This window comes from Ptychodera flava, chromosome 4, assembly GCF_041260155.1.
Source record: "Ptychodera flava strain L36383 chromosome 4, AS_Pfla_20210202, whole genome shotgun sequence".
Taxonomy (NCBI): Eukaryota; Metazoa; Hemichordata; class Enteropneusta; family Ptychoderidae; genus Ptychodera; species Ptychodera flava.
In genome coordinates this window covers 17706958-17770322 of record NC_091931.1, presented here as the reverse complement: position 1 = coordinate 17770322, position 63365 = coordinate 17706958, and the positions used below count along the sequence as shown (strand labels likewise).

Below are 63365 nucleotides of genomic sequence, written 5' to 3'. Positions count from 1 at the left end.
TGTACTCTTGGGCGGGCTCAGATTGTCGTGGAGGATCAAAAGGCGAAAATCGTTGGTAGAAAGGGATGAACGTTTTAATCTTAATTCGTTTAGAAGATACCACATCACTTTCGCACTAATTTGACAAGTGGCTGCGATTGTTTCAAAGGGAAAGGTTCCCATGCACTGTAATACTAGGGCATTGTCTATTCCGTGATGGCTTTATGTGCCACCCAAAACTTACAAAACATAACCAAAATTGCACAAATTTGCGGGAAGTGAAAAAGCAACATATCAAATCTTTTGTGAGCAATTATTGACCTTTATTTCTGCAGTATTTTAGAACAATTTACTAATCCTTTGTATTCCTAAATCATGAAGGGTATGATTGAACCTGTAAATACATGTACACAACACTTTTAGCATGCCATGTTGATATTTACTAAGGGTTAACTTCGATCAACGAGCAAGGTAATCGTGACACACAAGGCGGTGCACAATTCAAAAATTGTAACTGGCTTTATTCAAAGATAGAATGAAACCCATTTACCTTTTCAATCAAAATGACAGATAATTGAAATCAGACAACGTTATGTTACATATAAAACTATGCCCTCTTCGTTCATCATTCACGAACAAAAAAGGATTTCTCAAGTGTAATATTGGTCTTTACCAATTTTGCAATGAGTAGGAACGATCTTAATTGATAAAGTTGTGTGTTGTACATCATTACAAATCTCTGTATGATGGAGGATGAGGAATACTTCTTGATAATATTGTAGTATCAGACAATGTGTGTAGCAAAAAAAATACTGAGTTCCGAAATTGGTAGCTATGCTTATTAAATTTTCCTTAGCTGCAAAATATTTTCTGTCAGAAGTAAAAATTTATGATCAAGTATTGTTTTCAAATTTGTTTTTGGCAATGGCTGTGTGGCCAACTGCCAAAACCTATTAAACACATTAGAAAATATATATTATAAAATGTTTGTGCAGTATATAAATGGCAATAAAAAATGTATGAACGAGTTTAAAATATAGTGCGGTTTCAAAAACAAGTCTTTTGATAGTTTTATCATTTTAGTCTTGCAAATGCGCTTTCAACATAGCTTTCTGATGTGTGACGTAGGAATAACCTATTTCCAGGGAAAAAAACTTACTTCATCTATTGATAGAACATTAACATTTGTCATCATGATTTGTTTTCACAATCTTCTCATTTTATGCAACTTTCCTTCCACAGTGTGTGTAAGATACCGTTAACATTTGACCTGTCGATGCCTAGGACTAACTATATTGAAATTTCATTAGGTTATTGCGGAATATGTAAATTCCTTTTCTCGGCTAAATATTTGATGTTGTATACGTCCTTCGTTGTTGGCTATTGATGTGACGTAGTGCATGAAAAAGAAAGGTGATCTAAACTAGCGTGCCTGATATTTCCTGTATTGACTTCCAAATTCTTCAGACTCAGTTGTACGAGGACCAATCAGACGTTGAATACGCCCATAAAATGTCAGAACATCTCCACATTTTCAAATGTTCATTCTAATTTCGCCAGTCATGAATTCCTGAGTACCCTATCATTGATCCGGACATAGGCCCCTCAGTCTGTTATGAACATATTAAAGTGCAACAGGCATGAGTAATTACTTAGTAATGAATGGTGTACAACTAAGACATTTACATTTAATAAATGAAATGACAAAAATTGCATTTTGGATTTTGATCTGACATCACCACTGAATTACAGACAATGTTTGTCTTTCAAGAAGGGGGTAAAATAAACACGGGCCAGCACGCTTTTTCATTTGTTAGCACTGGAGGACGTCATTTAGCAGGGACAACATTTTACAACATAATCCATAAATTTCCTGCTATCTCAAAGATGAGGGACAATTATAGTATTCACAACTTTGCTTATATTTATTATGAACTCGAAAATTATTATTGTTTTTCGTCCTAATATTTATGTGATGTGCTCGAAGATGTGAAACAATCATGGTGTTCATGACTATGTGAATATTTGTGATGTACTCAACAATGCTGATTGTGTTTTCTTCTATAAATTGTTCCTTATTTCCAATATTTATAATGCAGTCGAAAATGAGGAGATAATGTAGAATAAAACAATCAGCACATTCGAGTTCATCCTATAAATATTGACACTGTCGTGAATAGTCAGCATAATTTACTGATCATAGTGAGGCTCTGAAACGTCTCGTTACATGCGTTGGCTGAAATACACGAACGAAAGTGATAACAGCGTCAAAGAACCTCTTCTACTCTTGTGCGTGGTTAGCTCACATACAATTCGTGTAAGATCTACACTTTGCATAATTATGCATGCCCATGCCTGGTTTACCCCACAATTCTGTAGATCATTTGTATCCTCAATAGGTACAAACTGACGTACCACGTCACTGGGTCCAAGTGCAAGCACAGTGTACTCTTGTGCGGTCTCAGATTGTCGTGGAGGATCAAGAGGCGAAAATCGTTGGTAGAAAGGGATGAACGTTTAAATCTTAATTCGTTTAGAAGAAGTCACATCACTTTCGCACTAATTTGACAAGAGGCTGCGATTTGTTTTAAAGGGAAACGTTCCCATGCACTGTAATACTAGGACACGGTCTATTTCTTGATGGCTTTATGTGCCACCCAAAACTTACAAAACATAACCAAAATTGCACAAATATGCGGGAAGTGAAAAAAGCAACATATCAAATCTTTTTTGAGCAATTATTGACCTTTATTTCTGCAGTATTTTAGAACAATTTACTAATCCTTTGTATTCCTAAATCATGAAGGGTATGATTGAACCTGTAAATACATGTACACAACACTTTTAGCATGCCATGTTGATATTTACTAAGGGTTAACTTCGATCAACGAGCAAGGTAATCGTGACACACAAGGCGGTGCACAATTCAAAAATTGTAACTGGCTTTATTCAAAGATAGAATGAAACCCATTTACCTTTTCAATCAAAATAACAGATAATTGAAATCAGACAACGTTATGTTACATATAAAACTATGCCCTCTTCGTTCATCATTCACGAACAAAAAAGGATTTCTCAAGTGTAATATTGGTCTTTACCAATTTTGCAATGAGTAGGAACGATCTTAATGGATAAAGCTGTATGTTGTACATCATTACAAATCTCTGTTTGATTGAGGATGAGGAATACTTCTCGACAATATTGTAGTTTCAGACAATGTGTGTAGCAAAATAAAATACTGAGTTCCGAAATTGGTAGCTATGCTTATTAAATTTTCCTTAGCTGCAAAATATTTTCTGTCAGAAGTAACAATTTATGATCAAGTATTGTTTTCAAATTTGTTTTTGGCAATGGCTATGTGGCCAACTGCTAAAACCTATTAAACACATTATAAAATGTATATTAGAAAATGTTTGTGCAGTATAAAAATGGCAATAAAAAATGTATGAACGAGTTTAAAATATAGTGCGGTTTCAAAAACAAGTCTTTTGATAGTTTTATCATTTTAGTCCTGCAAATGCACTTTCAACATAGCTTTCTGATGTGTGACGTAGGAATAACCTATTTCCAGGGAAAAAACTTACTTCATCTATTGATGGAAATTTGTCATCATGATTTGTTTTCACAATCTTCTCATTTTTTGCAACTTTCCTTCCACAGTGTGTGTAGATACCGTTAACATTTGACCTGTCGATGCCTAGGACTAATTATATTGAAATTTCATTAGGTAATTGCGGAATATGTAAATTCCTTTCTCGGCTAAATATTTGATGTTGTATACGTCCTTCGTTGTTGGCTATTGATGTGACGTAGTGCATGAAAAAGAAAGGTGATCTAAACTAGCGTGCCTGATATTTCCTGTATTGACTTCCAAATTCTTCAGACTCAGTTGTACGAGGACCAATCAGAAGTTGAATACGCCCATAAAATGTCAGAACATCTCCACATTTTCAAATGTTCATTCTAATTTCGACAGTCATGAATTCCTGAGTACCCTATCATTGATCCGGACATAGGCCCCTCAGTCTGTTATGAACATATTAAAGTGCAACAGGAATGAGTAATTACTTAGTAATGAATGGTGTACAACAAAGACATTTACATGTAATAAATGAAATGACAAAAATTTCATTTTGGATTTTGATCTGACATCACAACTGAATTACAGACAACGTTTGTCTTTCAAGAAGGGGGTAACATAAACACGGGCCAGCACGCTTTTTCATTTGTTAGCACTGGAGGACGTCATTTAGCAGGGACAACATTTTACAACATAATCCATAAATTTCCTGCTATTTCAAAGATGAGGGACAATTATAGTATTCACAACCTTGCTTATATTTATTATGTACTCGAAAATTATTATTGTTTTTCGTCTTAATATTTATGTGATGTGCTCGAAGATGTGAAAAAATCATGGTGTTCATGACTATGTCAATATTTGTGATGTACTCAACAATGCTGATTGTTTTTTTCTTCTAAAAATTGTTCCTTATTTCCAATATTTATAATGCAGTCGAAAATGAGGAGATAATGTAGAATAAAACAATCAGCACATTCGAGTTCATCCTATAAATATTGACACTGTCGTGAATAGTCAGCATAATTTACTGATCATAGTGAGGCTCTGAAACGTCTCGTTACATGCATTGGCTGAAATACACGAACGAAAGTGATAAAAGGGTCACAGAACCTCTTCGAGTCCTGTGCGTGGTTAGTTCACATACAATTCATGTAAGATCTACACTTTGCATAATTACGCGTGTCCCATGCCCGGTTTACCCCACAATTCTGTAGATCATTTGTATCCTCAACAGGTACAAACTGAAGTTCCACGTCACTGGGTCCAAGTGCAAGCACAGTGTACTCTTGCGGTCTCAGATTGTCGTGGAGGATCAAAAGGCGAAAATCGTTGGTAGAAAGGGATGAACGTTTTAATCTTAATTCGTTTAGAAGATGTCACATCACTTTCGCACTAATTTGACAAGTGGCTGCGATTTTTTTAAAGGGAAAGGTTCCCATGCAATGTAATACTAGGGCACAGTCTATTCCGTGATGGCTTTATGTGCCACCAAAAACTTGCAAAACATAACCAAAATTGCACAAATATGCGGGAAGTGTAAAAACAGCATATCAAATCTTTTTAGAGCAATTATTGACCTTTATTTCTGCAGTATTTTAGAACAATTTACTAATCCTTTGTATTCCTAAATCATGAAGGGTATGATTGAACCTGTAAATACATGTACACAACACTTTTAGCATGCCATGTTGATATTTACTAAGGGTTAACTTCGATCAACGAGCAAGGTAATCGTGACACACAAGGCGGTGCACAATTCAAAATTGTAACTGGCTTTATTCAAAGATAGAATGAAACCCATTTACCTTTTCAATCAAATAACAGATAATTGAAATCAGACAACGTTATGTTACATATAAAACTATGCCCTCTTCGTTCATCATTCACGAACAAAAAAGGATTTCTCAAGTGTAATATTGGTCTTTACTAATTTTGCAATGAGTAGGAACGATCTTAATGGATAAAGCTGTATGTTGTACATCATTACAAATCTCTGTTTGATTGAGGATGAGGAATACTTCTCGACAATATTGTAGTTTCAGACAATGTGTGTAGCAAAATAAAATACTGAGTTCCGAAATTGGTAGCTATGCTTATTAAATTTTCCTTAGCTGCAAAATATTTTCTGTCAGAAGTAACAATTTATGATCAAGTATTGTTTTCAAATTTGTTTTTGGCAATGGCTGTGTGGCCAACTGCCAAAACCTATTAAACACATTTGAAAATGTATATTAGAAAATGTTTGTGCAGTATAAAAATGGCAATAAAAAATGTATGAACGAGTTTAAAATATAGTGCGGTTTCAAAAACAAGTCTTTTGATAGTTTTATCATTTTAGTCCTGCAAATGCACTTTCAACATAGCTTTCTGATGTGTGACGTAGGAATAACCTATTTCCAGGGAAAAAACTTACTTCATCTATTGATGGAAATTTGTCATCATCATTTGTTTTCACAATCTTCTCATGTTTTGCAACTTTCCTTCCACAGTGTGTGTAAGATACCGTTAACATTTGACCTGTCGATGCCTAGGACTAACTATATTGAAATTTCATTAGGTAATTGCGGAATATGTAAATTCCTTTTCCCGGCTAAATATTTGATGTTGTATACGTCCTTCGTTGTTGGCTATTGATGTGACGTAGTGCATGAAAAAGAAAGGTGATCTAAACTAGCGTGCCTGATATTTCCTGTATTGACTTCCAAATTCTTCAGACTCAGTTGTACGAGGACCAATCAGAAGTTGAATACGCCCATAAAATGTCAGAACATCTCCACATTTTCAAATGTTCATTCTAATTTCGACAGTCATGAATTCCTGAGTACCCTATCATTGATCCGGACATAGGCCCCTCAGTCTGTTATGAACATATTAAAGTGCAACAGGCATGAGTAATTACTTAGTAATGAATGGTGTACAACAAAGACATTTACATGTAATAAATGAAATGACAAAAATTGCAATTTGGATTTTGATCTGACATCACCTCTGAATTACAAACAATGTTTGTCTTTCAAGAAGGGGGTAAAATAAACACCGGCCAGCACGCTTTTTCATTTGTTAGCACTGGAGGACGTCATTTAGAAGGGGCAACATTTCATACCATAATCCATAAATTTACTGCCATCTCAAAGATGAGGGACAATTAAAGTATTCACAACTTTGCTTATATTTATTATTCACTCGAAAATGATTATTGTTTTTCGTCCTAATATTTATGTGATGTGCTCGAAGATGTGAAACAATCATGGTGTTCATGACTATGTGAATATTTGTGATGTACTCAACAATGCTGATTGTTTTTTCTTCTAAAAATTGTTCCTTATTTCCAATATTTATAATACAGTCGAAAATGAGGAGATAATGTAGAATAAAACAATCAGCACATTCGAGTTCATCCTATAAATATTGACACTGTCGTGAATAGTCAGCATAATTTACTGATCATAGTGAGGCTCTGAAACGTCTCGTTACATGCATTGGCTGAAATACACGAACGAAAGTGATAAAAGGGTCACAGAACCTCTTCGAGTCCTGTGCGTGGTTAGTTCACATACAATTCATGTAAGATCTACACTTTGCATAATTACGCGTGTCCCATGCCCGGTTTACCCCACAATTCTGTAGATCATTTGTATCCTCAACAGGTACAAACTGACGTACCACGTCACTGGGTCCAAGTGCAAGCACAGTGTACTCTTGGGCAGTCTCAGATTGTCGTGGAGGATCAAAAGGCGAAAATCGTTGGTAGAAAGGGATGAACGTTTTAATCTTAATTCGTTTAGAAGATACCACATCACTTTCGCACTTATTTGACAAGTGGCTGCGATTTGCTTTAAAAGGAAAGTCTCCCATGCACTGCAATTGCAGGGCATGGTCTATTCTGTACTAATGGCTCTATGTGCCATCCTAAACTTATAAAACATAACTAAATTAACACGATTGGAACTAATTTGGAATAATTGGATGGTGAAGTACGGTCGTTTTAACCTGCAAATGTAAGCTCATCTGTTTTTCTTTTTTAGTTACAAACTTGTTTTTATGAGTTATTTGTAATATTGCAACATTCAGCTATATGGCACCAAACACTTTTGAGAAATTTGAAAAATATGAAGATCCAATTATCCCAAATTAGTTCCAATCGTGTTAATTGCACAAGCATGCGGGAAGTAAAAAAACCACGCACTTCAAATCTTTTATAGCAATTATTGACCTTTATTTCTGCAGTATTGTATTGTTAAATCATCAAGGGTATGATCGAACCTCTAAGTATATGTACACAACATTTTTAACGTGCAATGTTAATGTTTAATAGGGGTCAACTTTGGTCAACGAGCAAGGCAATCGTAATACAAGGCGGTGCACAATTCCAAAATTGTAGCTGTTTTTATTCAAACATATAGAATGAACACCATTTACCTTTTCAATCAAAATGACAGATAATTGAAATCAGACTATGTTAAGAACGATCTTAATGGATAAAGCTGTGTGTTGTACATCATTACAAATCTCCGTATGATGGAGGATGAGGAATACTTCTCGACAATATTGTAGTATCAGACAATGTGTGTAACATAATAAAAAACAGAGTTCCGAAATTGATGGATTTGCAATTTAAAAATTTCAAGTTGTAACTGTTTAAAAGCTTTGCTTATTAAATTTTCCTCAGCAAAAACGTTTCTGTCAGAAATCACAGTTCATTGTTGGCAAGTTTGTATTGGCAATGACTGTGTTACAAACTGCCAAAAACGATTAGTTATATTAGAAGTTTACATGATAAAGTTTGTGCAGTAGAATTTTGGTGCCAAAATTGCAAAGGAAAATATCTGAATCAGTTTATATTGTAGTGCAGTTTCAAAAACAAGTCTTTATCATTTAGCCCGCGAAAGAACTTTCAACATAACTTTCTGATGTGTGATGTAGGAATATCCCTTTTCCAGGAAAAACTTACTGCATTATTGATGAAATATTAAAATTTATAATCATAATTTATTTTCAGCAACTTCCCATTTTTTGTAACTTTCCCCCAATAATGTCTGTAAGATACCGTTAAATTTGACTTGTCGATGCCCAGGACTAACTTTATTGAGAATTCATTAGATAATTTCGGAATATGTAAATTTCTTTTCTCGGCTAAGTATTTGATGTTCCTTCAAAATATCTCCATTTCCAAATCATAGCCTTTTCGGTGTCAAATTTGCATCTTGTATCATCTAGCGAGCAGCGTCATTTACGCTATTTTTGAAAGTGTCAAACAGAAACAGTACTGTAACAGCAAGTAATTGATTTCTTATGTTGATACATAAGCAGTGTTGCAGCCAGGATTTCAAAACTAGGGGACACTGTGTCCCACTACTGTTTATTTTGCGGGACATTTTGCACATTTCGGGGACAACATGCGTTGATTGTTATTCGAATTTTATATTGTATGTGTAGCTTCACAAACCAAATTAAAGCCACAAGGTCCACATCGCTATACTTAAATTTCAGGCAAGTAATTGTAGCATAGGAAACAAGAAATCTAGTTGTTGTTGTTGTTGTTGTTGTTGTTGTTGTTGACCAGTAACATTCAACGAACATAACTAATGTGTTGCTGTAGTTTCAAACGTAAAATCTACAAGGACGCTGTCATTATTTGGCCCGATGCAACTCTCTCCAAACGTATACTCTCTTCAAGTATATACATCCCCGTACTCTTTCCAGTGGTAAATTGAAGTTTTCTTTCAAATTTTTTATCATTTCAAAAGGAAACGATTACTTTACAGGGAATTTGGCATGCATATTTCTTGACAAAAATTTGTCACAAATTGATTAAATTGGATAGACCAACAAGCAGAGAAATGCCAATTTAATAAATAACCTCTAAACAGGATATAGCTAGATATTTTATGTCCGTTGACGTATATGTGCGAACTATTCATAAGTGTTGTAAGCGAACTTTCGCTTTACGAAAGATATATTTAGAATGTAATCAGGCAACGTTTTAATTGTTGTTGAGCAGAAATTACTGCCTTCTCACTTTACTTTTCAAAACCTTTACCATTGCATATCATCACATGTATTTTTTAGGAAAGCAATGTTCGTCAGGACTGTCGGCAGTCGCTTGTCTGGTTGTGTCCTTTGTCTGTCATTACAGCTCAAACGTTTCGCTGGACGCAAGCATCGTGCCTGTTGGGAAAAGCATAATACATGGCACTTGCTACACTGGCTGTATTTCAGGTAACGAAGGCGCGAGGGACTGTCGACGCTCCATGCCTTTTGTCCTGAGTTGTCTTCTCGTTGTTGGTGATCTTGGAGGAGTGATCATTCCGTGGCCGTGAGCTGAGAAGATTTCCCTCTCACATTTCCATTGGTCAAGAGCTTTCTTAAATGCTTCCCTGTATTTGGCGCTTGTGATGTTGTAAATCACAGGGTTGATAGCAGAATTGAAGTACAGCAGCACGGAAGCCAGCATATAGAATATCCCTGGCCGAAATGTCCATATAAAAGTTACACCCATTTCGTGCAGTAGAAGCTCAAACTGGATCACATACGTAGGAAAGAGACAAACAAAGAAGACGGATGTAGTCACCACCAAAAGCACGACTACTTGCTTTCTATCCTGCAGCATAGCGTTGTTTGCAAGAGCTGGTCCATCTGTCCGCATTTTACAGATAATCATGCTGTAGAGAAAGAACACTATAAACAGACACACCACAAAGGATAGTATGTCGCATAGGAAGGCTGCTGTGATGACAGCCGTGCTCTTGAACATCAATTCCTTTCCGATAGCAAACAACAGACACGGCAGAAGTCCAACCAACCAGCTGGCCATCACTGAGACCCATATGCGGTACTTATTTCGGAAATACCTGGCTTTTAACGGATGACATATCCCCACATATCTCTCAATGCTGATGAGAGTCACGGTGAAGAGTCCGGCCGCCTGCGGAATAAAACAGAAAGTAGCGAAAAAGAAGACTATCGCGTTAACGTTGTTACTTGCAATCACTTCATGATTGAGGCAGATCCGGATAGGAATGCCCGTCACAAGAAAGAGAGTGTCAGCAACACAGAGGTTCATTAGATAGATGTTCAACACCGTTCTCATGGATGGCACTTTCCAAGTCACATACATGAATGTACAGTTGCCGACAAGCCCCAGAATCAGGATAACTGCCAATACTAGGCTGTACGCAACGACATTGTAGCCTTGTCTACTTTCATAATGGCCATCTCCTTCTGAACTGTCATTGCCGCCGTAAGTATCATTCCATTCATAGATGTAGATGTAGTTTTCCAACGGAGGGGAAACTGTGGAATTATTCATGACGAGTAGCAAACTCACGTCCTTGTAGGCTTCCCTGTCTCATCCAAACTTGACGAGTCCGGATCGAAGAAATATGGTTTTCAGGACAACTTCCTTGCAAGACCTGCTTTTCCACGTTAATGTTGAATAAGGAATGACTTTGTTTAATAACTTCAACATGTCAATGGAAGACTAAAGCGGTCATTTGTAATGTGATATAACAAAATGGACCAATAAAGGCTGTTCCTGCCTGCTGACGTGGATTTTAATGTCAATAATAGCATGGTATGTTAATAGCTTTTCAGTGTGTGGTTACAGGGGCCCGAAACAGGCTACAACAAAAACGGGAGGGATATGAGTGCAGGTTTAGTCGACCAATTTTATTCTTGTTGTTATTTTTTATTTCTTTTTTTATTTTATCATTCATCCAACAGGCGAACCACAGTACAGGATAAGGTACCAGTAACCCAGTACCCAATAAGACAATGAGGAGTACAAAGTAATGCTCAGGGGCACAACACCGTCCTCGAGTCTCAAACTCATCGTGTTTTGACAGTGGCCCCGTTACTCTGGACCTACGGGGTCTCGAACTCGCCATCCTCCCGATAGTAAAATCCGGTACCCTAGCCACTGTCCCACGGTGCCTCCACGATTGCTCTTGTAAAGCTTGGAGTTTTTCCCGAAAAAATAGTTCTTTTCTATTTTTGTAGTTGAGAATAGACCGTTAAGTGTTTGTGTGATATACTATATTTATGCCTTCGAACTATCTACCTGTGCGCTACGTGGTGTGCTTTTACAGCGCAGGTTAATTGCATACATATAACTTTGGTGCGTTTGCTCTCAATATCCTCGCATGAGAGGCAGAATAACTTTATGCACCGTGGTTAATTTGATTCGTACACAAATAATGCAGTGACACACATCTTTTTACACTCTTTCAATATTTCCGATGAGAGACGTTGCGACAAACCATTTAATGTCTCGGAGAAAGTGTCGATTGAAATGTAGTGCAACAAGAAGCTAGCTTTTGTCGAGCCTGTGGCTTTATAACTTAGCAAATTTTTCGAGCCTTACTTTGAATGCATATCAGTCAGGTAGGCATTTCTAAGCAAAAACGAAAAGCTTAGACTGAAGATGAGATGAAACAATATAGAAACACAATGGCCATCCTTCGCGTGATGTTATATTAGGGCCCAGGTTTTAAATGGGAATGGTTTACAAGACATCATTACCATGTCTCCTGATTATGAACAATCTAACAGGTTTTGCCCACCTTGGATGATAATGTAGCCTAGCAGCTTTGATATCATTTTCGACAATGGCAGGTATAAGAGAGCGTTCTTTGTCGGGGATAGGCCGGAAAACACTCCGGAAGATTATGACAATTTGAAGTACCCGACACTGCCATTGCTAGAGTGTGACATTTTGACGACTTCGTTGCTTGTGTGTGTTTGTGTGCGTCTCTGTATATATATATATATATATATATATATATATATATATATATATATATATATATATATATATATATATATATATATATATATATATATATATCAGGAACTCTTAGACACTGATCAGTTCCTATTTTATTGCTCATATCTCAACAATTACAGCGGGAGCCTAACTGTAAAACAACACTATCATCCGTCTGTTGTTTGCCGCAACTAAACTAAAATTACCTATCCTGTAGTAAGTTTTGAAAGAACTTTACAAACCAATTACACAACATTTAGATCAATTTCACTGTCCATTCTTATCTGCATACCACAGTAATACATATAGCAAGTTGCGTCAACTTTGGTATTGTCAATTTAGATAAATATCCCTAATCTTAAAAAATATGTTAAGTATGCAAATTAGGGATTGGCTGAAGTAAAAATGCTTAATGACTTTCAATAATGTTGTATCATAGTATCTTCAATATATGTAGCAAGTTTTTTGAAGTTTGGTCGAGTCAATTCAGATATATATCCTTAATTAGCAAAGTTCATTAAATTGCTAATTAGGAATTGGCTGAAGTAAAAATGCTCACTGACTTTTCAACAATGTTGTAACATAGTATCTTCAATGTACATGACAGTTTCCATCAACTTTGGTCAAGTTAATTCAGGTATATATCACTAATTAGGAAAATTCATCGAATATGCAAATTTGGAATTGGCTGAAGTAAAAATGTCTTTTGACTTTCAATGATGTTATATCATAGTATCTTTGATGTACACAGCAAGTTTCAACAACTGCAATCAATTTTCAAGTTAATTCAGATATATATCCCCAATAAGCCAAGTTCATTTAATATGCAAATTAGGAATTGACTGAAGTAAAAAATGCTTAATGACTTTCAAGAATGTTAAATCATAGTATTTTCAATATACATACCAAGTTTGGCCAATTTTGATAAAGGCAAATCAGATATATATCCCTTATTAGGAAAAGTCATTAAATATGCAAATTAGCAACTATCTTTCATGTCACCCCTAAATGATTCCCACTGCTGATATATCTTGGTGTGATCAACATTTGTAGCAAAACCCATCGAATTGTCTGCAGTCGTTCTCAATGTATAGCCGTTTTTTCTAAAATCATTAACTATGCAAATGAGCAAAAAGTAAGCAAGCCACACCCACCAAAAACTAATCTGTTCTTGCCATTTGCAAACTAAATCTATATGCCAGATTTGATTCTGATCTGATAAGCCGTTTTTGAGATATCGAGCGCACAGACAGACGACAGACACACACAGGCAGACATACAGACATACATCGCTGCGACATTAGCCCACGTGTGTGAACACATGAGCTAATGATGATAGCATCATTAATTTCTATCTTCTTCACAATAAAATTCAGTGCAGTCACGAGATACTCTGATTACAACATTGAACATTAAGTAACTAGTAAAAGCAAAGTTAGAATTTCACGTTCCTCAACATGTGATGGAAAATCAAAGATCCCAGATTACTGAAATTAATCAATCGGTTTAATTTCCCAACAACTGAATGACTGCAAAATGTACTCCATATGCTGCAAATGCTGAAAGAATGATTTAAAGAGATTAGTTTTAGGAATTGCAGTACAATTCGTTCAAGATCCTCATATATGTGTATCGACATATCAGCATATGTAGGGAAAAACCATAAAGGCGAGTATGAAAATCAAGCAGGAAATTTGATAATTGTCGAAATACTGATATATCTATGTACCCATTTCAACAAGATATATCGTTTTGCCGCGAATATCAAGGATTATAAAGCGGTCATTTCGACAATATTGGCCATATCTCACCTTCCTATCATTGAGAAAAGAATACTAACCCATATGGTGAAAAATTCCTGACTCTTCAAAATGTTTGCCTGAAAAATTGTCTGTCTGTTAAATTTATATCTTAAGTTTGCACTGGAAGAAGGTATGCAGTTCCACATTCGGCTGGTAATACAATTTAGTCCAGGTGATATTTCAAATTATGATGCATAATAACAACAACGTCATGGCGAAAATGAGGACAATATAATATTCACAACTTTGCTCTTATTTATGATGTATATGAAAATGCTGTTTGCTTTTATTGTTCCTCATATCCAATATTTATGTCGATGTGCTCGAATGAGTGGAGCAATTGTAATATATACGACTGTGTCAATATTTATCAAGCGCTTGAAAATGTTCACGGTTTTTTCATTTTCATATTTACCATGCACAAGAAAATAAGGAGCAATTATATTTATAAAATAAAAGCTGTCAGCACATTTAAGTCTATCATTAGAATTGACACAGTCGTGAAATTCGGCATAATTTAGAAATTCAAAGCTAGGCACTAAATCATCACATCATGCGATCGATAGAATACTCCAGTGAAGCCATGATCGTTAGCTCAACTCATATGAAAAGAGTCAAAGAATCTCTCATAACCCTGCGGTATGAAATTCATGTAAAGGGTATATTATAGAAATAACGGGCGACGCGCTGACCATTAACGTTTATTTATGGGCAAGGGCGAGAGGAAAGCCAAAATTAACGAGCCCGTTAATTTGGCTTTCCTCGAGCCCGCGCCCATAAATTAACGTTAATGGTCAGCGCGTCGCCCGTTATTTCTATAATATTATCAACGACCCAAGAAAACCGTCAAAATTTCCGAAAATTTCACAAGCGAACGACAACTGGGCCCCAGAACTGAGCAATACGCGACGCACTGTCACGGACGCTGTAAAAAATTGGCAAATCCCGAGATCTTTTCAGAAAATAGTATCTCAACTTGGCCAACAAGGCTCCATTGTATTTTGTGATTGATTATGATTTACGTTTGAGCTGTCAAGTTACGATACTTTGAGTTGTTTATCTTATTATTCATATTCACGGGTATGTAAACAAACCATTACTGTGTATTTGTGGTCAGTCACTAGGTTCAGCTCGACCAATCAAAATGAGATAGGCAGGGCATGGTAATATCTTGCACAGCAGTTTTTTGAATCTAAAGGTCCACTGTATACTTCCCTAATTGATTTATTTGTAGAAATGTAAGTATGCGCGGATAGGTTCAAAATGCAATACACTTACGGGCCGTCTCAGTTTAGAAGATAAATAAGGGAAAACCATTTGTTTACGGACAAGGATGTTTTTAAATTTAATTCATTTGGTGAACACCTCTGTTGCACTTATTAAATTTCAAATGACGATGTTTTGTTTTTAAATGACAGATCCATAAACTATCTACTGCAAGTTGTCTACAAGACCTGTACAAAGACTATTCCATACCGATGGCTTTATGTTTCACTAAAACAGTCCAAAGATAACAAACATGACTTTCTTAACCAAACATTTATGTTGAATTGCGATTTTAAGTATAAACTTTCATTCGCTTTCCTAGAGTCTGCGTGCTTTCATTCCTCGACATGACAATTTTAGTCACATTGCACTTGACTGTATAAGAAACGTGCAGTTTAACAAGGCGCGTTGAGCCGGCATTGTTCTCAACTTAACTTTTGCGAGTTCATAAAACATCTAGTCCAGTCAATCTACGAGATTTGGCACCTAACCCACCACAAATTGCAACAGAATTTTTTTCTTCAGAATGCATTTCAGAGAGGTACCCTGAACAACATATTAAAAGTTTACTCGAATCCACCTTGGGGAAATATGTCTAATTTGCATAAATCAAATATGGCTGCCAGCCATCCGACAAAATAGCATAATTGACCATATATCACATATTAAACAAGCTATTTCAGTGATTTCGAAGTCTGACACTAGCTATTTGGCTCAGAGAATCATTTGGAGGTATAATGTTTCATATAGGCATTTCATTAATTTGCATAATTCCAATATGGCGGCCAACATTCCTACAAAAGACATTTTCGGTCATATACGACATATTAAACAAGCTCTTCAGTAATTTTAAAGTTAAAAGTACATTTCTTAGGCATGGACAAACGTTTTTCGAGATGCAATGATTTGCATAGGTAATTTGTTAATTTGCATAAATCCAATATGGTGGCCAACATACCTACAAAGACATTTTCTGTCATATACCACGTATTAACCGTTTGGGCACCACGGTCCATTTTTGTCATCTTTATAAAATGTACCACAGTCATTTTTCTGCTTTTTGCCAATATTTTGATAAAAAATGTAGCTAATGAAAAATGATATCCATTCGGTCAAAAATTATGAAAAAACGTACAGAAAAGTTCGCAGAAATTGGTAAAATATTGCATTAAAATTTTGGTGTGAAAAATTACGGCAGTCAAAGGGTTAAACAAGCCATTTCTGTGATTTCAAATTAAAAGTATATTTCTTTGGCATGGAAAAACAATTTCGAGATGCAATGATTTGCATACTTAGGTATTTCATTAATTTGCATAAATCCAATAGGGATGCCAACATACATACAAAAGACATTTTCTGTCATATACCACGTATTAACCCTTTGGGCGCCAAAGTCTATTATTGTCAACTTTATAAAATGTATTACAGTCAATTTTTCTGCTTTTTGCCAAAATTTTGATAAAAAACTGTAGCTGCCGGAAAATGATGTCCATTTGGTCAAAATTTATGAAAAATCGTTCAGAGAAGTTCACAGAAATTGGTAAAATATTGCATTAAAATTTTTGTGTAAATAATTAAAGCAGTCAAAGGTTTAAACAAGCTATTTCTGTGATTTCAAAGTTAAAAGTATATTTTTAGGCATGGACAAATGATTTTTGAGGTGCAATGATTTGCCTGGCACTTCGTTAATTTGCACAAATCCAATAGAGCGGCCAATATACCTACAAAAGACATTTCTGTCATATATCATGTATTGAAAAATCTATTTCAGCCATTTGAAGTTTAAATATATTTCTTGAGCATGAAGAAACACCTTTTGCGGTTCAATGTTTTTAAAAGACACTTTGATAAGTTTCAGAAATTAAATATGGCTGCCAAATTAATGACCAAATAGCTTCTTATATAAATAAGGTTCTGTAGAGTTTTTAGCAACCGGAATATCAAGAAAAAACTGTTAAGAGGGCATTGCACCCAATGCAGCGTATTTTGCTCACTTTTTTTGCAAATATTCATCCAATTTGATTAATTTGTTAACCCAAGATTAAAAATTGGTTAGGATTACCTTTTAGCTTGGCAAGCAGTCGTAAGTTGCATGATATAGAAGGGGCAATTTATGCAAATTTATGCAAATCACCCGATTTTCTGCTTCCCTTTTATCCGAATTTCAAGATTTGCTAAGAATATAACTCTAGTCTGGCTGGGTCAAATTTTCTAAAATTTTCACATTGTTTTTTAAATGCTATATAACAAAACAACTATTTTGTTTTGCAATAAAATTCTGATGCAAAAAATTTCAGACTCTTAAAAACTTGATCAACACGTAAACTCACGAAAAATTGGAAATTGCATGCTTAGGAAAGGCTTAAATTAATTCAAACAACTCATCAGCCCCACAGAATCCAACTGTTACACGATACAAACATGTACATCTGAAAAAATGACACTTGGAAAAATGACTCAAGATGTATTTGTTTGTATTGTGTAATAGTTGGATTCTGTTTTTGGATTAATTGTAAGCCTTTGCTAAAGCATGCAGTTTTCAGATTTTTATGAGTCTGTGTTTCCATAAAGTTTTTATGAATCTGACATTGTTTGCAATAGTGCTAAGTTTCAATTTGTGTGTATTATGGCATTTTTTATTTTGGTCATATCATTTTTTCTGTATTTTAGCTTTGTTGTGTTTATTGTATTTTTGCTGTTATGTGTGATGACTTCTTGCCTGTCATCTAGGGGATCTTATAAAGATGCACCCATCCATAAGAAGGGGGTTCAGTCTAAATTAAAAACAAAAGATTTTGAACACGTCTTTGTTTTACCAGTAAACATTACAGATTACATGTTTAGATACTGTACAGTGTTAAACACCCATACAAATTACGAAATGCCTTACACAGATGAATCCAATGTTATATTCAGAAAGAGAATATATTATTCAGAAGACTAACAATCATTAACAGTCGAATGCATTTCAGAGAGGTACCCTGAACAACATATTAAAAGTTTACTTGAATCCACCTTGGGGAAATATGTCTAATTTGCATAAATCAAATATGGCTGCCAGCCATCCGACAAAATAACACAAATTAACAAATTACAGAAAAATTAAAATTTTAAAAATACTGCAATTATACAGTGTCGCTCAATTTTGATCAGAATTGGTACATACCAAAGATCAACAATAAGTGTTGTTTCTATCTGTTCAGTGCAGGAAAACTCTACGTTGATGTATTGACAATGATTTCTGCACAACCAGAAAAACAACAAGGAATATTTAAACCAGAAAAACAAGAATGACAAAAGAAAATAACGTCTGAAACTTTAGGTACTGGAGGTCAACTTTAGCAACATGCATAGAAGAGAATCTTTCAACCATGGATGTACAAAAATAGACATCCATGGTTGAGCAGGCCTGGTTGAGCAGGTCTGTTAATATGTCACAGTTCATTAACAATCACGGGAAATGACTAATAAGCTGTTTCAGTTAATGCCACCACTCCCGCACATAATAGGTACCCTGCATACAAATAGGTTGAAGGTCAAAAACCTCTTACTCAGATGTGTGCGCTGTTTCAGTTATTGCCACCACTCCTGCATTTGCAGGATTTCCCCTTTTCTTACCTCGTTTGCATATTTTTGACACTGAAACAACGTCACAACTCAACCCCTGCATCTACCTGTACACCAAATACTGAGATGGTAGCTTTGGCGGTATGGGAGCCTTTGCGTGTGACGGACATACATCCGCACATACATACCTACATACATACAGACATACAGATGCCATTGACTCACCATATAAGCCCTTTTTGGTATTTATATCAATACCACATATGAGCTAAAAATGAATGTCGAAGGACTTAACAGTTTCTTCTTGATAGTTTCCTAGTGCTAAATACTATACCAAACCCTTATTTATATTATAAGCTATTAAGCTATGGGGCATTAATATGGCAGCCATATTTAATTTATGCAAATTATCAAAGGTTCTTTGTAAAAGTTGAACCACTTAAAGTGTTTCTTCATACCCAAGAAAAATATTAAAAGTTTAAAATCACTGAAATAACTTGTTTAATACGTGGTATATGACCGGAAATGTCTTTTGTAGGAATGTTGGCCGCCAATTGGAATTATGCAAATTAATGAAGAGCCTATATGAAACATTATACCTCCAAAATGATTCCCTGGGCCAAATAACTAGTGTCAGACTTTGAAATCACTGGAATAGCTTGTTTAACATGTGATATATGGCCAATTATGTTATTTTGTCGGATGGTTGGCCGCCATATTTGATTTATGTAAATTAGTCATATTTCCCCAAGGTGGATTCGAGTAAACTTTTAATATGTTGTTCTGGGTACCTCTCTGAAATGCATTCTGAAGAAAAAAATTCTGTTGCAATTTGTGGTGGGTCTAACCCTATTTTGACTGGACTAATCACAAAGAAAACAGAGGACATTTTCTGAAGTGAGGATGAAGACTCAAACGCATTTATTTTCTTGAAGCTATAAAGTAACATGGAGCATTTTAGACGTCCTTAACAAAGTGCAAATCGCGTACTCACAAATGCAATGACCAACAGACGACCTGATTTAGTTACACGTGATAGATATTTAACCTTTAGAGCACCAAAGTCAATTTTTGTTGCCTTCATAAAATATACCCCAGTCATTTTCTTTCAGATATTTGCCATAATTTTGATAAAAAGTAGCTAAATGTTATGTCCATTTGGTTCAAAACTATCAATTAAATGACAGAAAATTTTTAAGCATTGGTAAAATGTTGTAGTAAAGTTTGGTTGGGGAAAAATACAGCACTCGAAGGGTTCATAGCTATATCCCGACCGTAATACATATGTAACCTCTATGTCATTGACACTTCGCACTTCTGAACATTCGTACTGATTGAACTTTGTTTGTTGACCTCACACTATATACAATTAGATGGTACCTCATTCGGTGATACTTATTCGTAGCATTTCATGATACAAATTAATCTTTATAATTCTTATACTTATGCATAGATGGCTCTGTTAAAAAAACTAGTAATTTCCATCTTACAATTTTAAGACTTCAAATTTGCCTTTCAAGTACTGTATTAAAGGTGTTAACATTTTGAATTATTACCAATTGTTGGTTATAGTAGCAGCAAAGAAATCAATGCAAACGTCACTTGCACGTTCTTTGTCACCATACTGCACTTTACTTTATCTTAACAAAACATTCCATTCCAACTTCTGACAAGATTTATTGATGAATAATCAGTGAGTGGTGGTAAAACTGAAATACATCTTTCGTAGTTTTTACTTTTAAATGATAAACGAGAAAAGGAAAACCAAAGGAACACAAATTTACACTCTATAGTTAGTTAGGTAGTTTTGCTTCGAGCATTGGGATGCCATTGCATGCCTAGAGACCATTAAGTAAGTCTCCAAGTCGCGAGAAATAATGCTTTCTTATCTTGCAATAGTATTTTAATGGTATATGTGAGTACCATCGATGTCTCAGACCGCTTTAAGTCACTTCTCCTTGTTATCACAAGTCTTTTTGCAGTTGATGTTCAGGAAACTGATAGAGATATGAAACATACGCTAGTCTTTGCAAATCAATGGGTCATTTAAAAATAATTATAAAAATGATATCACTGCGTAGAAGCAGACCTGTGAAATCAGCTCTTCACTCTTGTGCTTATATTATACCCTTATAAACATACTATGATCATATTTGGTAACTGACACCAAACATTAATACTTGTACTTTATTTGACTTTAGCTATCTTTTTCGAGCTGTATAAAATATAATTGTTGCCTCAGTCGAAGTCTCTGACAACATCTTTGCAGAACTCATGATCTACAAAAATCTACCCACCTCTTTAGGGCCTGTAAACCAGGCGGGGCAGGGGGGGGGGGTCGGAGAGTAAGGTAGAGTTTGTTTCACAAAATGACTAACATTGCCACAAAAACAGAGAATTATAAATTTGATCACGACTTAGATTAATAATGATTCTCGATGCACTATAAAAAGTGAAAGTGAATCTTAAGTACAGATTTACGATACAAAGCAGACATCAAAGCATAAAACCACTTGATCACATATCCCCTATTAGAAAGGGCAATTTACTAACCGAGCTAAGCTGTTGCAAATGTATACGCGACCTCATCTTAAAGCTAACTAATCCAAATTGCTGATAAACTAAGTTCAACCTGCTACTGTCAAATGTTGCCTTCCGTGCCTTGAAGGAATTTGTAGAAACGGTAGAACCTTTCTCGAAAAAATGCAAATTTGCAGAATTTCGCACAATTGATTAAACGAATCGTATATAGGAAGGTTGTTAATCCACAAAGAGTTCTGCATGTGGAAGGAAACTTGTGATTTTGAAGGAACATTAAATTGGCTGAAATTGGCAGGCACTCAACCTATCTATAAGACCTTCGTTGTTGACTATTGATGTGACGTAGTGCATGAAAAAGAGGGTGATCTAAGCTAGCGTGCCTGATATTTCCTATATTGACTACCAAATTCTTTAGACTCAGTTGTACGAGGACCAATCAGACGTTGAATACGTCCATAAAATGTCAGAACATCTCCACATTTTCAAATGTTCATTCTGTGCAACTCTGCAAAGTATACCGGCCGTGAATTGTTGAGTACTCTATCATTGACCCAGCCATGGGCCCTGCAGTCTGGTATGATTATATTAAAGTGCAACAGGCAAAAACAATTACTGAGTAATGAATGGTGTAAAAAGATAGGCAATAACATGTAATGAATGAACGAATGAATAATGACCAAAAGAAAATTCGGTAGGATTTTGATCTGACACATTGAATTACAGACACGTTTGTCTCTAAAGAAGGGATAAATCACAAGAACACCAACCAACTTGTTTTTTTCATTTATTTTCACTGCAGGAGGCCATTTAGTAGGGTAACATTTCATAATATAATTCATAAATCTACTGCCATTTCAAAGACGAGGAACAATTAAAGTATTCACAACTTTGCCAATATTTATTTACTAGAAAATGATTATTGTTTTTATTCTTCCTCATTTCCAATATTTATACAATGTGCTCGGTATGTGAAACAACTATAGTGTTCATGACTATGTCAATATTTGTGATGTACTTGACAATAAATCAGCATATTCGAGTTCATGCTATAAATATAGACACGGTCGTGAATAGTCAACATAATTAACCCATAATAGTGAGGCTCTGGTCAGAAACTCTCATTATGCATTTGCTGGAATACACAAAAGAAAGTGATAACAGGGTCACAGACCCTCTTAGAGCCCTTGCGTGGTTAGTTGCCATACAATGCAAACAAAACCTACACCTTGCATAATTACTCATTTCTCATTCCCAGTTCACGCCAAACTTCTACAGGTCAATTGTGTCCTTGCAGCAAAGTCAAGAGGTATAGAATGGAGTACCACGCACTGGGTCCAAATGCAACCACAGTATACTTTGAGCGGTCACAGATTGTCGTAAGGGATCAAAGGCAAAAATCGTTGGTATAAAGCGATGAAGATTTTAATCTTAATTCGATTAGTGATTTCACATCACTTTCGCACTTATTTGACAAGTGGCCGCGATTTTTTTAAAAGGAAAGTCTCCCATACACTGCAATGCCAGGGAATAGTCTATTCTGTACTGATGGCTTTATCCTAAAGTTACCAAACATAACTTTCTTAGCCTCACTTTTATGTCGTATCGCGATATAAAGTGTGCACTTGTGAATCCAAGTATATCGTGTGCCTTTTCCATTGCCCTCAGCGTTCCCTAACTTTCAAGTTTACAGCATATACACAACATACGTATAGGGGCGCTTTCTTGTGCATTGTTTACAGAGCAGCTTGCTGACCATAAACAAAGATCGTGATATAATAAAAATCAATAATGATAAAGCCAATAATAAAGCCAGTCTTTCTTCTTTTAAGCACGTGAAGGAAGTATGCGCCTCGAAAGTGAAAGACGTAAACTTTTGCTCAAATTTCCCGAATGAAACTTTCAACCATTCTCTTACAAAATAAACAATAAAAATCACCGTGTAAAGCTGGAACTAGCGAAACAGATTACCCAACATTTTGCGATATTTGACATTCAAAATGGGAGCCATTCTCGCGTTAACTGTATGAGGGGAAATTAAATTTTGGATTTTCGAAAAACTAAGGCGGTGAAATTAGTCTCCAAGAGTTTTAAATGAGCCCCCTCTAGTAGTAGACCAGAAGCGAATAGTTGACATTTGAGAGTCCGACTATCTGTCCAAGAGGCGCGTTCTACCTCAATAAGTTAAAGAGATAAAATAACTTCAGATGATCAAAATCATGTTTTATTAAGATTGCCACAAAAACAAATAAAACAATTTGAATCTCCGCCGTAGATAAACTTATTGGCTGGGCCTATGATTGGCGGGGATCCGACAGTGCTGCGACGATTTTGGATAAGGAGCAGAGTTGGTACACAATCGATTCCAATACATAATGCTCCAAACTTTCACTCAAATCACTCAAGTAAATATATATTCATTGTGAAACCGTGTTTCGCGAATTGCTTTCCTCTCATAATCTTTAACGAGTATGCTTGTGACCGAAAGGCTATGAAACCATGAGTATGTGTAAGGCGTCCTCAGCAGGAGTGTATTTATACGATGAAACGAAGGACCATTGAAAATCATATATGCTAGGAAAAACAAAGCTGCTTTAAATATCATAAAATATGCGGATGTTTCGGGAAAAAAACATATACGTTACTGTAGATCAACTAGAAGCTGTTGGTGGATTGGAATATCGTGCGGCCCACACTGAAAGATCCGTCGCTCCAGGGTGCTCTCCACGAGCGTATAGAGCGCCCTCGAGCGAAGGCTCTTTCGGTCTACGCGACTCCAAGCATGACGAACTTAGTAGCTGCTTTTGAATTATCATATTTGTGTGATTTCAATAATATAAAATGATTATTAAATTAACCGGAAGAGATATTAATGCTCTTCATAACGCAGTTCACTAATCTAACCTGACACACAACCTCGCTCTACATCAAACTGTACGAAACCAAGTTCCTCCTTGAATTCTGGCATCCACACGCCACGCAGGACAACTGCAAATACTATAGGCTGTACGCAACGTACGTATCGACGTGTCCTCTTTCATGTAGGTTATCTCCTTCTGAACTATCATTGCCGCCTTACGTTTCCATTCAAAGATTTAGTTTCTAAAGCAAAGGTAGCGTAAACAAGGGAATTATTCATATCCGGAAGCAAAGTCGGGCTGTCGTCGTTAGAGAGTTTCCAAGTTACATCAGAATCATCAAATAATATTATTATAGATCAAAGAAATGACTTCGACAGTTTTCCGGACAGCATGCCCTCAAGACCAGGGAGTTCTACTGTTATGCTGAACATGCAGTGACTTGTATCTCTTGAATGGGACACTACATGTACAGAAATCGTCTATCACGAAGTGAAACATAAATAGACCTTTACTACCCTGGCAACTGTTCTTAATTCCTTCGTAAAAGCGGCAGCCCTAAATCCCAGTTCTTGAATTTGTATTTGTTGACAATTAGCTGTTTACGTGATCACAGTTCTTCCAAGTTGTGTCTTGTTATATTAATCAATATTTTAGAAATTGAGTTGATAAAAACGTACCACATTAATCTTCAGTGTTTACAGACGTGTCTGATCACCTGGTAATTAACCAGTGCTTGATCTGGGGTTCACTAATGCGCAGTTTGAACAAAAAAAAATTCGCCAGTTTAATGAGTCTGCCCATATCGATTGTACTCGGGCTCCCACTCAAATCTTCCATGCGTTTACGCTCTTCGGGCGGAGCGAGCAAAGCGATCAATTATTGTAACCACGTCAAAGCTAAAAGTTGAATTTCCACTTGAAGGGGTTGATCTCCGTTCTCATTTTGCTCTGTTTTCAAGCTGGCGTTCGAAGGAGAAAGTTAGTTAGAGTTCCTCGTTTTCTACGATAACGGAAAATAATACGGAAGTGTACAAATTGCATGACTTAAATGCAAAACTTTTGCCGAAAATGCGATTTTTAAACTCCGCTTTTTTCAATCTTGGCGCAACCGATTAAGATTTATGCTGATCCTTCAGTCGCCGGTGCTAAATCTGGATTCAAATCTGGAGGTACCAGTGGTGAATTATATTATAATACACCGACTGTCGATGACAATGTTTAAGTTGCCAGTTTCCCGACATTTTTATAGTAACGTTATATATTGATATTAATCCGGTAAAAAATTCGATGTTTTTTTCGATCCCAATTTTGGACCCAGTCCACGATCAGCCATGAGATCAGAGACGCCCTTCCATTTACCGCTAACACCATTTTCTAAGGCAATGGTATACAATCGCTCATCACTTACCCTAAGTGAACTCGGAGTCTACTGATGCCGAAACAAAAGACGATGAATCTGTGGAAAATTTACATACATTTAACTTCTTTAGCGTATTACTAAGTCGTATTTCACAGCACAAAATTCTACATTACTTCCAACTCACGACGGCATCATATGACATCACCCCTTCATGACGACGTGTAAACATCGGACAAGTCTTTCGTGGTTGCTAGTTTGAAATGAGGAAAAGGAAAAAACAAGATGGCTTTCGTGTGTTGTTTCTTAACAATTCAAAGACAGAGATTTAGATAGCTTACTTTAAGTGAAAAGGTTTTTAATTTACAGCAGCATATCTCACTAGTTGTGCAGTAGTATATATCGTCTTTTGAATTATGTGGTCTGATGTCCACCCACTATGACCTACTTAGAGTACTATGACAGTTGTCATTCATGTATGTTTTGTATGCGTGCAGTCATTCATCTGAGACAGTTCCACAATACCGTTGCACACTATCATGTGTCTCCAGTAATTTATTCAGGGCCATTACAATTATCGTGAAAGCATAGTGTGTGGGCGTCACATACAAAAGATATAGACTTTTCAATGGAAATTTCAGTATTCGTCGCGTCGTTAAAGGTTGCTAACTATAGTATTAACTGAGTTTCAATACAACATTCAATACTACACTGTTTTCTACGTCATCGTTATTGTAAAGTGCATAGTTACTAGATGTTTCCACTGAAAAGTTTGCTTCTTGTCAACTGAATTATCAGAAGAAAGGAATATGTTTTTTTGCCTGACTGAACACTCAAATGTCAGACATGAAGAATCTGTCGAGCATAACTTGTCAGATGTTTGCTAACCCAAGGATGCCCCAATATTAAATAATCACCAATGAAGGGTGGTTTTAAGACTATACACGTAAAATTTAAACGATAGCAAATTGCACAACGATATTATTGTATTTTGTTTGTTTTTAATTCTTTACATCTAACTACGACAAAATGATGTAATATTGTTCATACATATCTATCTCTCTATTCATCTATCTATCTGTCTGTCTTCCTATCTACTTCTATATCTATCCTTCTATTTATTTATCTATCTATCTATCTATCTATCTATCTATCTATCTATCTATCTATCTATCTATCTATCTATCTATCTATCTATCTATCTATCTATCTGTCTATCTATCTATCTATCTATCTATCTATCTATCTATCTATCTATCTATCTATCTATCTATCTATCTATCTGTCTATCTATCTATCTATCTATCTATCTATCTATCTATCTATCTATCTATCTATCTATCTATCTATCTATCTAACAATTTGTATAGCTCCTAACTAATATCCAAAGTTAGACAATGCTCAGAGTAACACTTTTTTGGATAAAGGGGATATAAATAATCTCTAAAAGATGGAAATTTTTACGCGTTTTTTGGAAAGTGTTGACATTTGGAGATTGTGTTTATGTCAAAGGGTAGGGAGTTCGAAAGGACAGGAGCTCCTGAGGAGAATGAGCGGCGGCCATAGGAATTTTGATTCCATCTGAGTGCGTGAAAAAGACATTTATACAATGGACAAAAAGAACGTGAAGATGAACGTGGTGTCACTAAATTTCCGAGATATCGTCAGGACAGATGCTAAAAGCATATAAAACATACAAACTTTGTTTCTAAAAGAAGGTTAAGATGTTGTATTTTATACAGCATACAAAATGTTGTGAAATAATTACTAAATTTGAATCAATATTTCTTCCCTTTTATTCATGTTGTAAAACGAGTACTCAAATCTCTGCCCACTTTTCTATAGCTGCAGAAGTCTTGTGCAGAACGCTATATAACATGTCCTAAAGTTCATTTAAAATTTCTATAACTCTAAATTTCAAGGCAGGCTCGTAGGTAACCCGACAGCTGTACAAAAGATGGCCTCGGAGTATAGGTATGTCAGTCGAGGAAGTATTATTTATATGCACGCGAAAATGCTCTTAGCTTAATAAGTTCTTTATCGCCAAGATGTTTGCTTTGTTATTCCTCAAGCTGCCACAAAGTTTCCTATTGATGAACTGCAGTAACGAATTCAGACACCAAAGGTCACCTTTCGTTTCTCCGGGGTCATCCACTAACACCTCACATCATGGCGCTGGACAAGTGGAACTTGAATTATGTACCACTGTATTCTTACATTTCATTTTCTTTACACATTTTTACAAAACTTTTTTTGTTGCAGGTTTGCTTCACTGGCAACCTTTACATGCGACGGCACAGGAGCGGCAAAATGAATGCAGTTGCTTCGTCCCAAAACAAGTTGAGCGTTCTCATGCAAAGCAGGTGCTGCACGCAAGCGCGAATACCCCGTCCTAATTTAAACCACAATAGGTGCTGCTCCAAGGTTCATGCACTGTCGGTGGATCACTTCTTTCGGGTCGCTCCTCGAATAAGTCGAGCTTTGCAGCGTCGAACAGCAATAACTTTGACGAACCGCATGAAAATTTGACTCCTCGAGTATGTCTCGAGTTTTCAATTTTTCTGCCGCTATCGTTCTACTGGCCTTTGTGACGACAGTGGACGGGTTCGCAAATGACCTAACTTCAAGGAATGTGAGAAGTGTCCCTGAAGGTGATCTCAAGGTAAGGAGCGATTTGTCCACTGGTGCATAGTCTGTACTGACCACTTTGAGGGGGTATCATTTCAGCGTACCAATGTGTATATTGTCCGCCGCATCGCGTGATTGACGGAGTATAAATCGCAAAACTCAGAAAAAAAACTGAAAACTGACCGACCGTGTACAAGCTATACTGTGGTCTCGCCTGTAAGTGTAGACCCGAGCGCGATGACACCTTGTCTGAATCGCCGCCAACGTAGGTTGCCTCCCGATCACACATAAATCCAATGACGTTAGCTCAATGAAGACGCTTCAAAAGCAGGACAAGGCGGAAAAACTAGACTTGTTTTTGGGTCATCGCACGCATCACTGCGAGACCAGCGCGTCACGCCGACGTTTGTTCTTCCCTCACTCATGAAGTGTATGCTGCTAAATCCCTGTCATAGCGTTCCCAATCAAACGACCAACAAACACTCCAACTCATATCACGATGATCAATGGGCTCTATTTGTGTAGAGTTGTCTTTCCTCCATAACCATAAAATGCTCAAAAGGCAGAGAACTACCGTCAGTATACATTGAAATAAACGATACATGTTGCAGTAGTCCCATATAAAAATGGTTAGGGGCAAAAACAAACAACATACCATTTCCTGTGTCACTTTTACAGAATGTCATGAACCGGGAACAATCTCTTTTTTTCTTGGTGTAATCTATGCAGAGATTTGGAAACCTCGTATAAACAGGTAACAATTCTCTCTTGAACAGAAAAGGCAACAATTTTATGAATAGCGCTAGGATTTGTGGAGGGTCACACCGTAAGCATTAACAAGTCGTCCACCTACTTGAGTTCGTGACTTTTGTCAGCTAGCGGAATTTATTCATGCCAGGTACCCATCGTAAACCTGTTTGCTAAGACCTTGTATGGTTTGAACATTCCATGAGTAAGTCACTTGTGAACGAAGTCGGCGCCATGTCCAAAATTGCCAATGCCGTACATCGCATTCCGAAGTTTATAGTTGCACCAGTCATTTCAGTATTAATGAAGCAGTGCCGTTAATTTGATGTCGCTTCGCCAGACTCGGATCTTAATTGCTCTCCATGGTGGAAGAATATTCCACGGAGACAAATTCTCAATGTTTCAACGAGAGATATGTACAACAATAAATGCCATATTCTACACAAAATTAGGGACGGACTTTTACTACTTATTTCTCGTTAAATTTATTGTTAGGCCCTAAATATTAAAGGTAACATGCACCCCGAAAGTGAAGACTTTAACTTTTGCTGAAACTTTCTTTAACGAAACGTTCAATCGTCCTCTAACCAAATCAAGAATACAAATCAGGGGTCACAGTGCACAGTTTTGTACTAATTTGCATTTGATATTTGAATCCAAATTGGTCGCCATCACTGTGTTAATTCAATGGGGAAAAATAAAATTTTGGAGGAAAGACAAAACTAAGACGGTGAAGTTTTTACTAACTCTGAGAACATGTGCTGTCAATTGGCCAATTACACCAGATTTCGGTATCCGCGTATGTATTTGGAAAATGATCGACTGCTTGCATGTATTTTTGTCCATGGTCAAATATGTACCAATTAAAAGTACAAGGACTGTGCTCCTTAATGGTCAGGTCATAGAGTCAACAATGAATGCACCAGCAAGGTATAACAGTTATACCTTGCTGGTGTATTCGTTGTTGACTTTGTCAAAGTAAATCCGGTGATAATCTGGTGACAACGTACACAGATTAGTAACTTATCCTTGCGTGCTTTGGCGCCTTAGGCAATCAAACGCATCAGATAATAGACATAACAGAGCGGCAAAACTTCGCGTAAGATTGTCAAAGTATAAATACATTACAAAGTACAAATAAGTATTAAAACATGACACAGAGAATGAGAAAAAGAATTATTTACAAAGTCTTTATTAGGCAATATATCATAGTCAAACGTATTAAAATACACAGTTGAAAGAAGACACCTATGTTGAGACCTCTACCACCACCCACCCCAGGGACGGACATTTAAACAACCCTTATAGTAAGACACGAAGTAATAGCTCAAAGATGAAAGCATGCATGAATTTTATTTCCTCTACCAGACGGCGAAGCAATGTATGGAAATCTAGAGACTGTAATAAATTGCCCAATGAATTCATGGGCAATATGAATGGATTTCAAAAATATACTCCAAAGAAATACAAAAATAATTTTGCATTAGTACATACGATCAATACTTGTAATCCGTGTAACTTCCCTACCAATTTTGTTAAAGGGACATAATCATTATAACTGTTCTGTAAAAAGTATATTTCTTCTTTTAGGGTAGAACGCGCCCCGGGACGGATATTTTGACTCTCAACTTTCTACAATTCTTTTCTGATCTACCATTTCTTCGTGCTCATTTTAAAGCTCTTGAAGAAAGAAAACTTTTACCGTCTTGCTTTTTCAAAAATCCAAAGTTTAATTTCCTCCATAGAGAAAACACAGGGATGGCGGTAATTTTGAATTTCAAATATCGCAAAATGTTGGACAATTTGTTCAGCTAGTTCCAAACTTTGCACGGTGACTGCCGATTTTTATTGTCGATTTGGTAAGACAATAGTCGAAAGTTTTATTATCGAGAAAGTTTGAGCAAAAGTTTAAATCTCTCACTTTTGAGGCGCTTACTTAATGTTAAATATGTTAAAATACAACGTATAAGTATTGCTGACAAAGTGGCACTGAGCATTTCGGTATGAGTTTTGGGAAGGAAAAGCCGTGTTTTACAAGCAATGGAAATTATCAACAATGTACGGAAGTTAAAACTCATGATTTTTAATTGTGTCACTGTATCATCGCTTCAAAATCATACGAGTGTCCTTTGCAAAGGAGTTCTTTGTTTATTATTGTTAATTATATGCCTGTTGAAATATGTTCGATTTGTAAGAGTAAAGAATCACAGTAATTTGATATGACTAATGTGTATGCGTCATGCATGTTCACCCCGTGACGGCTTGTAACGTGACAGTATGCCATAGAACGATCTACATTACATTTCATGTTTCACTCAAACATGTTGTGTAAGAAATTGAAGTCAAATCTGTCTAAAGCCAAAGTAGGCTGGAGAATCAGGCGAATATTTCCCGATTACATGATCCTTGAGATATCCACATTTCACCTGCATTAGGGAATATTTTCTTATGCAAAAAAAGGCTGGAGGACCCATTGCTTCTCGATGGTTTCAGTGATGTCATGGTTTATTGTATCTCAGGTATACACCCGAGGTGTCCGATGTCTAGAGATCTTGAACCACTATTCATAGGTGAACGTAACTCATCCCCTATATGCGTGGGCGAAACTATTCGTAAAATTACACCTTTGTTCCTCCAAGCTGCAGAACTTGCGCAAACTGCAGAACATGCACACAAGACAAACTATTGTTTCCTTCGGGTTGTATTGAGACTCCACTGTTGTTTATACAAGCACGTACTCGGAATTGGCTTGCCAAATGATAGAATCGGAGTAGTCAGGGTATTCAACGTATTATCATGCTTTGCATGCAGTTATGACATCTTGGAAGGGTCTGTAAATCATTTTATAAAACGCCGGCAATCTCGAGTAAACCAATGGCGTCCCAACCTACTGTCACATACGTTTTGTCACTTACTATAGCGCGAACGAGCTCGAAGTGATCACTCACGTTGGCACGGATAGGGGCACACCATGAAGATTTCATTTGTTAACAACAATTTAAACAGCATTATAAATCTACCAATAGCAACAATTTATCCCTTTTGCTATCAGAGGTCCGCTTAACCTGGCTTACCTTTGGCAACCTTCGGTAACGATGAGCAAATACTCGTCGTTACCATGGCAACGCTCAGTGCCTCTTGTAGCTGACTTGTACTTAAAAATTGGTGTGCAGGGCTCTCAGTGAGAGGGTTATGACCTCTGACATTCTTTGTTGAGGTACGAGTAACTTTTGCTATTAACATATATGCACGACCTCTCGTGTTGCCACTATCGTTTAAAGGTAACTGGACTCTAACCAAATGCTTTGTCAAGCCCATACCATACAGCATGAGAAAGGAAAGGGTGATATTTCTTGTCAGTCCTGTACATCTTCATGGTGTTATGAGATGAACTCTTCAAAGAAACTTCCTTTCATATATTAGTGAAACGCCATTCAACCAGAAAAGCCGAATAGACTTCGACTTCACAGTGATGCGATTGTGCAATGGTTACTTCAGACTAGTTATATAGGCGAATTGCTGTACATATACACAGACACTAAAGTGTTTGAACTGAAGTTAGTGAAATCTAAGCTAATTTATCGCCTCCAAAACCACTGCTACTATCCGGAGTCGGTTCGTCATGACACGGCCTCAACTAACCAATTACGTCGTTACGCTTCATTTACAACTTATAGATTGCTTTTTCTTCTGCCTGAGAGAGTATTGCCACTTACTGACGAGGTCCTTTAAAGACAGGGATGCTTGTCTGTCAGACACTCACCCCCACCTTATATGCAGGCCAACGTACGTTCTACTATGTCCACGGTTTTCATGTTATGTTAAATAGAATAGAATTTTACCTGTTCACCGTGTAATGTATATCCATGACACTCAGAAGCAACTGTAGTACATATAAAGTGTTTCCTTACAAGTAGTGCCAATGATTTTAACATTTTGAATTGTGTGATGTACTTCACCAAACTTCTATAAGTTTATCGAATGGTCGTCCCTTTGAACAAGATGTGTTTGCAAACGACCCTTTAGGATGATTGATGTGTGTTTATCGATTTACGTATAATGCGTACGTTTCAGCGTGGGGAGTAGTCTTGGTCTAGGACCTTTTACTTGACGATATTCGTAAGGGCTTGTGTGGTGGCAGTGTGGGGCTGCAAGTAGTTTTCCTCGTCTCTCTTGATTTCTAGCTATAGATGTCGTTTTCCTGATCTGACATTCGAACGGTGAAAGCAAGACGACCCTACGTTTCAGAGACACGATGTCCGATTTCGGGTGCGACATCATTGCTGGAAATGTCAGTGAGTGGAGATTAAAGTTCGAGCGGTCAGCTCTCCACACTGGAACTTTGTTGTATCCACCTGTATACGAGCAGTTTTACCACTGAAAGGTTATCTGTCGAAGAAAGGTGAAATAAATGTGCGCATTCAAGCGAAGTCAGACCTGTCTTTGCGGTCACCTTGAATGATCACCATACTGGTTGCAGTCCAACCCAAAAAAGTGCTATTCTCTATCCTTTACTGAAAAATAACCTTCATGTTGTTCCCCGCGGTCCTGTAATGCAAAGGCTTGACTTATCCGTCCGTTATTAAAAGTTTTTAGACGCACATTCTGCATGTTTCTATAGTTACCAGTAAAACTTACCTGATGCATGACACCTTATACCATGATTTCCCACCCTTTTCAATAAACCAAATCCAAACGGTGAATCATATTTTTCAACGGGCAATCATAGGCTTTTTTGGTAATCTCTTTTTGACTCTTTGACTTCCTTCGTCCTTTCTTGTTTCCAGAAAAATGGAGAACGGTCCCTGATAAAACGCTTAAAGGAACTGAGAGAAGCTATAGGCAAAAAAGACGGTGGTGACAAGCCTGAGAAACAATTCGCGGCGAAGGAAAACTCGATTAAGCCCAGTGAATCCAGACGAAAGGATGACAGCAAAAAGGTCACCAGGGTCTCTAGCAACGTAAAGAATTCCATACACCATGCCTTGAATGGAGGCACGTGAAGTATTACATTATTATCCGTAAATCTGTCAATTCCTTATTTTTGAAAGCATTAGGTTAGTGGTCGGTATCATCGACAGCTCTTTCTACTTAACCCTTCAGAATATTTTGAATTAATTTCATAACGAAATAAACCACTCACCTTGGTGGTAATGGCGATTTCTATAATAAGAAACTGGAAAACATTGGCCAAGAGCGGGCTATGAGGGAACCAGCGGTAAAGAGACGGAGTTGAGGATAAGGTGAGAAAAGGACATTCAGACACGTTGGTATATATCTGGTCTATTTCTGTACCCCTCTATATGGAGTATAGAGGGGTACAGAAATGAGAATTTAGATAGAGGGACTAACAGACGGACGTGAGGAGACGTCGAATGAATAGAGACCTAGATAGAATTCAGGTTCAGTGCGACGACACAGGAATACTACATAGAAATACTACTTAGATATAGCATGGATAATTGTCGTATTAAATCAATATAAAAAGAAGTCTCTTGTCGAGATGAAAGGGATCTATTGTTCATGTCTGCACTTTCATTCACAATATTCTTGTCCAGTACAAAAACATCAATTGTCAAACATCCAGTAATGCACAGATGTAGCTAGTTCTCTATCGGAGAGAAATGTTCACAGTTTGCCTCATAGACTGCAAGGTATGAAAGCAAGACATTTAATCTTATTTTTGTAGATTCACTAACTCATTCATGTACTGTTACATGTGTCACCAAGTTCAAAGTTGTGTAACTTTTTTTTCACACGAGTCTGCTTTTTCTTCTTGTAGGTCAGAAAAAGATGAGTGTGAAGGATACGGCCGTAAGGGAACTTTTGCCGAAATACTGGACAGGTAAATTTACATCTCACATTGTTGTGAATCGAAATAGATGTCCGCCTGTAAAAATATTGTATTTTCAACAGTATAGAGTCAAACAGAGTCGAGTGAGATACTCTTAAATACGATAATGCTCACTCAGGGATTATATATTATGATTCACATGCATTCATCATGGAGGGCATTGTTTTGAATGTTTTTGTTCTAGCACGTTGATAAACACAGTGTTCAGCTTTTCAACGCATTACGTATGTGTGTAAACTGCATTGTTATTGTTAAAAACTGACTTCTGGTCCGGACTAGAATTCCAATTTAAACAATAACAATACATACTAGACATATAGACGCTAAGTTGACAAGCTAAATAGTGGGTGGTTCAACATTCTTTGGGGAGTAGAATAAGAAGTTGCAATTGATATACAAAACACAAATAATGAAAATATCATCAAAAGTTAGCATTATTGGCCCTTTAAGTGTGCATTCGAAATTAATTGGAAGAAGTGTAACAATACAATAATAACATGTAGTATCGAGAGGTTTGACAAGGCGATCCACATCTTATATATGCATTTTCGTCAACAAAACAAAATGGTAAACCGCATGACAATACACTTTAGTTGTTTCCAGGAAAATTTTCTTGGCAGTTTTTTTCGCTTTTACGCTCTAGGAAAAAGAGACAATGTTAACTCTATTGAGTAGTCTTAAAATTTAACCATCATTGAATGCTACTCGTAATTCCAATCTTCTCACATCTTATAGGAGGCTGCTATTCCGGCCAGTTCCAGTGTAACAATGGCAACTGTATCTATGGTTCCTGGGAGTGCGATAATTTTGATGATTGTGGAGACAACTCGGACGAAGTCAACTGTGGTAGGTTTACATAAGTTTTCATTTCAGCGGATAAGCTACCTTTCTCTTTTCAGAATTTCGTCGCTGATAGTTGAATGAGGGTCTCAGATCAAAATCAATTTTACATTTCACCTTGGCACTATACACTAATATGTAATACATAGGTGTGAATATTCAAAAAAATACACATAACAGATTTTTAACCCAAAATAAAACGTACTGAAGAGTCTCAAAGAGAAGAGATTATAAAGTGATAAAGACGACCCATTTTACTAAATGTTGTTTAAAACTTATGAGTGCCAATATCTCTTCCGTTGAAAGAGGCTGCAATACAGGACAGTTCCAGTGTGACAATCAGATAATGGCAACTGTATCTATGCTTCTTGGGAATGCGATAACTATGATGATTGTGGAGATAACTCGGATGAAGTGAACTGTGGTAGCTTTTGATGATGTCTTTCTTTTCGATGGCTATATTACGTGTCGTGTGCACCAAAATAGGTGATGCATCACACTATAGTATGATATACCCTTAACATATGGATCATTTTGATATACTTTGGGTCCATCGGTCAAAGTCTATCGATTAAAGCACGTAACATTACTTTTCATTAAATGATAGGAGGCTGCAGTACTGGCCAGTTCCAGTGTAACAATGGCAACTGTATCTATGCTTCTTGGGAATGCGATAATTATGATGATTGTGGAGACAACTCGGATGAAGACAATTGTGGTAGGTTTAAATGATGATTGTGGAGATAACTCGGATGAAGTAAACTCTGATAGTTTTAATGATGTCTCCTGTTTCTGTAGCCATATTACGTGTCGTGTGCACCAAAACAGGTGATGCATCACACTAGGTGATACGTTGATGGTATACCCTTAACATATGGATCGTTTTGATATACATTGGGTCCATCGGTCAAAGTCTAACACGTAACATTACTTCTCATTAAATGATAGGAGGCTGCAGTACCGGCCAGTTCCAGTGTAACAATGGCAACTGTATCTATGTTTCTTGGGAATGCGATAACTACGATGATTGTGGGGACGATTCGGATGAAGCCAACTGTGGTAGGTTTAAACGAGTCATTGAAGTAAATTAATCATCGAGGTTTTGTTAATCAAGCTTTTGTCTGTTTTGAAAGATTGACCTTGGATAGAGACCTGTCGATTATCATTTTCGTGGTCATGTTTTCATCACATCGGGAATTTAGTTACATTGACAACACAACGCTAACATATATCAGTATTAGACATTTGCTTAAGGCCGGAGGTTGTGAATTAAACAAAAGGTATCGTACATTCACGGAATCGAAGGTGTAGCAAATTGAAATGTTCTGCAGGGAAATTTTGAAATAGACTAAGTCAAAATTTTATACTATCGCATATTTGGATATGACAATACTTCATTTATTTCCGGCCCTCCTTACACTTTTATTTGTTTCACCTGTTTATTACCAAGTACTACAAACAACGTGCACCATTTCAAGTCATATAAGAACTGAATTTGATACGTTTATTTGTCAAAATGAAATTACGAGGAGGATAAAAAGAAATTTTATACCAATAAAACATAAATTGCAAACATAAATTGCAAAATGACTTAGAATGAGTTTTTCGAGATAAGTCTATTTTCTGGTACTGAATCTATGACAATTGACTTGCATTATTATGCATGAAAATGCATAAATAAAATGTTGATGCATATATTTTGTCATCTCATAGGAGGCTGCAGTTCCGGCCAGTTCCAGTGTAACAATGGCAACTGTATCTATGCTTCTTGGGAATGCGATAACTACGACGATTGTGGGGACGATTCGGATGAAGCCAACTGCGGTAGGTTTAAACGAGTCATTGAAGTAAAATAATCATCGAGGTTTTGTTAATCAAGCTTTTGTCTGTTTTGAAAGATTGACCTTGGATAGAGACCTGTCGATTATCATTTTCGTGGTCATGTTTTCATCACATCGGGAATTTAGTTACATTGACAACACAACGCTAACTATAGTATTAGACATTTGCTTAAGTCCGGAGCCGGTGAATTAAACAAAAGGTTAGATTCACGGAATTGAAGGTGTAGCAAATTGAAATGTTCTGTAGGGCAATTTTGAAATAGACAGTCAAAATTTTAAACTATCACATGTTTGGATATGACAACACTTCATTTATTTCCGGCCCTCCTTAAACTTTTATTTGTATCACCTGTTTATTACCAAGTTCTACAAACAACATGTACCATTTCGAGTGATATAAGAACAGAATTCGATACGTTTATTTGTCAAAATGAAATTACGAGGAGGATAAAACGAAATTTTATACCAATTGATAATAGAAAAATAAATTGCAAAATGACTTAGAATGAGATCATCGAGATAAGTCTATTTTCTGATACTTATTCTATGACAATTGACTTGCATTATTATGCATATAAATGCATAAAATGTTGATGCATATATTTTGTCATCTCATAGGAGGCTGTAGCGCCGGCCAGTTCCAGTGTAACAATGGCGACTGTATCTATGCTTCTTGGGAATGCGATAATTATGATGATTGTGGAGACAACTCGGATGAAGACAATTGTGGTAGGTTTAAATGATGATTGTGGAGATAACTCGGATGAAGTAAACTCTGATAGTTTTGATGATGTCTCTCTTCTCTGTAGCTATATTACGTGTCATGTGCACCGAAACAGGTGATGCATCACACTAGGTGATACGTTGATGATATACCCTTAACATATGGATCATTTTGATATACTTTGGGTCCATCGGTCAAAATCTATCGATTAAAGCACGTAACATTACTTTTCATTAATGATATTAGGCTGCAGTACCGGCCAGTTCCAGTGTAACAATGGCAACTGTATCTATGCTTCTTGGGAATGCGATAACTATGATGACTGTGGGGACAACTCGGATGAAAACAATTGTGGTAGGTTTTGATAAGTCTCTTTAGCAGTCTCCAATGAATAGATATGTTGACACTTACTCATCTGTCGATATTTTTAATGGTGAAACATATCTTTTGCCGTCGCTATTGAATTACTAATATATGGCAACTGCATTTATGATTCCTGGGAATGCGATAACTACGACGATTGTGGGGACGATTCGGATGAAGCCAACTGTGGTAGGTTTTGAGAAGTCTTCTTATACTCTACAGTTACTGGCGTGGTTGGTTGTATCAATCTTTCCAAAGTTAATGACCCTGAATGGATGGTCGTCGTTAGGCATTTTAGTGGCTACATTATGTCTTAGACCTTTGCTTGACATCGATAACATGACGGTAACATACACGTATCTCAGAACAGATGTTTATTATTGCCTGTGACTTGATGTAAAATATGCATCGGAATATTCGGACTTTCAAACTTTTACAATTATACCTTTATTTTGGTGAACCACTGGTGGAGGATCATTTTAAGGTAGTGGGGTAAATAAAGTTTTTGCTAGCTGAAATTTGCGTAAGTCAAAGTTGTATTTTTCTCCTATAGTTATACAACGATGGAGGCCATTTTCAATTTCAAGTATCGGTAAAATTCGATAATTTCTCTATTATCGAATTGAATGTCGCCGGAGAACGATTTGAAATGTTACAAAGTCTACAAATGGCGCATATTTGAAACTTCAAACAAAACTTTATCGATTATCTTCCCTCTTATAAATATCTTTGCATTACTTGTTCATAACATGAGTTACATGACAGGTGACGAAAACAGTTTGATACGTTATTTGCCACAATTAAGAGGGAAAGGATGATGAAAAACATTTTTTCAATCAAAAACATAGAGAAGTACCAAAACGAGTGGGAGTTTGTGGAGATAAATACGTTTCCTATTGCTGGTTTATGCTAACTCTCATGACAATCGTCTACATTTTACTTAGAAGAATAAAATATAAGTCGATTCGTTGCTATCATTTTAGTTGTTAAAAGGTGGATGCAAACCTTTTTCAAGCGATATGACGCTGCAGTGCTTGACAGTTCTGGAGTGACAGTGGCAACAGTATTCCTGATTCTTGAGAATGCAAACATTAATGCATATTTTTAACAGTTGGATGTAAATATTCTTTCTTTCGATAGGTTGCAGTAGCGGCCAGTTCCAGTGTAACAATGGCAACTGTATCTATGCTTATTGGGAATGCGATAACTATGATGATTGTGGAGATAACTCGGATGAAAACAATTGTGGTAGGCTTTGACAAGTCTCTTTAGCAGTCTCTGATCAACGGATATTTGACTTAAGCTGATCTGTTGATAAATTAATCGCCGGTTTATCGGCAATCTGCATACTGAAACCGTAGCATCTCCTTAAGCAGTCGAAAATCGCGTTTGGTCATTTGCATTTTCCGCATGTAGAGTACTGTTGCCGAATTTCTTGGTCAATGACCTGGTACATCGCCCCTGATCCGTTGCATCGGAATTGCAACTTTTCTTGAATCCCAGGTGGGGAAACCCTGTATTTTAGATCACAAATACAAAAGTCCTACACTCTCCATATCAGGGCGGAACTCAGATAGCGTGGGAAATCTTGTAGTATTCTCACACCCCCAACGGACTTTTAGACCTCTACGTTGTGCGGTGAACATCGTGTTCACGGCTGAGCATAACTGATCTTTTGTTTAAACGTCAGTTCTCTTTTATTTCGGCTGAAACTTGTTTCACAACTTGTGCGAACATCTCGTTTTAGCCTCGATTGGGTAGCATTGTATCGGTTGTTAAAGTGGTGATTTTTCAGGTTTTTATGGTTGTCAAGTAAGGTTTGCTCGAGCACGCCGGTCGCACTCGTCACTCGTACTCATTAGCCTACAATCTTAGTGCAACACCTCTTGTGCACACGGTCTATGTACCACATCTAGGTTTGTGGCGGTCCGGTTCATAGACATCTTGGCTCGGTTGTGCTACGATTAAGCTACCATTAACCAGGGGGAAATTTTAATTCTCTAAAAATGGAATTTTTGGCCTAATTTCAGGTAATCCGTCACAATACGGTAATATAAAGGTGTTTCAGTTGTATAATTGAAAGTTTTCACTATTATTGCCTCCTGTGTCATACTCAGAGGAAAATGAACAGTGACTGTCACTCTTTTACAGTATGAAAAAATGTCAAAATGATCCGAATGTAATTTCAAATTTTACTCCTGTGATATTAGGCTGCAGTTCCGGCCAGTTCCAGTGTAACAATGGCAACTGTATCTATGGTTCCTGGGAGTGCGATAACTATGATGATTGTGGAGATAACTCGGATGAAATCAACTGTGGTAGGTTACATATCATAATTTTTCATGTCAGCGGATATGCTACCTTTATCTATTTATCATATCTTTGGGTAGAATTCATCACTGATAGTTGAATTTGAGTCTAATATTATTATTGTCGTTCGTGTTATGTATACGATCAAAATCAATTTTACATTTCACCTTGGCACTATACACTGATATGTAATACATATGTATGAATATTAAAAAAATTACACATAACAGATTTTTAACCCAAAATAACACATAATAAAGACTCTTAAAGAGAAGAGATTATAAAGTGATAAAACAACGACCTATTTTACTAATGTTGTTTGAAAATTCTATGCAAATCTGAGTGCCAATATCTCTTCTGTAGGAGGAGGCTGTAGCGCCGGTCAGTTCCAGTGTAACAATGGCAACTGTATCTATGCTTTTTGGGAATGCGATAATTATGATGATTGTGGCGACAACTCGGATGAAGTGAACTGTGGTAAGTTTCGTTAATTATCTCAGAAGGGTGAGGAATTTTGTTTACGGAAAGCTGAATGTTCAAGTGGTCCCCGATTTTATCGATCGTGTTATGTACATGATGAAAATAAATGTTACATCTCACATAAGACATGTAAGTAATACGTGCCTAACGATTTCTCAAAAAGAAAGACATATCCATATCTATAACCATTATTATAACTTCATTTTAAGAAGCATCTGAGGTAATTCATGTAACAGTTTTCATGCAAGAACAATACTATTTTCATACTCCCTTCAAATTTCTGTTAGATACCGTGTTGAGGCCCCAGTGCCTGCTTCTTTTCACATTAATTTTTAACATGAGTTTCAAATTCAAGTAATATAGCATTACTGTACTTGCTGAGAGGTGCGTCAGCGTGAAAAACCCTGCAAAAATGTATGAACCGCGACATATGACAGCGAGTGTACAGCTGCATAACAATACCTGGACACAATATTCACGTCAAACACAGTGTAACCTATTCTAGGCTTGTTCAAAAAATTATGAGCAAACTTTAGAAGGTAATATATTTTAATAATAATAATAATAATAATAATAATAATAATAAAGTACATTTGTAATGCGCGTAATCTCTGAACAGAGCTCTAGGCACAATAGTAACAAAAATAAAAATAACAGGGGAAATGAATGAACCACCGGGACTGGAGACTAGGAAAACGAAAAAAGTTAAACTACTGTTTAAAGAGAAAAGTCTTGAGGGAACGACGGAAAGAAAGGGTAGAGCTGGAGTGGCGAAGGTCAGAAGGAAGTTTGTTCCATAATGCAGGGCCAATGTAAGAGAAAGATCTCTCGCCAAAGTCTTTGTGGAAACTCTTGGAATACTGAGAAGTCGAGAATCTGAGGAAGAACGGAGTTGTCTTTTTGGAGTGTATTGATGTAGAAGTTCAGAGAGATTAGTCCACCGAAAGATATGACAGCCACTGTAAATCTGTCTGCGGAAATTTGAATCATTGTGTTCATGCCGAAGTAAAATAACACAAAATGATTATGAAAAGTACAGCAGTAAGTTTAATATTTTAGGTAGCTATTTTATAATTATATCAGCCAATATATTTTATAATTATATCAGCCTTATATTTCTGCTGTGGAGCCACAAAGGCCCTCCTTCAAAAGGTGCGTTTCAAAGGCACCGACAGAACAATTCAATGATATCCTTTGAAGCGGAAGGTGTATAACTTCAGCGCCATTGGATCTTTATGAGTAGCTGACATACAATCGGAGCTATTTTGAATCTGAAAACTTCGATTTCTTTCTTTCTCGTAAAGATGCAAAATTGGAGATGAAAAATGTTGTTGAGATTGATTGTCTTCATATTAATAATAGCAATTGAAAAGAGACTTCAGAACCACAAAAACACTGGTTTTACGACTTGCGCCTTAAATGTTAACGTCTCTGTTCTCACTGTTTTTTACATTATGAGTAAAATGAACAATGATTTCGAGTCCTTTGAATAAATGACGTCAAACAAACTATGCAAAGCCAGGTGCCACTTTTCTCTTTTCTGTACAGGAGGTTGCAGTGCCGGCCAGTTCCAGTGTAACAATGGCAACTGTATCTATGCTTCTTGGGAATGTGATAACTATGATGACTGTGGGGACAACTCGGATGAAAACAATTGCGGTAGGTTTTTGTATCTTATCTTCATGTCAGTCTATATACTCACTGTGTTCATGCCCCCGTGGAAGAATATCTCCTTGTACCAGGGTAAAATTGATTGTGTGCCGAGACTATTATCGTCGGTTTTATGTAGTATGATGAAAATACATTTTATCTTGGCATGATACACTGATTTCTAATACATGATGCAGGGATATAGTGTTTAAAATGAAATTCAAAGAAAAAAACTGCACCAAAGATTGATGGTCTACGGTCATAAAGGCGCTCTTTAAATGACAAAACTTAAATTAGCGAGGATGTTTTGTACATCGATTGCCATTACTTGGTGTCATGTCATCGTCGAAACTGTCGATAGACACAAAAGGTGTCACTTAAAGGCAATTACAGAACAATTAACGTTATCTTGTGATGGGAAAAGTGATAACATCAGTGTCAATAGGACATTATAAACAAAGAATAAATTCTTGATTCCAAAACGTTTGTTACATTTTTGTTGTGGAGATTCAAGGAACAGGACGATGAGAAACTTTGCGATTGACCATCCTCATACTAAACTTTCGGTCATCACAATTTAAGAGGTCATAGAACCATGTCTCAGTTGTATTATATTAATTTGCCCACAGCTTTCATTACTATTGTCTCATATCATTTTCAGGAAAAGGAGCAGTGACTTTTACACTGTCGTAAGATGACGCTTAAAATGTTACAGTAATCAAAATGTGAGTCCAACTCTATGTTCTTTGACAGGAGGCTGCGGTTTTGGCCAGTTCCAGTGTAACAATGGCGACTGTATCTATGATTTCTGGGAATGCGATAACTATCCTGATTGTGGGGACAACTCCGATGAAGTTGATTGCGGTAAGTTTCGATGAGATGTCATAGTGGTCTGTAATCATCATGCAAATTGATTGACCCCTCCAGACGTTGTCGCATGGTTGGATTTCAAGGAAAATGTGTGATATTTGCGTGTAGTCATATGTACCGATGATATCATGCTTACAAGCCACATCAATTAAGGTTTGAATGTATATTATGAACGCCACTCTGTCTGCCAATTGTGTGTGGAATTCATGGTCCCATGGCCAAGGAAAGGAAGGTTTACGAAGTCGAAAAAATTGTAGGACGTATTCAATTTAGAACTCCAAGAAAAGGGAATGTAGGGAAGGATAATTTTACTACTCTTCGAAGGAAAATAATAAACCTGTGTTTATCAAAGCTTTTTGGAGTACCTGGTCATATCGTCATAAAATGTATACCATTCTAGTCGTTTGAAGAATTCTGATCTATATTTATGCCGAAAAAATAAAATACTTTTCCAACAACGACAAAATATAAATACCTGCCATATTATATCCTTTGAACAACCATTTGCAACAGTATATTTATAAAGTGCTTGTCTACTCGTTTTGTTGATTTAGTAATATATTCAGACTGTTTTCCTAGGACTGGAGAATAATATTTGAAAGTATTAAACGCTTAATTTGTTTTCGTAGTTGCACTCTCTCTTATATACGTGTGATTGCCATGGTTTTGAGGGGGATTGTGAAGACGTGATAAACACGAAATGGAATCTAAATACAGTCCGCACTCATGTGGTCTAATTGTTTGCTATCTGCCACTACCCGTCGCTGCCTGAAAGTCGTTTGCAGAAACAATCGAGCCTAATATTGAGCATAGATGCTGTGCTGCAGGTTTTATGATGTCAAAATTTAGTATTTCCATGCTTTTATATTTTACGAGAACATTTTTAAATTGACCATGACTTAAGAAAGTGTCTCAAATTATTGACATGCAAGGAACAATGCTATAATACTGTTTTATCTGCGTTGATTTGCATGCTATTTCAACATTGTGTCTGCATTGAAAATTCTTATATATGAACTGTATGTACCTTCCGTATTAACAAAGGTGTTTCAACAGCCAGTAATTAATGACTAATTGAAAGCAGGGAGTGTGTCATCAAACGTTACGTGTTTTTACTGTGTTTTCCTTTTTTGCATGCTGTTCATTAACCTTGGCTTGTCGGCTTTGATAACCTTTGACTTTAAGCAGCCACCGTTGGTCCCCCGGTTCATGGTAAGTAACGCAAAACCCAAGCGTTATGCGTAATTCTTAGCAACTATTATGAATCTATTGAAACATGTCGTCTTTCAGATGACGTAAAGAAAATGTACCAAAAAGGTCAACATCGATTTACTGACATTTTCATAATCAGTGCATGAGCATTAGAAATGCTTCTACATCTTCGCCCAGCATGAAAAATTAAATTTGAAACACAGCAAGTGGTATCATTACGTATACATAGTTTTCTTCAGAGCACTGATTGAAATGCAATCAAACCTGATTAAAGTTTGGAATGTGGTGTTGCATAAACCAAATTGGGCAAAACAGTTCCTTTCTACCGCCGTGATAGACCCGATCGGTTTTAACAGTCTGAATCGTCCATATACACGTTAACCCTAGCTTGTCAACAACTATTGATTACTGGATAATTGTGAGCAGGGACTGTGTCATCGAGTGTGACTTGTTTAAACTTTTTTGTGTGTTGTTGATTAACATTGATTTGACAATTTTGATGAAATCTGACTTTCAGCAACCACCAGTGGCCCCACAGTCCATGGTAAGTAACACATAGACTTAAGATTCTTTTTTGTGTCAGGTGATGTAAAAATTGTACCAAAAATATCGATACTGATTTACTATCATTTACAAAATCAGCACCAGAGCACTTGAGATATTTCCAGCTCTGGGCCCAGTTTGAAAAATAAAGTCTGACACTCCTTGAAACAAAGCACGTGACGTCATTATGTAGGAATGATTTTGTTTACAGCAATGATCGAAATACGATCAAACTATATTTCAAATTTTGGAATTTGGTGTCTGCATAAACCAAATAGGGTAGAAAATCCCCTTTCTACCTCCATGATAGACCCTGTCGGTATAGACTGTGTATATCGTCCATATACACATTAATAGCGTGTCAACAACTATTGATAAACGGATATTTGTCAGCAGGGATTGTGTCATCGAATATGACTTGTTTCAACTTTTGCGTGTTGTTAATTTACCTTGATTTCACAATTTTGACTTAATCTGACTTTCAGAAACTACCAACGGTCCCACAGCTTATTGACATATGCTGATTTTGTGCCGTTCATATTTTGTCAGACGCAACTTTCCATAACTGTTATGAATCTTACAAATCATCTGTTAGGTAATAGTAGAAAATGTACCAAATATATCGAAACCAATTTACAGCTATTTATAGAATCAGGACCAGGGTACTTGAAATATTTCCACCTCTGGACAAAGTTTGAAAAATTAAGTGTGAGACTCCTTGAAATAAAGCACGTGACTTTATTACGTATGCATGATTTTGTTTACAGCTCTGATCGAAATACAATCAAACTTTATTTCAAAGTTTGGAACGTGGTGTCTGCCAGTGCATAACCCAAATAGGGTAGAAAAGCCACTTCCTACTTGCGTAATAGACCCTACTGGTATAGACTGTGTACATCATTCAAATACGCATGAACCCTAGAGTGTGTCAACAACTATTGATTAGTGGATAATTGTGAGCAGGAATTGTGTCATCGAGTGTGACTTGTTTAAACTTTTTTGCGTGTTGTTGATTAACATTGATATGACAATTTTAATTAAATCTGACTTTCAGCAACCACCAGTGTCCCCACAGTTCATGGTAAGTAACACAGAGACTTAATTAAGGTTTTGTATGCCGTTCATATTTTGTAAGATGTAAGTTCCCTGACTATTGTGAATCTGTTCTTACGATTCATCTTTCAGGTGATGTAAAAAATGTACCAAAAATATCGATACTGATTTATTATCATTTACAAAATCAGGACCAGAGAACTTGAGATATTTCCAGCTCTAGACTCAGTTTGAAAAATAAAGTCTGACACACCTTGAAACAAAGCACTGACGTCATTACGTATGAATGATTTTGTTTACAGCACTGATCGAAATAAAAACAAACTATATTTCAAATTTTGGAATGGGGTGTCTGCATAAACCAAATAGGGTAGAAAAGCCTCTTTCTACCTCCGTTATAGACCCTGCCGGTATAGACTGTGTACATCGCAATTGTCATATTGATAAACGGATATTTGTCAGCAGGGATAGTGTCATCGCATATGACTTGTTTCGACTTTTTGCGTGTTGTTAATTTTCCTTGATTTCGCAATTTTAACTGAATCTGACTTTCAGCATCTACCAACGGTCCCACAGCTGATAACACGATTGGAACTGATTTCGGATAATTGGATGGTGAAATAATGTATCTTTGATCTGCAAATGTAGGCTTATCTGCTTCACTTTTTAAGTTACACACTTGTTTTTATATGTAATTTGTAATATTGCAACAATAAGTTAATGAGCACCTCACACTTTTGAGAAATTTTAAAAATATGAAAATCCAATTATCCCAAATTAGTTCCAATCGTGTTTTATGGTAAGTAACACATTGACATATGCTGATTTTGTGCCGTTCATATTTTGTCAGACGCAATTTTCCATAACTGTTATGGATATTACAAATCATCTGTTAGGTGATAGTAGAAAATGTACCAAATATATCGAAACCAATTTACAGCTATTTATAGAATCAGGACCAGGGTACTTGAAATATTACCACCTCTGGAGCAAGTTTGAAAAATTAAATCTGAGACTCCCTGAAACAAAGCCCGTGACATTATTACGAATGCATGATTTTGTTTATAGCACTGATCGAAATACAATCAAACTTTATTTCAAAGTTGGGAACGTGGTGTCTGCATAAACCAAATGGGTAGAAAAGCCCCTTCCTACTTGCATGATAGACCCTACTGGTATAGACTTTGTACATCATTCATATATGCATGAACCCTAGAGTGTGTCAACAACTATTGATTAGTGGATAATTGTGAGCAGGAATTGTGTCATCGAGTGTGACTTGTTTAAACTTTTTTGTGTGTCGTTGATTAACCTTGATATGACAATTTTAATTAAATTTGACTTTCAGCAACCACCAGTGCCCCGACAGTTCATGGTAAGTAACACATAGACTTACGCTTATTTTTTGTGCCTTTCATATTTTGTCAGATATAAGTTTCCTTGACTATTGTGAATCTGTTCTTACGAGTCGTCTGTCAGGTGATGTAAAAAATGTACCAAAAATATCGATACTGATTTACTATCATTTACAAAATCAGGACCAGAGCACTTGAGATATTTCCAGCTCTGGACCCAGTTTGAAAAATAAAGTCTGACACTCCTTGAAACAGAGCACGTGATGTCATTGCGTATGACTGGTTTTTTTACAGCAATGATCGAAATACGATCAAACTATATTTCAAATTTTGGAACGTGGTGTCTGCATAAACCAAATAGGGTAGAAAATCCCCTTTCTACCTCCATGATAGACCCTGTCGGTATAGACTGTGTACATCGTCCATATACACATTAACCCTAGCTTGTCAACAACTATTGATAAATGGATATTTGTCAGCAGGGACTGTGTCATCGCATATGACTTGTGTTAACTTTTTGCGTGTTGTTAATTAATTTTGATTTCACAATTTTGACTCAATCTGTCTTTCAGCAACTACCAACGGCCCCACAGCTTATGGTAAGTAACACATTGACATATGCTGATTTTTGTGCCGTTCATATTTTGTCAGACGCAATTTTCCATGACTATTATGAATCTGTTCTTACACGTCATCTGTTAGGTGATAGTAGAAAATGTACCAAACAAATCGATACTAATTTACTGTCATTTACAGAATCAAGACTAGGGCACTTGAGATATTTCTAACTCTGGACCCAGTTTGAAAAATTATGTCTGACATTCCTTGAAACAAAGCACGTGACGTTATTACGAATGCATGATTTTGTTTACAGCACTGATCGAAATACAATCAAACTTTATCTCAAAGTTTTGAACGTGGTGTCTGCCATTGCATAACAGTTTTCCAAACCACAGGGTGCAGCAGCCATTTTAAATTTTAAAAATCGGTAAATTCTAAGTACTTTGTTTCCCTCTAATACCGATTTTGTTTCGCGTGTTGATCCCCCATTAAAGAGAATTAGTTTGGTGTTTCATCGAGGAATGTTTGAGTGAAAGAAATTTACAACTTCCAGTTTCGAGGCGCGCACTGCCTTCATGACATTATGCTGAACTGTGTCACTTGTTGAAAGATTACAAATCCTGAATTCCATGACTCTTTGTCAGCTGACAAATATAGAAAAGAAGTTATCAAAGACACGAATCACAATTGTCCACCAGCTCCCTCCATGCACTCAGTAAGCTTTGCATTCGTCGCTTTCAGTCACTTTAGTCCCCTGTGAGTTTCAATGTAATGATGGATGGTGTATTTCCTCGGCTTGGTTGTGTGATAACTTTCATGACTGTACAGGAGGGGAAGACGAAGAGGCGTGTGATACCCGAGTGAGTTCATTCATTTGTCTATACGTTCTTCGTGAAATGACCAGATTTTAAAATCTATCAGTGCTGAACAAGTCTACAATGATACCAGAGACCTTTTGAACCTTAATCAAAAGAAGATACTGCTTTACAGTGTCAGCAATTTACCCTAAATACGTTATAGTAACATATTCTGAAACTGAAAGTCGTGTGCAAAAGACACCTGAAGAACCATCGGCAGCAATGCTGTCTTTATTTATTTATAGTGAGGCAGACGTACGGAAATGTAGTAAATTAGGTCTTTGATCACGTAATTGTGTTGTACATGTGTGTTTGCCATCTACGTACTATTCTGATGTTACAGCATGCAGAGTCGACCAATATACATGTTCAGACGGAACGTGTTACCAGGATCATTTGAATGTGACGGTTACGACGACTGCCTCGACGGCGCCGATGAAAGAAACTGTCAGGGTGAGTCGACACTCATATCGGCCCAAAAAGGTTTGAACAGAATCTCTCTCTCTCTCTCTCTCTCTCTCTCTCTCTCTCCTCTCTCTCTCTCTCTCTCTCTCTCTCTCTCTCTCTCTGGCTCTTAGAAGAGTTGATGGCGTGATCATATTATTCTTATCAATGTTTTCCAAATTTGCGGAATTTTACACAGATCATATGTCTCTAGCTTTTACTTGACGATGCATTATTTCGAGTAAAGGCCCATGTACGTGCTTCACGTAAAGTTGTTGTTGTTTTTTCCTATCCAATAGGCGACAGTTGGTCAGAATGGAGCGAGTGGGGACAGTGCAACGTCAACTGTGGCACAGGCGAGCAGTCACGCTCTCGTCATTGCCTGAACAGTGACGGTGAAGGGTGCACCGGAGACGCGACGGAGTATAGACTTTGTCATTTCCCAAGATGTTATCCTGAAGCCGGTAAGAGACTCAATTTGAGGCATTTTAGATATGCTACTCAGTTTTAGATCAGTGCAATCATGAGTTCGATGTTACAGCTATTGCACAATTTCTTATCTTGACCACAGAGTAACATTTAAGGCGTGAAGCGTTTACGTAAGCAATCCATGTTTGCCTCGCCTCACGAAGCTCTTGGCTCTCTTTTCCGAAGAGTACCGACCATGCACCCTTCGGTAATTTTCGGATTTTCACCAATTGTTAAGCGAAAGTATGTTCGACAAAGTTTGTGTTGTTGTTGTCGTGTGGTGCTGATTAGAATTGATGTACTGGCGAAAACGGGAGTGTTTTGAGCTTCAGGAAAGTGGGTTTTACCGTTTTAAAAATTCCTCTCATATTTTTATGAATATATAATGAGTGTGTTTGAACCAAATTTGAAAGTCTTTTATCGATACTGTCTGGTTTTACTCAATGGTTTACGGTCAGTCATACCGTCTTTTACACGTGCGTCAGGAAAGGACATGTTTATGAAACTGCTGGCGTGTTATATTTTCATTGGCGTGAAGCAGTGTTTCTGGCCTGAGAGCTCACAAAGTAACTATGGTTGCTACGCGACTGGCAGTACGATGCCATCTCGTCGTATGTTTCGCATAATCTCGTGTAATTATCAACCACAAACAAAGCCTCCAAAAAGCTTAACACCTTTGAAGCTCATTTTAATATGAAAAGCCAATAGTCTACCGAGACGACCATGGAACAAAAGGCATGCAAGTGTTGCCACTCTGTCTATGTTACTCTGTGTCTTGACGTATTCATCTGTCCCTGTGTATAGTTGACAGCCCGTGTGCTTGGTTTATGGCATTGGGCATCTCTCAAGTACATCATTAATGCGTACATTGTATCTGCTTGCCACAAAGGATTTTCAAGCATTCCTTCTACAACTAAGAGAAAATCTCGAGAACAGTCTTAGAGATCACTAAATACGAAATACACCAGTGTGTGACCCGCGAGAACAGTCTTAGAGATCACTAAATACGAAATACACCAGTGTGTGACATCAGCCGAGGGCCAACTGAGAAAGTAATGTGTACACGATATCTGATTGTCATAGTCACCTCTGTGGGTCGGTGACCCCGTGTCGGGCTAGACGCTGTGCAAATGTTACCAGAAAATCACATCAAAACTTCGGGGGAATTGCCTTGCCTTTTAGGGTAAAACACACGCCTGATAAGTCTTGCGTAGCAACTTAGCTCGACCGTCCAATTAGTCTTGCTCTTAAGACCTTGTCGCTCCATCCGGGTTGATGGCCCTGGTATCCAGGAACGAAGTTAAGTTCAATGTCGCTCCGCTCTCTATCCCTGCCGCCAGTGCGAGCGACGCATTTTGCCGTGGCGTTGGCGTAGGCGAAATGTCGAGGTCTGAAAATTAAGAGAACCATCTGTTGGTATCGATATACCCTCGCGACATTGAAGAAAATTTAAAAGTACAAGTGCATTTGTTCACATACTGCATGGGCAATTTATAATAATAATGACAATGGAGTGCAATAAATTATTGAAAAAAATATTTCAAAATAAAGGCCCGCCCCTTAGGGGTTCAAATGTTAAAGACACAGCAAAATTGCTATTCTTCGATGTACAGGAAAAGTCACAATACTACAGTATAAACGTGCACGGAAAACCACTTTTCTGTCTTTGTTGCAACCACACCTCTGACATTGCTCACAGGGACAACAAGACTGGTGTTTTTAGATTCAAAACTTGTACTAATTGGATACTGCTGATTATCTCTGACCATTTCAATAACTCAGTGGATAAAATATTAAATAGTCTGCACTTGTAACACAGTCTTCAACGTTCAAAAAATACAGTTGACATACGGTGTAATATCTATGTAAGATCTTGAGAACTTCTTGCTTTCAATCTTTTCGGCGTATGTAACATCAAGACAGTGATCTCAGGAAGCCTCGAATGAACTACTCACTGTGGCTACCTCTATCTTCAGAGTCAAGTAGGTATTAGTGATGAATAAAATCTTTCGTTTCAGGGGCATCAACAAATGTTATAGCAAAAAAGATCTTCGTAAACGATTTCTTGAATTGGCCACCGAGCATAGGATAGGGAATCTAATACCTTCATTAAAAAGAGCAACTTGGAAAGGACAGATTTCTGAAATTCGGTTGTTTCAGGGGTTCGCCCTGAGAGAAGGCAGCATTAACTGGCAGAGAAATGGTGGTTTGGCGCCTTGTGATGGGAATAGGACAGTGCCGTGGAGCTAGCAGATAGTTTTAAGTTTAAGATGGGAACAAGGATAAAAAGGGTTCCTACTAAGAAGGAGGGGAAGATATGAAAATCTTTTAGAAAGGGCATTCGGAACAGCTTTTCCTTTCCCCACCGAATCTTATTTTGTTCAAAATATTTTTGGCATAATTTCACGTTTAGGAAGATCTCTTTCGACATCGGCTGTAAGACAACCTTTGTCGCATTCACGTGAACTTCCGTAAACTAGTGTTGAAACATGACGATCATTAATTTCGGTTGCAGGAAGTGGTTGTGGTACACGCAAGATCCAACCGATGCCTCGTATCGTAGGGGGTGAGAACGCGCTGCCAGGGGAGTGGCCATGGCAGGCCATGTTGTTCTACATCCCAGGAAATAGCGTCTATTGCGGAGGGACACTCATCGGGCCGAGGCATGTTATATCAGCTGCACACTGCTTTGAAGGCACCGAGTAAGTGCTAAACACTGACTTCTTTTGGCATTTGAGACTTAAGGTAGAGTGTGCACCTCAAGCACAGCTATCCGGACTCTCAAATTTTTACAACATTTTTGTGATTCTTGGGGGCTCATTTTGAAGCTCATTGGGTGAGTAAACTTCCCACCGTCTTCGTTTTGCGAAACTGGAAAACTAATTTTTCCCAAAAGAGTTAACAAGGGGATAGCGGTCACTTTGAAATCAAAATATCGGTAATTTGTTTCAGATCTGTAGTACTGAAATGTGCTTTTGTTCTTGATTTTGTAAGGGTTTGTGCAAAAGTATAACGGTATTCCTGTCTCGAGGTGCATGCTATCTTTAAATTGCGATCATTGAACTTTCCTGCCACGGCAGGGGACACCTGTAGACTAGAGACAGGCGGGGGCATGAGCCAGCCAATGACTAAGTTGTTAAAAAGAATGCCCAAGGATGTACGGGCAGACAATAAGTGAGCAGAGAGAGGACATGAGAATGTAAAATCTCCAATTACCAATGATATGTAACCTCCCGAGCCTTTAAACTGTTTACACTAAACAGTTTGAGAAGTGTTGATGGGTAAATCTTAAACTCTTGTTCGTAGATTTTCCAATAAACAGAACTGGAAAGTGATACTCGGAAAATACCTATATGATCGCTACGAAGTGGACTCAACAGAGGAACCCGTAGAGTTCAATATCGTGACATTGACCATGCACGAGAACTACAACGTGGGAATAGAACTGGATAATGATATTGCGTTACTGGAAATCGACGGCCAAGCGCCCGTCAACGATTATATCAATGAAGCGTGCCTGGACACCAATGGAACAGCACACTTCAACGAAAGCTCGTACTGTTTCGTCACAGGTTGGGGTTCTTTGTCTGGTAAGGCGTTTTCTGATTGCATACTGAAAGATCTCCCATAAATAAGTAGTTTGAAAAGTGCATCGTCGAAGGGAAAGTTTTTCAACCATCGCATTTAACGGTGTTTAGAAGTCAAATACCTTTGTTAGACCTTAAAGGTACTTTTGAATGATGCCAAACTCACGTTAACAGCAAGTTTCGATGACAGTGACTGCAGGCTGCTTATGTATGCAATTGAGACATATTCCGACTTGTCTGCTGTGTTTGTCACTGTTGACATCGTCAACCTCGCCTCTCCGTTAATTGGAAAAGCCCATCTGATGTGGTGTTTAAAAGAGTTATTTTGTATCAGATGCATAGTACAATTATAACACCCCCTTGAGGGACTAAAGGCTCATAAACTGCAATATTTTGCATTCGTTTCACGATTTTACTTTCGAATCAAAATTACGTCAAGTGCTATTTATAGTAAACCGAAACTGGATGCACAGGTTTAAACAAGATGAGCACGTGTCACGTATATATAGACGCCTGCATCGATCCAATATGGCCGCTTAGGTACAAATTTATACAAGAAGTGAATACGTCGTTTGTACGCATTTGAATCTTCATAGAAAAAACATGAAGTCATTCGTTGAAACATGGCATCGATTGCTTTCCATTCACATGTTCCTTTTTTTTTATTCATGACGTGTTTTTGTTTTTTAAATTGACGGGAAGTTTGTAATGAAATGATAACTCTTTAACTTACAATGCTCATTTCGTCACAAGCGAACGATGCTGTTATCGTCACGGATATTTCGTTTCAGAGGTAGAACTCAAAGAATTCTAGGAGAATTGCAAGTTATCATGACATTGACAATATTTTCTTTAAAGATATGCAGTTCAAGGCCCCTTAATCGAAGCGGATGAGTAGACTTACAACCTTTTTGCCATTTACTTGTGCCTGTAGTCGTTTTCATGGTGGTAACGTTTACATGCGTTTTAAGAGCGCAATTTCTTTAAATTGTTACAATTATCTCCATGAATCCAATCTCGTTTTACCATTCGTTCTACCAAACATCGATTTTGGAATGAATCTGAGCACGTGCATTGCGGCCCCTTTGAAAGTTCATGCATTATAATACATATTAGCCAGGAAGAGCAAATTGAAAGACTTCTATTCAATTCTTAGTCAACTGAGCTTATTATGAAACTAATATTAACGTATGTATCGAATAAAAACAGGAGAAAGTGATCGAACAGTTCGCTCATCTCGGTTACCCAGACTGCATTGCGGAGCTCTCATCTGGCCGTGTGTTGGAGCAGCCGGATGAGAGCCCCGTAGTGCAGTCCGGCAGTCTGGGTAACCGAGACTATCAGTTCTCCGCCGTTTCTCTGCAGACTTGTACGTACTCATCGATTGTCTAACAACTTTACAGGTAATGTGGCTACCTACGCCGATGTCCTACAAGAAGCTCTGGTTCCTCTACTACCATTCGACCTCTGCAACCATTCCTACAGCGGTGGGCTGTCTGACAATATGATGTGTGCCGGTTACTTTAGCGGCGGTATCGACGCCTGTCAGGTGCGGCTCGTCAAATATCCATCAACACGATAACTTGAAAAGTGATTTTTCGCCCTCGACCTTGTGGTCACGCCAACACCGACGGGTATGTTGATTTCAAAGCGGGCATTTGATGGACATTGAGCTACTGAATCGTATTCAGGCTGTAGAAAAATTCAAATTTATCTTTTCTGATGTTGATAACAATAAGTTGCAGTAGCTCGAATATTTGTATGTTCACGACGAGGTTTTACGGTGGCCCAATACTACGTGTTCTTCGTATGTAGTAATTTCTCCCCGACTTAGAATTTCTCTCCGACTTACGTGTCAGCATTCAATGTTAGCGTCGCATTCAATTGTTTCTCTCCGACATATGTGTTCGCATTTAATGTCTGCGTCACAGTCAATTTTTTCTCTCCGACATATGTGTTCGCAGTCAATTGTTTCTCTCCGAGGTATGTGTCCGCGTTCAATGTCCGCGTCGCATTCAATTGTTTCTCTCTGACATATGTGTCCGCATTCAAAGTCTGCGTCACAGTCAATTGTTTCTCTCCGAGAGAGAAACAATTGAATGCGACGCTAACTTTGAATGCGGACACGTAAGTCGGAGAGAAATTCTAAGTCGGGGAGAAATTACTACATACGAAGAACACGTAGTTTTGGGCTACCGTAAGATTTGATAATTTGCAGGCGACCACCACTTCAGAAAGAAGGCACCTTTTTGAGACTGCAGACAGGTTCATCATATATGTACTCTTCAATGTAAAAAAGCTAAGAATTCCTTTCATCCCCTTATTATATTACCAAGGAGATATTTGCTATTTAATGTACATTCGTAGATTCTGGGTGATATTCTTGATCGTGGCAACAATTTTCTAGCGTAAATGTATCACCATACATTTAAATCCGCTTGCATACTGCGTCGAACTAAAACGAGGTTGAGTACGGTTGTTACTGTAAATGACGTCACAGTGTCTATCCTTCACTTGGTATCCTCAAATATGCGTGAATGGCATCCTAGTTTTGAGTTGTTAAGAATTGATTTGCCGAAGATATGTTGATAACTCATTTGCCGTAGATATGAGGCGAACAAAATGAATGATTTCAAACATCGGCAAGAGTCGCTTTATACAAACGTTTTTGCTACCCCTTGTCCGTTGTATGTGATTTGCAGACATCGCTTCCTTGAAGATCATTTACTTCGATGGCACGACTCTACAGGCCTGGGTGTGCATTTGATCCTCTGAAATTTGAACCTGAAATACTTACAGATATTATTATATCATTCCAATAAGCCTATTTGAGCCCCTAAAGTGCAATGATTTTGCGTCTGACAATGGCAGGGTCGCAATCAAGCAGTTTGACCTAGTTTTAAAATAATTCAATTTGTTGTAAGGTTTTCTTGTGATCGCCCCGCAGCTGTGCCTCACTTTAATAAACCGCCACTTCAGCGACGTGATACTGGGATTCCCAAATCCGTTCCTCAATATTTGCCGAAATCTTGGCATGTATACCGGCGTTGTCACTGAAAAGTGAGCGAGAACTAAACTACAGGTTCCAAGTCGGGGTGTTTGTGCAATGATTGCAAATAGAATTTATAACAGTTTAATTTACTGAGCTCGACTTATGCTCCGAGGAGGGGACATATTCATAGAGTTAGCTAATATAACACTGGTTTCACCCATGGTCGTCCCTTAAGTTGGATGACATAAATTGTCATTAAAGTATCTAGTCCCACGCATGCTATAATTAGAAATTTTGGCACCGTCGCGTAAGATATCGCGAAGAGAGTAACTGTCATACATTAATTTGTTTCTAGTAAAGGATATTAGTCCCTCCATCACGTTATAGAGTGGCTGTGTTTTGAAGTAGTAAAGTTAGTTGTTCTTACATGTCTCCATTTCTAAACGATTGTCCCTGCTTGATAATGTAACCTCAAAAGAGAAAATTTTAAATACGAGGGAATTCGAATTGTTGATGCCTGATTAGTGTGGCTTGTTTACTCCATCTTGTTTACTCCATCAGACTGAAAGGGCGCTCTCTACGCTCCCCTGTAAGAGGGGTAGGAGCGCAGAGAGCGCCCTCGAGCGACGGATCATTCAGTCTATTACTCCACCTGCCTTTTCATAAACATTAACGCACCTTTTTTTCTAACTCGTAGGGTGATTCCGGTGGTCCCCTGGTCTGCATGCACGGTTCGTCACAAGAGGACCCGGGTCGATGGTATCTGGTTGGCGTTGTCAGCTGGGGCATCGATTGTGCCGCGGAGGGGTATCCTGGAGTCTATACGGTCGTGAAAAATTATTTCGACTGGATCAGAACCCATGGTGGAATTCCTTGAGTTCATTTCGGGGAACCTGTGCTCCAAATCCTTTAACATTGAACAATTTCGACGCCTGAGTAACCATTTCATTTTCCAAGATATATTTTTTATTGCCATGCAATGCTTATTTTATGGATCAGGCCCAAAGAAAAAAAATTGTGTGGTTCCGATAACAAGCTTTTTAAATATAGGGTAAGTAGGTAGGAAAAAATTGTTCACCATTTTTTTTATTACAAAATAAAATCAGTAATAATTGCAAGTAAGTTGCACATATTCAATTTTCCCCATATGGAAATGATCTTGAAAACACATTGTATTTGGTACCGCGTGCAGAATAGCTCGCCATGTCACGTCCCTGACGAGAACAGGCTGTTGAAGGCTTGGTTTCCTTGATAGAGGTTTCACTAAGTTTTGAAGTAGGGGACCAAAATAAAAAACGTAGGTGGCATGCAGCTGCGTAGCAGCTGCCAAGACGGCGTAGCGGTCGTCGGGGTGGGGCCGCAAAATGGGGTCCTTCTCCTGGCAGGGATGGGTGGGTCCAAAGGCCTGAAACCCTGGGAAATTGGCTAAAAATTAACTTTTTACAGCTCAATTAATACACTTTTATTACTTCTGGAAAGTCCTTGAAAATTACAATCTACTGATGCAAACTCGTGTAAAATTGATCTAGTGGAGTTTGTTTAGCAATAAATGTAGAGTCACCTTTCTTAGCTAAACCAAATAACGTGTTGTGTAAGTATAGTTGACACTCCTGGAAAATGTCATTTTTTCACAACAAATACTTCTGAAAAATTGCTTACGATATTCCCCAGAGGTCATGGAAATCACTTAACTTACCATAATTTGTCTCAAACGTGTACCCCACGATTGATCGAAAATCGAGAATCCCTGTTGTTGTGTCTGTTTTTCCTTGGTACGCTTGATTAACCCGAGATCGTAGAGCTAAGCTTGGCCTTACGACCGCTTCTTACCATTTTATATTGACCCTTTTGAATAGAGCTTTAAGGATGGGAAGGGGTAGTCTACACGTTTTCATTGGCGGATAGAGAGGTTACCTCATAGCTAGCAATTCCAGTAGCTAATAGAATCGGCAGTTGTAATTCATTACTTTTTTATTCAGGCTTGACATACATGCTATAAGGTGATGATCGTAGTCCATCGTCTACTAAATTTTGTTTCACATTAAACCCGCTGAATAATTTGATTACACAGCTTGTGATACATGTCTGAACCATTTCAGAAGATGAAAAATATTTTACTGTGAAATGGTATCGATTTTCTTAAAGAGTCGCCGGCGAAATGAGAGATACCTGTCAATTTCGCTGGCTGATGGCTCTTAATGAAATCCCTGCTTGAACGATGACATCATATCGCTTCATCTCTCGTGAGCTTTTACTCTTTTCAAAGGAATTTTCTGAAAATTATCGCGGCAAGTACAATTTGTATTACTTCCGTGTTGACGGACCCATAGAAAGTTTATTAGATTCGGGGGTTTTAAATAATGTAGGTCGGTTTAACGGAACCACACATTTTTTTCATTGGCCTTACTATAATTTAGATTTATTGGGGAGATAAATGTCCCTTCGGTCGGGTGTGTCTTGCTGTCGACTTACACTTTCACAATTTAACAACATGAATTTTTTTATAATAGAATTATTAAAAGTAAGCGGACGAGAATGAGATTTCCGGAATTAAAGACACATAATCTAAGGTTTTCAAAGACGTGTAGTCTCCTTCCTCAGATGCATGGGTGGAATGAACAATTGAAGCGGAATTAAAGAGTACAGCACGCAGCAGGCTGTACGCTTTCATTTCGAAAATCTCCAAATGCGAGTTCGGTTACTGTGTTGCAGTACGCATTTGTCGAGCTTTTGAGCGTTGTATTGCTGTCCAAACATTTTAACTTTCAGTAATCGTACAACCAAGGTACACAACCACGTCAGGGACTATCCAAAACCCTGAGTATAGGAAAGACATATCTACGTTCAGCAAAACAAGTGTAATTATATGCGTTCGTCTGTAAATGTTACGTTTTTGAAAGGAACAGAAACAAATCCACATCCAATTAGAATAATATAAGCAAATTATTTAACACTATCCGAATGGCAGAGTCATTTCAGTTTACAGGATCGGAACTAATTTGGGATAATATTAATTGGATCTTCATATTTTTCAAATTTCTCAAAAATGCTAGGTGTCATATAGCTGAATGGTGCAATATTACAAATCACTCATAAAAACAAGTGTATAACTTGAAAAGAAAAAGCAGATAAGGTTACATTTGTAGATTGAACAGACATTACATCACATCCAATAATCCAAAATTAGTTCTAACGATGTTAGTTGTACAGTCGTGATCTTGTGCACCATACTCTACTTGTTGATTTCTATGATCAAACGACACACGTTCATTAGTGTAAATTATGGTTAAGTTGTTTTCTTTGAATAAAAACGTCTGTTTGTAAAATAGACTCCAATAAACTCAAGCGACTGATGAAAAAACCTCTCAGGGTGACGAAACGAAAGCGTCAAGGACCAATTTTGTCTCAGACATAATCGATTCGGCTTCGTCTCGCCATAGAGCTAAAAATAGCACACTCACAACATTAATTGCCAAAACACTATCTACAATAAAACACAAATAAGCAACATACAAAACGGCACAGAAAACAACACACGCCAAAACAATCAGCGATATACAAAGCACATAAAAACTAAACACAATCGGAGTAGTTCGTATGTGTAGCCACTTTCCCTTATTTTACTTTCAGACGTCATCACTGAATAGATCTGACGCAGACACTATATGGTTGCACGTACACCACAGTCTGATTAGAGAAAACTATTGCTATTGCCGGTTGTTTTAGTCATACATGTAAGATACGTATGAAAACGTTTCTTTTCATACACTTTCATTCACGCTGTATTACGCGATCACGTATTTGGTTCTATCAAGATTTTTTCAAAAAGACGCTTGTTTGAAGTATGTTTTCCAAAACAGGTATATGTTCGCAACATTTTATGTTCATTATTTTGTTATCTTATTCAGAGTTGTCAGATATAATATGAAGGTGGCATATAACCATGAATGTGTTTGAACTTCATACACTTATCTTTTGGTGAAAATATAACATTGTTTTGAGTCATACGAGTCGTGTTGTTTTCCCCATTACACATGTGGTTAACAAAATCCTCACCGTAATTGTTCCCACAAAAACGCTAACACTTCGTCCTAAGCGATTCATGATATCGGATGCCCATACCAGATAGCAAAGTTAGAAAGGAAAAATAGAGTACTCTTTAGTTGGTGAACAAAATAACATTCGAGGTCACGACGTTCATGTACAGAAGCTGTCTGAGGAAAGTAACAGAAAAAAAACCCGAAACGTCACATCAACGAACCCTCTTTGATCCAATTTCGAGGCATCTATAAAGAGAGACAGCTTTGTAGGTTGCAGTGTGAGCTGTCGTTAAAAAAACTGCCAGCCTGTTCTTTGTATTACAGGCGGCATTATGGCATAGCGAATAGACAGTAGCTTTGCGTTGCAATTGTCTCTAATACATCTTCTCTGGAGATCACGCGTTGGTATTTGTTAAGTATGCATGTTATCCCTCCGTGAAAAAGAGTCATAGGGTAAAGTCGGGGAGCTAAATGGCGAAAACAAGAGCAAAATAAATTGTGAGCAAGGTCGAAAATTTCCACCGCAAGACATTAAACACTTGTGAAAAAACCTAAAAATGTTCTTTTTCCACTAATCTTCAAGAGGAACGCGGAGATAAAAATTAACTGAAATTGATTAATAGGAAATATAATCGCTGCCCTATACTATTACGGGGAAATGACAGAAAAAAGCGAAACGTCAAATCAAGGACAAGAATCGAAGCCTCTTTTTGTTCTTATTTTCAGGCATCTATAAAGAGCGACTGCTTTGTAGCTTACAATGTGAGCTGTCGAAAAGAAAACTGCCCGTCTATTCTTTGTATTACAGGCGGTATTATGGCATAGCCGATAGAGTGTAGCTTAGCCTTATCTTTAATACATCTCCAATGGAGATCACGCGCCAGTAGTGTCAATATACGTTATTCCTCTGTTAAAAGAATCATCGGGTAAGTCGGAGAGCTGAATTGCGTAAACAAGATCAAAATGCATTGTGAGCTAGCTCCAAATTTATACCGCAAGAAATTAAACACTTTTATATAACAACAAAAGTTCTTTTTCTACTTCAAGGAGAGCGCAGTGATAGAAACTAACTGAAATCGACAATAAAAGGTGTAAACTTTTCAATACTAAAAAGGTTCGCTGCTATATATTAATAAATATAAGGCAAAAGTTGCATCAAATCATACCAAAATTCACGATTTTGATCTAATACACTTGTAGCTCGCCAATTTGCATGACGCCGACCCCTCGCCTGTCAGAATCCTACACAGCCAAATGTTATCGGAAAACTCAATGAGGGTTGTCGTTTTGGTAACGAAACAAAACACAGAATCTCCTCCGGTAAACGAAAACGTACCTTCTTATTTCGACATACAAAAGGGTCAAAATTAAAAAGAAACTTGTGTAATCGATGGTGGGAATCCAGGCTCAAGAATGGACAAACCAGATTTATTCATGTCATTAACCGATTGTAAAGAAAAGGACTGCAGTTCAACGTCTTGGAGTGACCAAATATGAACTGAAAATCCTCACGTGTTTCAGTGTATATTGCACTTGTCTCTGAACCTTTGCCACGTGTTTGCAGCTTCACTGAGTGTTATGATCAACATCATGAACAACATTTACCACTGATTATTCAAAGGTCATAAAGTATACAAATATGTTATAAGCTGAAATGAAAATACTAAAGTTTTTGACTGATGTCATATTATCACCATCTTTTATAGCATGTGTAATTGCCTTTGGTCAAGCCACATGCCAAATTTTAAAAGTTCATTAGATAATAATAATAATAATAATAATAATAATAATAATAATTATTATTATTATTATTATATATAATCCCATGGTATTTTTCTCTGTTTGACGTCATCGTATACGAGTGTTTTTTGCGGAGCCGTACAACTTCGAAGGGATTATATATTTATCACATGAACAGTCTTCTTATCCATCAACTTGTCCAGCCGGTAGGCTACTGTGAATAGACAAGCGCTGAGAGCAAGTTAAGTAGGGAAGTTGCATGTTTTCCCGTCAAAGTGACACTTGCAAAAGTTATTACTTTTTCGAAGTAGTTGGTTGAGCAGTTCTACTGACCTACTGATATGCTTTCTGACAAAGGTGATAGAAATTTTTGTCGATGACCTGTGCAATTTATATTTTTGCAGATTTTCATTTCTCCCATGCTTTCGCATTATACAATTGGCTGGAAAAAATTCTAATTAGTAAACAAGGCTGTGTCCTGCTTCTCACA

General features: G+C 37.3%; 3 protein-coding genes across 3 annotated transcripts; 2 read left to right on the top strand and 1 right to left on the bottom strand.

Annotated features, from left to right (window-relative positions):
• Positions 1–9761: 9761 nt before the first annotated feature.
• On the bottom strand, positions 9762–10871 carry LOC139132114 (somatostatin receptor type 2-like). Its single transcript, XM_070698506.1, has one exon. It carries the CDS (start codon positions 10869–10871, stop codon positions 9762–9764), a length of 1110 nt encoding a protein of 369 aa, XP_070554607.1.
• A 17252-nt stretch (positions 10872–28123) lies between these two features.
• Positions 28124–59674, top strand: LOC139131075 (sortilin-related receptor-like). Its single transcript, XM_070697024.1, has 24 exons — positions 28124–28378; positions 33879–34086; positions 34874–34936; positions 35681–35791; positions 36393–36503; positions 36734–36844; positions 37499–37609; positions 38245–38355; positions 38597–38704; positions 39854–39961; positions 40924–41031; positions 41387–41500; positions 43052–43162; positions 43907–44017; positions 45212–45235; positions 45753–45779; positions 48759–48785; positions 49489–49607; positions 49948–50057; positions 50348–50512; positions 53032–53218; positions 53823–54106; positions 55507–55652; positions 57793–59674. The coding sequence occupies exons 1-19, from the start codon at positions 28256–28258 to the stop codon at positions 50002–50004; spliced, it is 1863 nt and encodes a 620-aa protein (XP_070553125.1). The 5' UTR covers positions 28124–28255; the 3' UTR covers positions 50005–50057; positions 50348–50512; positions 53032–53218; positions 53823–54106; positions 55507–55652; positions 57793–59674.
• LOC139132113 (trypsin I-P1-like) lies at positions 53064–57972 on the top strand. Its single transcript, XM_070698504.1, has 4 exons — positions 53064–53218; positions 53823–54106; positions 55507–55652; positions 57793–57972. The coding sequence occupies exons 1-4, from the start codon at positions 53064–53066 to the stop codon at positions 57970–57972; spliced, it is 765 nt and encodes a 254-aa protein (XP_070554605.1).
• Positions 59675–63365: the final 3691 nt, after the last annotated feature.

Coding starts and splice junctions, on each gene's coding strand:
- LOC139132113 (XM_070698504.1), top strand. CDS start 53,064: ATGCCTCGTATCGTAGGGGGTGAGAACGCGCTGCCAGGGGAGTGGCCA. Junction 53,219..53,822: donor CACTGCTTTGAAGGCACCGA/GTAAGTGCTAAA, acceptor TCTTGTTCGTAG/ATTTTCCAATAAACAGAACT. Junction 55,653..57,792: donor GCGGTATCGACGCCTGTCAG/GTGCGGCTCGTC, acceptor TCTAACTCGTAG/GGTGATTCCGGTGGTCCCCT.
- LOC139132114 (XM_070698506.1), bottom strand. CDS start 10,871: ATGAATAATTCCACAGTTTCCCCTCCGTTGGAAAACTACATCTACATC.
- LOC139131075 (XM_070697024.1), top strand. CDS start 28,256: ATGTCTCGAGTTTTCAATTTTTCTGCCGCTATCGTTCTACTGGCCTTT. Junction 35,792..36,392: donor CTCGGACGAAGTCAACTGTG/GTAGGTTTACAT, acceptor ATTAAATGATAG/GAGGCTGCAGTACTGGCCAG. Junction 38,356..38,596: donor CTCGGATGAAGACAATTGTG/GTAGGTTTAAAT, acceptor TAATGATATTAG/GCTGCAGTACCGGCCAGTTC.